Here is a 72,089-nt window from a genome sequence, read left to right on the forward strand (position 1 = left end):
ATATTACGTCTAATAACACTGCATAAGGATTAAGGCTTTGTACATCTAACTCTTTCCCAACCCTGCAGTGGTGAGTGCACAAGGACTGTTCTTCTGTGAAATAACTCCACAATTTGCACCGGTAGAATTGTAGGTTGATTGAACATTAAACCAAGGGGACATAATTGATTTAGTTTGTTAGTTCTGTTTTTTTTTTTTTTTTTTTTGTCCCTATCCAACACTAGCTCTTACCATCTTCTAAGTTCCCAACTGAAAAAACTTTTACTTACACTTTAATCTCATTTCTTAGTATATCTGCAGGCTAATAATCAGTCCACTGGATTTTTCCCAGGAAAAAAGATGGTTCACCTAAAGGTATATATGATCTATAGCATTGCTTCATAATAACATTAGATGTAACAAATTGATTATATCTGTTGCCTCCATATGATCCATTTTTTATCTAGGAATCTCCTAATAGGTGTGTGTCCATTACTTATCCATGTAATTGTAGAAACTACAGTTTGGTTAGAAGATATTTGGATTGGTTTGAATATGAGGAGAGACAGACAAAATCCTATTAATTTTGTCTAAATTATGAGACAAATGTGGTAGAAAATGTTGGAACAAATGGTCTTGAATTCTTCAAATGGTGATCTTCAGGTCTTCAAAATTTGGCAATGATCTTGTCTATATAGAACAGAAAATTAGTGCTTTAAGTAGCGTTACTAAGTCGCTTTCCTAAAGACAATATTTGTACCCACCAAAACGTGTGCAGGGGGTTACAACAAGTTTGCCTCTAGGATACAATGAAGCCTGATCTAAAGATCTAGTCTATCGGCTTCTGCACTGACAACAATAGATCAAAACACTCTTAATATAATCAAGAAACCAAGACACTGATAATCAAATCTGCAGAACTTGATTATCAATATGAAAAACAGAAATTTATTTAAGAAACTCTTGATCAAAAATTCAAAATCAAGCGGGAGAAAGAGAGAGAATTGTATGAATGCTTTTCAGGATTTTGGATGAAATGAAATGGCTGATTTCGTAGCCTATTTATAGGCCTTGATGGATCTGATCGAATGGTCATGTCCCTTGATCGCATCCGATCAGATCTGATCGTTGGATCGACGATCTATGGTGCAGATCATTCTGACACCAAATAGATGCCTTGACTAATCACATTTGATCACGATCGAGTGCCATCTCATCCATACAATCGCACACATCTCTAATCAACGGCTATGATCAACTCGCTCTAGATCGGACACACAACCGTTTGATCGGTTGGTTGACTAATCGCTAACGGATGACACATCACTGCCATGTGGAGCTAATTGTATTCCACGTCACCCATGCCACGTCGGATCCATGTCATCGCTTCAACCTGTCTGATGCAATAGAAAAAGGCTCTCATGGCGCCGATGTGTCCGTGCTAAGTGCAAAGTGCGTCATCAAATGCCACACAGCCCACTGCCTACGCCACGCGTGCGTGTGCGTGTGCGGATGGTGCAAAGCACCATCATTGCGGTGTGGATGCATGCACACTAGCTTTCATTCCATAATTTCATATTCAAAAGAATATTCCATATAGCACTTTATTAAGTGCTCCATGTTTTGCTCTCTTTCCAATGTGGGACAATGTCCTCAAGCTTATTTCATGCTTTCCAAAGAAAACATTGAAGGTTTTTAAAACAGCCAAAAATTAAACTATAAATCTTAAAAATTCCTCAACATTCCCCTACCATTTTCAAAATACCAAATGATGACTCTTGGTTCACTTGACAGCCTTATGCATAAGTGAAGATATCTTACGATTTGAATCATTCAGTTAGTAAAGACATCTCAAAGTTAGTCAAGATGGCATAGTAGACTTGTCTTTGAACTAGCGATCTTATACAACTAACCGGACATGTCTCACGCACAGTACAGGTTACCTCAAGTATTCAAACAAACTGACACGTGGATTGGCCTTGTGTCTATATCCTGTTTCATAAGCGCTCTAGAGTCAAGCCCTTGGACTCATAGGAAGTGGCACCACCTCCTACACTCACATAGGTAAGCTTACTGAGAGTACCCCTGTAATTTACAATACCCTAACAACCCAGTTGTAAGCTTATTAAGAGTTTGCTAACTCATCCTCTTCTTTTCACATTACAGGTACCAAGTACTTCAACCTTAGGATGAAAATGAAATAAAACTAAGTGCTTGCAATCACGACATATAGTGTATTTGGGCTCATTGAACTCAAGACTTGATGTTTCTTCAAGCTTTGAGTCGAGTTTCCACCAGGAATGATTATGTTAAGTGGGCTTGAGACCCATTCCCTTTAATGTTTTCCACACCAAATCCCTTGCAAGTCCCTTTGTTAAGGGGTCAGCCAAGTTTTCGCTTGACTTTACATAACTAATGGTAATCACACCTTCTGTGATTAACTGTCTGACACAGCTATGTTTTAGTCCTATATACCTGGACTTTCCATTATAGACATGGCTATAGGCCCATGATAGAGTTGTTTCACTATCACAATGCAAAAATATTGGTGGCATAGGTTTTAGCCATATCTTAATCTCTAACAAGAGATTCCTTAGCCACTCTACATCTTTGCTACAAGAAGCCAATGCTACAAACTCTAACGCCATGGTTGAGTCTGTTATGCATGTTTGCTTCTTAGAACCCCAGGAGATAGCTCCTCCTCCATGAGTAAAAATCCAACCACTCGTGGACGAGTGATCTTCACGGTCAGTTATCCAACTAGCATCCGTGAATCCTTCTAGCACTGCTGGATAGCCATTATAGACTATTCCATAGTCTATTGTTTTCCTCAAGTACCTAAGTACTCGGTTAACAGCATACCAATGCACACTATTGGGATTACTAGTGTATCTGCTAAGTTTTCCCACTGCAAAAGCAATATCAGGTCTAGTGCAAGTCATGGCATACATTAGGTTACCTATTACTCTTGAGTATTCTAGCTGATCAACAGCTCTTCCAGTATTAGGATACAATTTCAAATTTGAATCAAAAGGTGTAGACATGGGTGTACAATTATATTGATTAAATTTCTTAAGAATTTTCTCAATATAGTGCTTAGAATCAAATTATTGTCCTCTCATTTGATCTTAATACCCAAAATTACATCAGCCAAGCCCATGTCTTTCATACTAAAGCTAGACGACAAGAAACTTTTAGTACTTTCAATGACATCATTGTCAGTACCAAAAATAAGCATGCCATTTACATATAGACATATGATTGCACCTCTATTTTCAGTAAACTTACTATATACACACTTATCAGATTCATGTATCCTAAAACCATTTGACACTATTACTTTGTCAAATTTCTCATGCCACTGTTTTGGAGCTTGTTTCAGTCCATATAGTGGCTTCACGAGTTTACACACTTTGTGCTCTTGACCCTATACAAAAAAATCCTTCCGGTTGTTGCATGTAGATTTCCTTATCTAACTCTCCATTTAGGAAAGCGGTCTTAATATCCATTTGATGGATTTCAAGCTCATAGATTGAGGCTAAGGCAATCAACACTCGAATGGTGGCAATTCTCGCCACTGGAGCATATGTATCAAAATAATCAATACCCTCCTTTTGAGTAAAACCCTTAGCAACTAATCTTGCTTTGAACTTGTTAATTGTGCCATCAACTTTCATTTTCCTTTTGAAAATTCATTTAAAACCAATTGGTTTGGATCCAGGTGACAAATCAGCAAGTATCCAAGTATTGTTACCCATGATAGAATCCATCTAATCGTTTATTACTTCTTTCTAGAAAGCAACATCTTGAGACTTCGTAGCTTCCTCAAAGGTTAATGGATCTGAATCCATATTCAAAGAAATCATTGTTTGCTTACAATAAGCTTTTCTAGTTCCGTCTACAAGGTAAACAAAATGACTTTTCAGTCCTAGCCCTCTTACTCCTCCTTAGCTCAATAGGCTCATTAGGTTCATTAGGCTCAATAGGTTTATGTCATTCACTTTCCTTTGTAGACATCAAAGGAGTTTATTCATTTTCTTGATTAGAATCCAACCTTGGAATGGTTGTGAAACGATTCTCATAAAATACCGTATCACATGATTCAATGATGGTATTTGTTTCCATTGAATCATTGGGCTCTACTACCAGAAACCTATATGCTTTGCTATGTATAGCATAGCCAAGGAATATGCATTTAATTCCTTTTTCACCTAATTTCTTCCTTTTAGGTTCAGGCAATCTGACTATTGCTCTACAACCCCATGTTTTCAAGTAACCAAGATTAGGTTTCTTGTTTTTCCAAAGTTCATAAGGAGTAACATTTCTTCCCTTGAGAGGAATTCTATTGAGTATGTGACAGGCAGTGAGCAAGGCTTCACCTCAAAAACCAGAACTTAAACTGGAATAAGAAAGCATAGCATTAATCATTTCTATTAATATCCTATTCTTTCTTTCAGCTACTCCATTTTGTTGTGGTGTGTAGGGTGCAGACTTCTCATGAATAATACCAACATTTTCACAATATTTTGGAAAATGGTATTCACCGCCTCTATCAGACCTAAGTCTCTTTATTTTGACATTACATTGATTTTCTACTTCTGTCTTAAAAATTTTGAATTTATCAAGCACCTCATCTTTTAAATGCAAAAGATAGATATGAAAGTACTTAGAAAAATCATCAATGAATGTTACAAAATATTTATTACCCCCTCTAGTGGGGGTACTATGCATGTCACATACATCACTATGCACAAGTTCAAGCAGATATGTGGTTTTATCTACTTTAGGAAATAGAATGCGAGTAATTTTTGATTGCACACAATATTTACATTTTTCAAACATATCAATGTTATACTTAGGAATTAAATCTAAATTAACCATATCATGCATTTTTCTAGTATTAACATGACATAAACGAGTATGCCATAAAGAAAAAGAATCAACAATATAAGCAGAAACAAATGTATTATTGATAACGTTAAGTTTGAATATTCCTTGATACATGTAGCCCTTCCCAACAAAAATCACACCCTTAGACAGGACAAATTTGTCCGACTCAAATACTAACTTAAAACCATGCTTATTAAGCAGGCTTCCAGATACAAGGTTTTTCCTAACATCAGGTACATGATAAACATCATTAAGACTTAGGATTTTTCTAGATGTAAACTCTAGATCCACCGTCTCTTTGCCTTTGATAACAGCAGTTGAAGAGCTGCACATGTAGAGAACTGTTCCATCACTCACTTGTTCATAAGTAGTGAAACGACTCTTGTCGTTGCGGACGTGCTTTGTTGCTCCTGAGTCAATCCACCAGTCACTACCATCTTCGAGCATGCTCACCTCGAATACAACAGCCACAAACTTGTTCTTGTCATTTGATGCTTCTGGTTTCTTCTTGTATGACCGGCATTCATTTTTGAAGTGCCCTGGCTTGCCACAGTGCCAGCAAGCATCTTTCAGCTTCTTAGCATTTTTCTCCGGTTGGGGTTCATGCTTATGCTTCTTTTTGTTGAACCTCTTACCATCATCCACCATGTGGATCTTGGATGTTTAAGCCAATTGGTTATCTTTACTTTCAAGTAACATTGACTATTCCTCAACTCGGAGGTGTTGAGCCAATTCCTCTAAAGTAAGATCTTCCTTTTTGTGTTTCAGAGTTTTCTTAAAATCCTTCCAAGAAGATGGTAGTTTCTCTATTATAGATGAAACTGCAATAGATTCATCCATGTTCATATTCTTTTGTCGAAATTGACTTAGAATATGTTGGATCACATGGAATTGTTCCATAATGGGCTTTGTATCAATCATTGTAAAACGCATAAAATTACTAACAAGAAATTTCTTACTAGTGGCATCCTCGGTGAGGTACTTTGACTGTAATAAGTCCCAGAGTTGCTTTGCCGTTTCCAGGTGTTGATACACATTGAATAAAGAGTCTAATAGCGCATTCAGAATATGTCATCGGCAAATGTAGTAGTCATTCTCTCATTTGGTTCTGGCACGAGTTTGCTCCACAGTCTCGTCTTCTTGCTCCGTTGGATAGGGGTAGTTAGCACATAGACCACTTTGAGAGTGGTGAGCAAAAAATGCATCTTCTTTTGCCAGTGTCGAAAATTTCCTCCATCAAAATGGTTAAGCTTCATGAAATCTTGAGTCATTTTCTGAATAGACATCACCATTTCAAAATATTGTCTTTAGATTGTTGTAACAAATGGCCTTGAATTCTTCAAATGGTGATCTTCGGGTCTTCAAAATTTGGCAATGATCTTGTCTATATAGAACAGAAAATTAATGTTTCAAGTTGCGTTACTAAGTCGCTTTCCTAAAGACAATATTTGTACCCACCAAAAGGTGTGCAGGGAGTTATAACAAATTTGCCTCGAGGATACAATGAAGTCTGATCTAAAGATCTAGTCTACCGGCGTCTGCACTGACAATAATAGATCATAACACTCTTGATATAATCAAGAAACCAAGACACTGACAAACAAATTTACAGAACTTGATTATCAATATGAAAAATAGAAATTTGCTTAAGAAACTCTTGATCGAAAATTCAAAATCAAAAGGGAGAGAGAGAGAGAAAGAATTGCAGGAATGCTTTTCAGAATTTTGGATAGAATGAAATGGCTGATTTTGTAGCCTATTTATAGGCCTTGATGGATCTGATCGAATGGTCATGTCCCTTGATCGCATTCGATCAGATCTGACCGTTGGATCTACGATCTATGGTGCAGATCATTCTGACACTGAATAGATGCCTTGACTAACCACACTTGATCACGATTAGGTGCCATCTCATTCGCATGATCACGCGCATCTCCAATCAATGGCTATGATCAACTCGCTCCAGATCGAATACACAACCGTTTGATCGGTTGGTTGACTCATTGCCAACGGACGACACGTCACCGCCACATGGAACTAATTGTATTCCACGTCACCCATGCCACGTCGCAAATAGGAAAGCGCACTCATGGCGCCTTGCGGACGCATCTTGCGCCGATGCGTCCGTGCAAAGTGCGCCATCAAACGCCACACAGCCCACGCGACGCGCGTGTGTACCATCCTTGCGGTGTGGGTGCATGCACACTAGCTTTTATCCCATAATTCCATATTCAAAAGAATATTCCATGTAGCACTTTATTAAGTGCTCCATGTTTTGCTCTCTTTCTAATGTGGGACAAAATCCTCAAGCTTATTTCATACTTTCTAAAGAAAACATGCAAGGTTTTTAAAACACCCGAAAATTAAACTATAAATTTTGAAAAACATTTTGAAAATTCCCCATTATAAAAACAAGAGAAAGACCAAATAGATGAGAGATTTTAGATACAAAAATAACATGGGAATGAATGAAGTATATCTGAAGTAGGTGGTGGAATAAACTAGATTATCTGTTGTGGAGGATGATATAAGAGAGAGAGTATGGTAGTACAAAAGTAGTCCTTGGACATAAAAATATGAATAAAATAATATATTCAAGTATAGTAAGCTATAAGGTTAGCTTTATTTGTTTGTATTTATGTTGCTCACAAACCATATATATCAGTAAAGTTAAACCTGAGGCAACAGAGTTAGTGCACATAGGTTCTAGAAAAAATCTTACATTATGGATTCACTGTGACAAAAGTGTTCTCTCTCACCCACCTGACACTTTTCCCTTCGCACAGAATCAACAAGCCCCAACAATAGCAAACAACCAAACTATCTTCAACAGACTGCTACTCTTCAGTTTGGTTATTATAGTTAGGTAATTGTTACTATATACACTTCCCAAAGATACATGTATTTAAAATTTCAGTCACAATTGTTTGTAATAGTGAATTTGTGCCATAATCAAAATTAAATTGATTCATAACAAAAACGTGATAATAAGACTTAATAACTAAGTTCATTACAAATTTGATCATCACAAAAATCTCATAACTAATATTACAACAAAAAAGGATTTTTTACGGCGCGCAATGCACGCCATAAAAACCCTTCTAGAACATGCAGCGCACGTCATATTATGACTAATCATGGAAAGTCATTCATTTTCAACAACATACTTCGTACGCCGTTAAAAACTATTTAATGATAGATTTTGTGCGTCGTTACCTTTTCTATGACATACTATAGTATGCTGTTAAAAATTATTTAACGACAGATTTTGTGCATCGTCGTTACTTTTTTTACGACACTGATTGCACACCGTAAAATATGTAATACAATGACTTATTATGCCTGCCGTAGAATATGCAGGGCTTTTTTTTTTTTCCTAACAGGTTTTATTTGACCAATTTTGTACAATATAACAAATATTACAAACAAGCATCACAAAACATCAATCAACCACCAAAATATTATTTGAAACATCAAAAAAAAACTATATCCATAAATTATAAACATTCAACAATTGTCTATACATTCCAAACATTTGAAATCTATATCCTTACGTTCTAAACTGTACAAAAAGTTTAAACCATCCAAAACTATGCATATCTAACTTTCTAAACATATCGACAACTATTAAGAGATTATCTAAAACTACTGATAATAATTCCTATAGCAGTTGCAGCTGTAGTTGTAGCAAATCCACTTGCTCCTATCACAGGGACGAGGGTGCCCAATGTATGTGTTAGGCACCTAAACCCGCGACAATAGCTGGAGTAACTAACCCTGCTACATTTCTTGTCTGCATGACAAAGCAAACTTCACATAAGTACAAAAACCAACGACTCAACGACAAAAATATTTCTTGAGGTATTAAGAACAGTAGCCATTGTTCTAGCAAAAGGCATAGTATAAATAGGAACTGGAAAGATATGTCCAAAATCAACAATGATCCAAAAAAGGGTTATTCACACAACTAGGAACAGAAAATCAGAAAATGAGGACCAATCATTATTCTTTTTGGGTAGAGCCTTTAACACCAGCTGTTGTTTATCAAATCCTGGGGCAATCAGCACATATTGCAACATTTTTACTGATGAATTTATCTCTCCATACCTTGTTAATTCTCCAATCTAATCCTCATTCAATTCTCTTAGTTTGTAACAAAGAAACCAAAAAAAAAAAAAAAGGGGCACCCTTTTATGTTAATGTAGAAAGCGCAAACAGTTCGACTATTCAGCAAGAACACCATTCATGGTTGCATTGTTGCACAAAGAAATTCATAGACATAAAAAAAAGAAAAAGAAAAATACCATTGTCAATCATTCCAAGATCCACATCCCTCTCATAGTAAAGGACAGGACTTTTAAAACCTTTAAATAAAATGAAACGCGCCCCATCTGTCTGTCATCTAAATACATCAAAACAAAATTGCTCAAAATACTACTAACTGAATAAACTACCAACATTGTTTTAATTCATAAAAGTTTAGGAACGCTCTAGATATATAGCAATCAAGCAAACATAAATAAAGAATACAAGCAACTCAAGAGCTCACTTAACAAAATTGACATTAAATCTTAGTTACAATATTCATGGTTCAATACCAAACATATACCAAAAACTAATAAATATAAAGGGAAATGAACATGTCACGCACCAAAATATGGTGCCACGCACTTCTCTCACATGCACGTAAAAAGATGTGAGAGAAGTTTAAGTCATTGGCAGCATCCAATTATATATATATATATATATATGCATATGTTCATGTATTCATATAGTGATAAGCTCAACAAATATCTTTGAACGATTGTAATGGTTCCAAATTTTTCAAAATTTCTGGAAAAAAAAGTGTTTCCACTTGTTTGCGAAACAAGTTCTCACTCTCTTCTCCTTCCCCCACCACCTCCAGCCGCTACCCACAATTGCCACCACCACCACCACCAGCCAGCCACTATAGACTCTACAGTGAGCTCGAGGACACCGCTTGCCACTACCTCCAACAACACACCAAACATATTTCTTTATTTTTGTTTTCATTCGTTTTCAAAACTTTTTGTGTACACCAAATAAAACAAAAACCAAAAAACAATAAACTAATAATGTTATCAAACTGCACCTTGTACTAATACATAGAGGTGGATGTAACCAATTCAAAGCATGACGGGACCATTATTACTGCTCAAATGTAGATAGTTCGACCAAAATAATAAATAAAGAATAAATATACAGAATTTTCATTTTCAGGACTCCATTTTTCATGTCATAATACATTGTTACTTGTTTATGAATAGAAAATAAGAACTAAAGTTTTCCATATCAGTTAAGAATACTTCAGGTCACATCAACACAACATAATGCAGTACTGCATGATGTGAATTCATTCATAATTATCTAATTTCAAGTATGTAAGCTAACCACATACACCTCACCTCTTTAAAATTCTTGTTAGACAACAAAATAAGAAATGTAATATAGTCTTTCATGATTATCTGAATGAGACAAGTACGAACAGCATCCGATAAAATCGAATTGCTGGACTGAAAACCCATAACATGTAGTGTAGGATACCTACAATGGAAGAAAGAAATGAAAAATAGAGTCACACAATTATCCACCTCTTTATAAGATATTAAAATCATCCAAATCCAAAACATGAAAATGCCATGAGGAAACTTTACTTTTGTTGTATTTCAGAGCAGTTCAATATAATTATTGGACTTTTATTATATTGTAGAGCAGTTAAATATAAGTAGAAAGCTAAACAGGCTACCAATTTCACTGGCTGTCTGTGTAGAGCATTGAGGAAATATGTTTGGACATCCAATTTGAGACATAAAATAGATATAATAGGCATCTGAAACACATAGAAGCAAGAAGAAAAAGATCACAAAATAAACAAAATGCACAACTCCACAGACTGGTCCCAGTTGTTAGTTGTTCATAACTTCTGGAAGAACCTGTAAAGTTAGGGTTCCCAAAACTGGAAATTTATATTATCATTCTACAAATATAACAAATATCAACCCTTTGATTCTTTTCGAAAGTAAATGCATCCAGTAAAGACAGATAACAAGAAATAGAAGACGATCCATAAATATATAGCAATAGCAATAGCAACAATAGGGTAAGAGATAAATTAACATACAGTGTGCAGTTGTTGCCGCATAAAACTATTCTCGCATACCAACTGAAAATCACATGAAAATCCAGAATTGAACATAACTATTATGGTCAATTGAATTATGTCATTGAATGGCGAACAAATGAACAGAAAAGTAAATAATAGTTTGTGGATATAAATAGATAAAATAAAGAGTAGTGTTGAATTATATAAATAAATAAATAGGCAAAATAAAAAAAAAATACTTTTTTATATTTTATCTAGTAAAAAATTGAAAGTATACTCAGAGTTGCACTACTGGGAGAAAATTAGATGGTCATCTTTATTTTTTAGGACAATTACACACAACAACAACAACAACAAAAAATCAAAGTTTGAGTTTCATAACAAAAATAAACTCTAAATTTTAATTTTATCAATTTAAATTATAATCTTTTGATTTGTTTTCAATCTAAACTATTCACCTATTTTTGTTAAGAAAAATCGATAGAAAAAGAATATATTTTAATTATTAAACTCAATATAGATATAAATAAAATGCCAAAAATATAATTTTTCATTACATTTAATAACTAAAATATCTATTTTTCATTTTGTTTTTACATAACAAAAATGGACAAATGATTCAGGATCAAATGTATCACAATTGAAAACTCAGGAACCAAAGTGATACAGGGACCAAAGTGATACAGGTCACAAACTACAAAGACCGTTAGCATAATTTGCCCAATGGTTCATATTGAAAACGAATAAAGAGTTTAAGATTTAAATTGATAAAAATTTGTTTGGTTACCAGAGTCAAACCTTGATTTTTTTGTGTGTGCATGTGTGTGTGTACAATGTAATTTCTGGATGCATGAGGAACTTTACTTTTTCAGTAGGTTTCAAATTTCATGGAACTTTGCAGTAAGCTTTCTGAAAAAGGAAAAAAAAAACTTTATAGTAAACTTAATATCAATTATTTTATTTTTAAAATAAAATACAAAAGTGCATTATTGGGGGTGAGGATTAACTTTATTTGGTGTTCGGGTAAGAGCCAAGTCCCAACCACAGAAGGTACCACTCATCCTAGAACACTGAAACAACTAGAATATGCCATTGCAATAAAGATGGACTTACTACTAATTACCAAAAATCACCTGTTGAAGCAACTCACCCCCTACCTCTTGGTTTTACGAAATGACTAATCTCGTATCACGAACTACAGATCAACTTACACAACTGCAGGTGTCCGAAGCTTTGAGATCAAATTTTGTGCAAAAGCATCAATGAACTCTTCTGTGTTCAAGTAGAACCCCCTCGATACCCTGCATAAACCAAAAGCATCTGAAAATCACATAGAAATTCCTTAGAAGTATCGACAATAACATGGCTCTAGTAATTAGAATTGTATTTTGAAAACATTAATTAACCAATTGGATTGACCATGAAAACTAGGAAGTTGGGAAACCCTTCTCCTGTTCGTTCAACCACCAACAGTTCAAATCAATTTACTTGGGAAAAACTATAAAGAAATTCATTCAAGCTCTTGTAATCACATAGCTTCTTACATTAAATAAATTATGTACTAAGTCCTTAACTGATTGACAACATCATTTGTATCCTGTTCAGAGAATTAACAATCCAATTAATTTCTATTTCTTCAGTTGGTAAGCTAGTCTTTCTTAACATGTCCTAATTCCTAGTGTTTATACAGGATCCTAGGTTCGTCTCCATCCCCCAACCGGGGGGGTGGGGGAACATTGTTAGATAACAATCAAAACATCACTCATAACGGTTAACAATAATAACAATCAAACAGGGAATAAAAAGAGAGGAAAAGTACTCGTAAAAAATAGAATAGAAGTGTAATTCCTTTAAACAAATGCAAAAGAAATGCTCGATAGGATAGTTAAAGGGAGAATGCCACTTGCTTGGGCCCACGGACCAAAATGGCAAGATCCTTTGTCATTTTCCCAAACTCCACTATCTCAATGCATGCAGCCTCTAGCTTGTGAACAAAATCCAACAACCTTTCGTTCTTATCAAGTTTAGCCCTGATAAACATTTGTTTGAGTGAAAGAAAAAGATGTATCAAGGCTACCTACCTAATTAAAATATATAGCACTAATTTTTCAATAATATTGTAGTTAAAAAAAAAAAAAAAAAGAAAGGGGAAAAAAAGTGACTTGCAATCTAATTTAAACAATTCATAGACTCATAGCATAGGCCAGCCAGCCTGAACTAGTGATGTAATCATAATTTACGAGACAACATGTATAGATACATAATATAGCATGATTTTACTTTAACGGGGCAAGTTTATGATAAGTACTCAGCAAACAAGACAATTATGACAGACATGAAACAAGTACAGTTACAACACTTTTAATAACTAATATATTATTGATTCAGAAGTTTTATTTTCATTCTCGTATTCATACATCCATATAACTTCTCATTACTGCATGACATCAGTTATTCAGTCCAAATAAAAAAATATCATAGGTAGCTTGACATAGACCAATTGAGAATGCCGATAAATCATACAAACCTCCAAATAAAATTAAACTCAAAGGAAAATCAATAGCTATGAAAAATCATTTCTATGAACATATGAAGAAGCTAACCAAGCTGAAGGTAGTAAATAGCAATTAAGCACAATCAATGTTTCAACCTTCCATACTGATTGACAATTTTTGAACATGAAAAAATTGCAGGGTTATGTTTCATGCCTCCTAATTTCCTAAAATTCCAAACCAATATCAAGGACTCATCTAAACATTCTGTCAGACACCTAAACTACAAAACCAAAAATTACTCCTTCAAGCTGGAGAATTGGACAACAGAATTCAAACAACAAACAGTGAGTTCGAAGAGCAAAGAAAGGGAAAAACACAACAGCGATCAAGAGCAGTGAGTTCGAAGTCTTACCTTGCGAGTGCGAGTTCAAAGGGAGCCGAAGGAGGAGCAGCCAAAAACAAAAACTAAAAATGCTAACCCAACACAACCAAAAACAAAAACAGACATAACCATGAGCAAAAAACAAAAACAGCCATTAGCCGAGTTTGAAAGAGAGACCGAAAAAAATACTGACATTACCGAAGGGAGCCGAAGGAGTAGCAGTGTCGTATTCAACCTAAAATTGCTAACCTAACATAGAAAAAAACAAAAATAGACACAACCATGAGCCAAAAACAAAAACAGCCATCGGTCGAGTTCGAAGGAGGAGAGAGAAACAACATAATCAACGACAGCGACTAGAAATTACCTTGCGAGTTCGAAGGGAGCAGCGTCGGTACAACAGCGACCGAATACAAATCTTACCCCTTGCGAGTTGTAAATTGAAATCCGAAGGGTTGTAAGGGATGTAAGGGAAGGAGGAGGAGCGTAGGTGAGAAGAACAGAGAGTGGGTTTTTTTGGGTAGCGGGTTTTTGGTTCTGTTCAAGAAGAACAGAGAGTGAGAGAGAGATAGAGAGGGATTTTTTTTGGTTCTGTTCAAGATGAAGATGAAGACCTAGAAGAAGAAGGGGTGTCCAGAGAGAGATTGAAACCTTCCTTTGATTTCAGATTCACAGCCGAAGAGGAGATGAGATGAGCCTAGTAACCCTTAGCAATTCATTCAGCCTTAATCATGAGAGAGAGAGAGAGAGAGAGAGAGATTGAAACCCTATGTACCCTTTTTTATTAGATTAAACCCTTTTCCCTTTTTGATTAGATTAAACCCTTTTTGATTAGATTAATTAGAAGGCAAAGAGTTATTTCCTTTTTGATTAGATTAAACCCTTTTCCCTTTTTGATTAGATTAAACCCTTTTTGATTAGATTAATTAGAAGGCAAAGAGTTATTTTGTAGAAGCTCAAAATTTTAATATATGTATATATATATATTTTTAAGTAATGGGTGCTCAAACTTTTATTTTGATCATACTATTTATGATAGAAATTGCGTGTCGTGAAAAATAAAATATTTTGAACAGCTAATATATGTGCGTCATGGAAAGTGTCTTTTTTAACGGTTGACTTTTTGTGTGTCGTAAAAAGTGTAATATTTTTAACAGTTGGCTTTTTGTGCGCCGTGAAATGTTCAATATTTTTAACGACTGGTATACGCACGTTGTGTATAGTTAATATATTAACAGCATGCCATATGCACGTCATAGAAAGTTTTATTATTTACGACTAACATTGCAAGCCGTAAAAAAATCATCATTATTAGCATTCACGGCGTACGCAATAGACACGCCGTGGTTGGGAGATTATTTACGACATGCAAAAAAAATAAGTCGTAAAAGTGATAAACCACGGCATGCATTTACTGTATGTCGTTAATGTGGAGGCGTAAAAACTCAGTTTTATTATAGTGTAAGCGCCATTTTATTCATAATTGAAATCACAAATCTTCATAATTAGGACTATAAGAATGAAAAAGTTTTGAGGTTGGGGCTGAAATAGCAATGGCCATTTGAGTATTGATATGATGAGAGAAGTTAAAATCATATAAAGAAAACAAGAGAATTGATTAGGGACTTGAGACACGAACGATCTGAATGGAAATTGAATTTATCTTGATCTTTATATTTTTAATCGGCTCAATTTTGAATCTTAATTTTAGATTGTGTCATTTTGGTGATTGCATTTACAATGTGCATTCCTCTTTTTTTTACCAAACCAAATATATAAATGAGTATTCTAGCCTTCATTCCATTAAACCAAACATTGATTTTATTATTTCTGAGCCTTCATCTTCTTCTCCCTTTCTCCACTTCTCTTCTGGTTTTGCTCTTACCTCGCATCTTACCCAATTCTCATAAAGTTTTTCCTTTTTGCCATAGTTGTGTGGTAAATTGTTAGCCCCTTCTCCTTTTATGCAAGTCTGCCAAGGCTAATTGATTTGGGTCTATGTTAGGGTTGTTCTGCTTCTGCACCAAGCTTCTTCTGAAGTTGCATCTCTTCTCTTAATTAGGCCTAAGCTTGATCATTCTATTTCTCACTGAAACCCTTACGCAGTGTTTGGATCATGTTACCCAAATTCAAACATGATCCAAACACAGCCTTACTATCAGCAGGAGACATCCTTTGTTTTCGATTGGTTAATTGTTTCAACAGCTTACTGTCGTTTGCAGCTCTTTCTGCTAAAGTGCTTATAAGCACAATTTTTTGCACATTAATTTTATTACTAACTCTTTGAGTATCTATTTTAGCAGATAAAGGGCAGTAAAGATATTCAGGTGGTGGCAGCTCCATGGTTTTTTTGATTTTTCTTATCTCACACAATATTTTCATTCATGCCAATTATCTCTATAGCCACAGAGTTTACTCACAGCAGTTTTTTCCTTAGCCCGATTTGCAGCATTTTTCTATATCTCTTCTTCTCGTGGAGTACGCCTATTTTCCTTTTGATATAAAATTATCCTACTTGACAGCATCTAGTCAATCTACTGTTATTTTCGCATCTGATCTTTTTTGTCTTTGCTTTAGTTTTTGTTTAGGCTTCTTCAAGTTGTTAGTTGTTTTTTCCTGAACTGTGTTAATTTATAAATGTATGTCAATAAGTGATGTTGTTTTCCTTAAATTAATATGCAATCATATGTTTGGTGGTGTCACAACACACACCATTTGTGTTATGTTCTCAACAATTCTCATTACAATTTGTGGTTCCAGTAGAGCATGCACCAACTTTGATTTGAAGACATGCCTGTAGACGCGCCCGCGGGCCTCGCTACAGTTCGGACTCAATTTGTGTCACGGTTCTTAATCTGAACCAAAGAGTCCAAATCCGGCAAATCGTTTTGAGAAACAGATTTTGAAAAGAAGTGCCAAACATGGACTGCTTTGCCAGATACAGAGTCGCCACCTAAATATTTATTTTTGGGAGAATTTAGGAAACCCTGACTCGGTGCCAAAGGCCACGTGTCCGTCATTACCAAAGTTGCCTCGGCTCGGGAGCTTGGGTACGATTGGGGAAGGTCAGCTCTGAGCACCCCCTCTCGCCCGATCCGAAGATCGGCCTTTACTAACAATGATATCCAGTTTTGAAAACGTTATGTGTTCTTATTCCGGTTATTAGCCTAGAATTACTATGTTATGTGCACAGCAAACAAGTATAGACCAAATTGCCTAAATTGGAACAAAACATAGCATGTTTGTTTTGAAAATGGTTTACTACTCGTAAGTAAGCTAAAATGCAGGTTTTGCCACCCTTACGTGGATTTTTAGAAAAAAATGGTTTTGTCATTATTGAGTGGGCTTAAAACTCACAGTTTTAATGCATTATTCCAATTTAGGTAATTCAACCTCCATCCACAGGCATTCAAGCAGTTATATCACATAAGCGGCTAGCCTCATGGTAATCATGTTGTTATGGCAACACTTACACGCATGCGGTATGCTAAAGCATGAATGCTTGCCGAGTACTCCGAGCCAAAACAAAAACTAGTTAGTAATCATATGCATGATCCTAGTTCATGTTAAGATGGCTAATGCAATACATGCAAAATGCGACTAAGATAGGCTCGGCTAATCTATAATGACATGTGAAATGCTACAACTAATCACGTATTCAATTTGGAATTGAAATACAAATGCAGTTAGAATGATGCGCCGAGCCCGGTGCATGCAAGACAAATGTATGAATGCACGCATGCATAGCATAAGGTATGCTAATTTAAATATGCTCTAGTCTACCATCATAAGCGGATAAATAAAAGGGAAGAAAGACGTGGGGTTGGAAGACATACACACACTCACGCACACTTATTACACAATTGCCCTCGCTCGGAGGGTCCGAATAAATATTACAATCCGAATGAACAGTGCTAAATTAATTATTACAGAAGTTCCAATTAATTAACAATTTAAACAAAGAATTAAAGTGGCCACAGCCCCTGCCTCGAAATGCGTGGATGATGCATGCTTGACTCGCCTTGCCCAAAAATCTGTACCATGGCACTGTTGCCTCTATTTACACTGCCTTGCTCCTCCGAAAATTGTGCAACTCCCAAGGTGAACTCTCTGGACACTGGGGAGCATCACCGACCAAGTAGAATTTTCACCGGCCATGTCCGGATGGTTATCAACCATTTTTAAATCCATCGGCAAATAATGAATGGCCGGTCGGCAGTATAGGTGGCCGGCCGGCCAAATATTCCTGCAGAACCTGTTTTTGACAGCAGCAGAGGGCAGACAGTGCATGACAAAGAATTTCAAAGCAATGTATGCATGGCCATTCTCCCTATCATGCAATGGACTCAAGGGAGCATAGCCCTCGACCCTCGGGCCATCAATTACGTACTTCAATGCATGATGGCCCAAAAGCCAATTGTGCAACTTTGATATCAAATGAAATGCAAGCACAAAACACATCAAAGGCAAGGGAACGCACAATGATGCACATACGACCTAAGCATGCAAACAATCATACGAACATGCAATGTAGCTACATGGCACACACAATGCTAACGACATAACATGCACAACGTATTGAAACATGGCATACACAATGCAGGATGGACTTATACCAATGTGAGTGGACCTCAGCCACACTCACATCGGTGGCCAATAAGATGGAAATGAGGCAACCGAAATGCACACAAACATGTCCAATGCATGGACCGATCCCAAGATACAACACGCAACTCTAACTAAGCATGGAAAATGATGAAACATGGCATATGAACATTCAAATTCCAGCACTGAAGTATGATGCTAAACAGCCCCAAAACATGGAAAAACGGCACCCGATGCATGAGATGAAACCCGCAACTCGAAACTAGGCACACGGAATGACTTACAGCTATACAAAGCATGCATTATTTGATCATGAGGCATGAAGACAGATGCAAGACAGTCCCAAAACATGCATATTTCCAGTTTATAACAAGTCTAAAAAAAGAACACAAATAGGGCTAATCTATCATGCAAAAAAATGGCCCTAAAAGAGAGATTAAACACAAAGGGACAATAGCAGGCCCCGAATGGCAAAGAGCCCTTCAACAAAGTTGACGAGGGGCTCAAAAAAAGTCACTTTATAGTTTACATCAAGCCACGAAAATAATCACAAATAAGGCCAAACTATCATGCAAGAAAAGGCCTAAAAGAGGGGTAAAGAGACAAGTGATAGCAAGATGCCTCAAACAGAGGAGAGCCCTTCAACAATGTTGAATAGGGACTCAAAAAAAGTTATTTCACAGTTTATGGAAAAGTCCAAAACAGCTCACAAGTAAGCCTAAAATACTATGCAAAAATTGGCTTAAAAGAGAGATAATGAGGCAAGTGGTAGTAGGAGACCTCAAACAGCAAGAGGTCCTTGATTAAACATGAAAAGAGACTCAAAATAAGACTATTTACAGTTTGGGTCAGAGCCCAAAAAAACTAGCAAGTATGGCTTAGATACAAAGCAAAATAAGTCAAGAAAAGAGGAGAAGAGGACTTACCCTTAAGGACCAATGAACCAGCAGCTCTTGGACCAAATTTCTGAGCCTTTAACCTCTCCAAAACAATCCCAAAGTGCTGGAATGAAGGATGGATGCCTTGTGCTATGAGGTGTAGGGTAAATGGTGCAAGAACTTTAGGATTTGAAGGGTTTGGGAGAGAGAGATAGGAAGAGAGCTGAAAATTTTTTTAGAGAGAGAGGAAATTCTTCTTCCTCCAAGTTGTATCTCTCTTCTCTCTTCTCTCTTTGTGTCTCTTGTCTCTCACCTTTTAAGAAGCTTGATTGATATAGAGATATATCAATCTGCAGCTCCTCAGAGCTCTCACGTCCAGGCATGGGCTGGGGTATGGCTTGGAATGACAGCGGCCAGCTGTCTGCAGAAATATCTGTTAAAAACCACATTTGGCCGGCCGGGCATCAAAGTGGCTGACCGGCAGTCGAATTGGCCGGTCGGCCATAACATTTGGCCGATGGCAACATAACACAGCCGGTGGCCTCAAGCCATGGCCGGTGGAGTGTGGGGATGTCCCAAAAGCCATTCTCTGCCCTCCAAAGCAAAAAAAACAAGTGTTTGGTGCAAAACCAGACACAAAACAGTCGAGTCGAGAGATTCTGAGGCGAGGCGCGTAGCCGAGGCCTCCGGGAACTCAAGACGAACACAAACATGGATGATCACCGAGTGTTCAAGCGGTGACGTCCAAGTCTTGAAGGCGGTCAAAAATAGGGTGTCTACAGTTGCCCCTCTTTGACAGAACTCGAAAGTCATAACAATGACGGGAGTAAATGTCAAAGCCCAGAGACGACCCATTTTTGACAAGGCCGAAGACTTAGACAAACATGCAAGGCAAACAAGATATGCACCCGAAGACAGGGGCAAAATGCAAGACAATGCACAAAGCCGAACATAACTTATGATCATGCAAAGAAAGCTGTAATGAAGCATAACATGCGATAGTTTTAAGCTAGCATATACCAAACTACACTACGATGCAGAAAGGATGTAAGAGAATTATGTAATTCTCGATACGTCTCACTCGGAGAATACAATACCTGCGCGGTTCGTCTGGTTGCACCAACCTCAAATGAACCGTACATAAAATATCGTGCCTGAAAGAAAGAAAACTTAACAGGTACAGATATTGTTAGCAATATGCATAACATGCAATCGAAAGTGCATGACAACGCAAGTTGAGTGGGACGCATAACAATGCTGTGAAGGCACAAACACATGTAAGTAAAGAACACGTGACAACGTGCACAATGTGTATGAAGAAATTTGAACACATGTAAGTAAAGCATGCGGTTTACGCAAGCAATGTGTATAGAAACTTGAAATTGAACACATGTAAGTAAAGCATAACGCAACAACGCATGCAATGTGTATAAAAGGAACTTGAACACATGTGAATAAAGCATAACGCAGCAACGCATGCAATGTGTATAAAAGGAACTTGAACACATGTAAGTAAAGCATAATGCGACAACGCATGCAATGTGTATAGAAGGAACTTGAACACATGTAAGTAAAGCATAACGCGACAACGCATGCAATGTGTATAGAAGGAACTTGAAATTGAACACATGTAAGTAAAGCATGCGATCTATGTAAGCAATGTGTATTGAAACTTGAAATTGAACACATGTAAGTAAAGCATGCGGTCTACGCAAGCAATGTGTATAAAAAGGAACTTGAACAGATGTGAGTAAAGCATAACGTAACAACGCATGCAATGTGTATAAAAGGAACTTGAAATATGGTAAGGACCAGTTATTCATGATGTTGAAATGCCAAGCACTGTAACATGGTATAATTGAAGTGATTTGTGGAATTCACAAGATACGAAAAGGATACGGGAAGGGACGTTCCTTGCGCGTACCGAGCATCGCTCATAGAAGACACGGTTTGAGGTCAACTCGAAGGCCTACTAATGTTTCGAAAGTGTACTTTCTTGCACTGTCTCGAGTAATGAAGGCGCCAAACCACATAGCTGACCCGAACAAGGGCGCGGGAGGTGCGTTGACCACAAGGGGAGGTTACCAGTATCCATTCCGATACTTTGCTGCCCTGCTCTTCTTTTTGCTTTACTTTCCTTTTTACTAGTAGTTTGAACACATTGCACTGCCTTAAGCAGGTTTTACCTTTTCAAAAATGTGTATTTTGCAAAACACATGAGGGAAATGAAACAACCATTTTAATCAAAATAATGTTACATTTGTGTTTTCCTAAGCATCGCATCGCATGGTATCATATAGCAATGTGAATGAAATTGAACTCGGTTTGAAAATTGAGCATTCACGTCATAATAATCAGGTGGTGAACTGATTTACAACTCGACAAGCAAAGCAAGGAAACTCAATAAGCTAGCCACGTGCGAGTACAGCTCGACAAGCAACAAAGACTTGAAAAGAGTGAAATATAACTCGATAAGCAAATTTACAATAACTCAATAAGCAAGTGGGCGGGACGCCGCAAAATCCATCATCGGAGGGCCTTGGAAGTGGTGGCATTCCCCAGATTCTCAGCATAAACAGTTCATAGAACAAGGAGGAAGACCACTGGCCAGGGGTGGAGGCCATCGGCCATGATAACTTGTAACCGGCCAAAAGTGGTGGTCGGTTGGCACTATATTTGGCGGGCCGGCCGTGAATGAAAGAATCACCAGAATGTTGACACCTGTCCTCCACTCAATCTTATCCCCTACAAAAGGCCTCAGCTTTGTAGTTCTACTCAATTCAACACTGATTTGCTTGAAATTGAGGGATTTCTTGCCCAGAATCTCTCATCCTGGATTAACAACGTGGATTGCTCGGAAAAGCTGAATTTCTGGGGTTTCGACATAAATGCACTATTCACTCTGAGTCGCTCTCCACTGCACTTTCCGTTTCTTCATGCCGCAGCGAGGTTTTGGAACCCGGTGACTCATGTCTTTAGCTTTAGCGGACAAGAGGTATGCCCTACTTTCGAAGATTTTCAAGCTTTAATGGAATCCGAGCGTGACGAGGAGATCTTACCCCAGCTTAACTTTGGTCATGTTCAGACCTTAGGGCGAATGTGTGGACTCACTATGTATGACGCTCGATCTCTGATTTGTGACAGAATGCTAGATATTCCGAGTTTGATTCATCGATTTTCGGATACTGGTGACCGCGGCGACCATCATTGGCAAGGCTTCCGGCGACATGCCCTCTGTTTGTGCATGCTATCTCGTTTTCTGTTTTCCTCAGGCTACGGGGGATCTAGCGTCCAATTGATCAAGGTTGCCCTAGGCTTAAAGGAGGGCAAGAGCTGCATTACCATGACTCTGGCAGAGACGTTGATGGGCTTAGACGCCTTTTATCATCGAGAGATGACCAGATTTGCGGGGAGTCCATTACTGCTGCAGGTAATGTTTCCCACCCAATCTTAGATATGTATTGCTGCTCACGTCGCTCGGCCCTCAAACTCGTTTTTTTTCTCACAAAATCATTTTTCTCACTTTTCTCTCATCGTACTTCTCTCTATTCTTTATTCTCTCATTTTTTCATCCCTTCCCAGGTGTGGTTGATGGATAAGTTGCAGCTTGTGGACTCTTGCCCAGCATACTCAGCTCGCGGCTACTTCTTTAGGCAATGTCTAGTCAATGCCCTTGACGAGGGATGGTGGTTTGATTGGATGTGCAGCCTGTCCGCAGACCGCATTGCTTGGCGGTGCCCTTGGCTCAATCTGCCGGCAATGGACTACAGCATGTCCCGACAGATTGGGATTTAGTTGATTGGCTTGACCCATTGCGTATTCTATTTCCCGTTCCGGTTCCAGCGCCAGTTTGGCCATGACCAGATTTGCCCCGCAGAGGGGATAAAATATCCAGCTGCCTTTCCGTTTCGAGGTGCGCAACTTGTTCGGCAGGCCGCAGCGTGGAGGACTAGAGAACTCCTGGCCCTTGCTCCTACTTTCAATTGTACTTTGTCTGATGAATGCATAGATTGGCTTAATGAGGAGGCACAGATCGGGCCCAGCTTGGCATCGAGGGTTTCGGCCAGCTCTGGGAGGGGGCGCAGGAACACCTGACTTGGCTATGCCCCGGATTTATTGCTTTATTAGTACTTTCAAGTTTTCCTTATGAATGTAATAAACAGCAACTTTAATTTGTATGCAAGAGCAGGAGGACTTTGTACTGAAATCAATGAAATTTGAAGGTTATGGTACTGAAAATTTCCCGTTTTGGTCTAGAGATGGTCGTAGTTGTAAAAAAATTAATTTGAACAAAGTCAACTTTTATCAAAACTTTTCAAAATTATTTTCGATATGGATCAGAACTGGACACGCCTGAAATCTGTCACTGAGATGCACAACCCCGGATCCCTGCAACTGGAAAGTTACCCCTAGTCTGAATAGCACCGCAGCACTGCATGGTAACGGAAAGTTGCCCCTAGTCTGAAAAACACTGTACCGGAGATCATAACCGGACTCTTGAATGTTGAATAGACAAAGATGACCGAGATGATCAAATGGACAAAACTGATCAGAGAAAAGTTTATGGCTGAACTTCAGGATGAAGCTGCTTACGTATCCCAAAGATGGGAATCAAGCCTTACGTAGTTCAGCCTTAGGTTCACTCGAGTATTTTCACTCTCCTTTTACGCTCTAATTTTTGCCAAGGCCGCCCTTTTCGGGTTTTCAACCTTGCGAGCTCAGTTTTTTTTTTTTTTTTTAATGCTCTAACTTTTGCCTAGGTCGCCTTTTCGGATTTTCGGCCTAGCGAGCCTCTCAAGGATAATATTTCTTCAACTTGTCCATGTTGATTGGTTGGGAGAACTCTAGGCCATCTAAATCCATCAGAACCACAGCTCCACCTGACCAGATAGCTTTGATGATGTAGGGACCAGTCCAATTGGGTCTGAACTTGCCCCTTGGGTCATGGATGGGAGCTCGGTTGTCCTTGAGCACCAAATCTCCTTCCTTTAGATTCCTGGACTTGACTTTCTTGTTGAAAGCCCGAGCAATTCTACGCTGATAACCTTGAACATGGTACAGTGCTTTCAGTCTTCTCTCATCAAAGAGCATGAGTTCCTTAAACCTGCTCTGCTGCCAATCTGCTTCGGCTATTTGACACTCAGCCAATACTCGCAATGATGAAACCTCAATTTCGATAGGTAGAACGGCCTCCATTCCATAAACCAATAAATACGGAGTCGCTCCGGTAGAAGTTCTAATTAAAGTCCTGTAGCCCCACAGAGCAAACGGCAGCTTATCTGGCCAATCCCGGTAGGTTTCCACCATCTTCTGCAGTATGTGCTTGATGTTCTTGTTGGCAGCCTCAATTGCTCCGTTGGTCTGCGGCCGGTATGTGGACGACTTATGGAAAGCCACATTGTATTTCTTTAACAAATCAATTACCTCCTTCTTGAAATGGGAACCATTGTCTGAAATAATCTCGTTTGGGACCCCATAACGGCAGATGATGTTGTTTCTGATGAACTTCGCAACATGTGAAGCCTTCAACACGGCATAAGATTGGGCCTCGACCCACTTTGTAAAGTAATCTATCGCGACCAGGATGAACTTGTGCCCATTCGACCCCTTCGGAGTAACAACCCCGATCACATCGATTCCTCAAACTGAAAATGGCCATGGCGAAGTCATATTGTACAGCTTCGACAGCGGAATGTTCATGCGATTTGCATGGATCTGACATTTGTGGCATCGCCGAACAAAGCCAATACAATCCTCCTCCATGGTGGACCAGTAGTAACCCTGTCTTAGGATCTTCCGCACTAGCATTACCCCATTCATATGTGCTCCACATTCTCCTCCATGGATGGCCTTCATCAGGCATTTTGATTCTTCAGCTTCAACGCATAGCTTATGCAATCCCAGATGACCTCTCTTGTACAATTTACCTCCGCAGATGATGAACTGAACGGCCATTCTTCTGATTGCCCTTTTATCCTTGGCATTTACCCCTGGCGGGTATGCTTCATTCTCCAAGAAATTCCAAATGTCGTAATACTAGGGGTTTTCGTCTTGAACCTCATCTATGGCAGCAATTGACTCGTATGTTGGCGCGAATTTCTGGTCAATGATGACGGGACGCATCTGGACTTCGGACGGGATGTCTATCATGGAAGATAGAGTTGTTAAAGAATCTGCGAACCTGTTGTTCTCTCTTAGTAGATGAGCAAAATTTAGCTTCTCAAACCGAGGGATTAACAAGTCCAGGGTCCGGTGATACATCATCATCTTTTCTTCTTTGACCTTCCAGTCTCCTTTTGCTTGAGACACAACAAGGTTTGAGTCCCCGATGACGTCCAACCGTCTTGTCCCTAGTTCCAAGGCTGCTTCTAGACCGGCAATGCATGCCTCATATTCTGCTTCGTTGTTCGAGACTTTGAACCGGAGTTTAAATGCTAGAGGGATACGGGAGTTGTCAGGTGCTATTAGCAACACCCCTATCCCATACCCGTACTGGTTGAACGCTCCGTCAAAATACATCGTCCAAAACCCGTCGTCGATATACAAAATGGCCTCATCTGGGAATGAGTACTCAACTGCTTCACCCCTTTCCACTGGATGGTCGGCTAAGAACTCTGCCACCACTCTTCCCTTGACTGACTTGCGTGTCACATATTTCAGATCGAATTCGGAAAGCAAAAGCAACCAACGAGCTAGCCTACCCGTAAGTGCCGGTTTATCGAAAAGATATATGATGGGATCGAGTCGTGAAACCAACATTACGGAGTGAGCTAACAGGTAGTGCCGCAGCTTCCTGGTAGCCCATACCAAAGCTAAGCAGCCTTCTCCAACGGTGTATAGCGAGTCTCATACTCTAGCATTTTCTTGCTCAAATAGTAGATGGCTCTTTCCACTTTGTCTTCTGATTCTTGCGCGAGCATGCAGCCCATTGTGGTCTCGGTTACCGAAAGATACAACATCAGCGGTCTCCCCGGCTCTGGTGGTGACAACACAGGCGGGTTCTGTAAGTATTTCTTGATCTGTTCAAAAGCAGTTTGGCATCGGCCATCCCATTGGAATTTCTTTCCTTTCTTCAAGAGACCAAAAAGTGGTTCACAAGTCAAAGTTAATTTTGAGATAAATCGTCTTATGAATTGCACTTTACCCAGAAAGCCTCGCACCTCCTTTTCAGTCCTTGGTGGTGGCATTTCTAGGATGGCCTTGATTTTGGAAGGGTCGACTTCGATGCCCATTTGTGTAATCAGGAACCCCAGTATGTTTCCCGCTGTAACACCAAACATACACTTCTGAGGATTCAGCCGCAATCGAAATTCTCTGATCCTTTGAAAAAACTTTTGCAAGGTAGTGTAGTGGCCCTCTCTTTCTTTGAACTTGACAATCATGTCGTCCACATACACCTCCACCTCTTTGTGGATCATGTCATGCAATATTGTGGTCACGGCCCGTTGATATGTAGCTCCAGCATTCTTCAGCCCAAACGGCATCACTCTATAGCAGTATGTCCCCCACGGGGTGGTGAAAGCAGTCTTCTCCCGGTTTTCGGGTGCCATCATTATCTGATTGTAACCTGAAAAGCCATCCATAAACGAAAGCAAAGCATGCCCCGCTGTAAAATCCACCAACTCATCAATATGTGGCAAGGGGAAGTCGTCCTTTGGACTAGCTCTATTCAAATCCCTGAAGTCCACGCATACTCGGATCTTGCCATCCTTCTTCGACACCAGAACAATGTTGGCCAACCAAGTCGGGTATTCGGATACCAGCAGGAAGCCTGCATCGATTTGCTTGGTGACCTCTTCCTTAATCTTGATGGCCAAGTCCGGACGAATCCATCTGAGTTTCTGTTTGACAGGTCGGGCCTCGGGGTCAAGAGGGATCCGGTGCTGTACAATCTCAGGATCGATTCCAGGCATGTCTTCGTAGGACCACGCGAAAATATCCTTGAAATCTTTTAATAAAGCGACTAAGTACTCGCGTTCCTCCGAAGACAACGTGGACTCGATCTAGACCAGCCGCGGGTCCTTTTCAGTACCAATATTCACAGTAGTGATTTCATCAACTAAAGGTTTAACAAATCTTTCCTGCTCTTGATCAATTAATCGTTGCAAAACCGGAGAAATTTCTTCCTCGTCGTTTTCGTTAAAATTTTGAAAGTCCTGATTTAAGCAATATATCAAAGGCACAGAAAAGTACTCGGAAATCACATCCACATTATTCTCATTAAGTACTTCCAAACCGTCCGATTCTTCTGTTACAACAGACTCAAAGGAGAAAGAAAAAGATGGCATGGACAAGACTGTGGCATCCGGGTTATCACCCCCAGAAATACCGGACTCAGACTCAGTTGAGCTGGAACCTGATTCCGACTCACAAGACTCGGTGGAATCAAATTCTGGCTCACTACCTGACCCGGTGCTGCTTGATAAAAATCCCTTTTCGTATTGCCAAACGAGAGAGGGTGCGATGGATGCATCCAAAATAGTTGCTAGTAGGCCCGCAGCCGTTCCATTCCCGATCATGCATACCGAGAAGTTATCCCCCAAGCACTTCTGTTCGATCGGAAGATCTGAAAGTAGACATACCAGCGCTACCCCCATTTCATTTTCAACGTCCTCAGACTGCACTTCCTTACTCTGCTCAGCCTCAGCTAATAGGTCTGTCTGCTTTTCGGCAACGTGATTCCCAGGTAACTGTAGGTCAAAGAAAATCTCAAACACCGGCACGTGTTTCCTCTCTGCGTTCAGCCACAGCTCTGGGAAGCCACAGAACGGAAAGTCCTCCCCCTCCCGGACGAAGCGTCCGTTTAGGGTACCCTGAATGGGCCGGTGCATTAAGTCAAAAGGCTTCCCCATCTGTTTCGCTCTGGCTCTTCCGACCATTTCCTTTCCTTTCCTTACCCAATCCTTTTTGGTGGGCAGATAACCCAAGCCAAAGGTATGTGGGTTATGTGGCACCTCGGCCAATACTGCGACGCCCTTCCGGCCGCTCTTTCCCAATCCCATCGCGGGGTATGTTGAAGCTTGTTCATGAGGTATACCGCTTGAGCACTGACATATATGCCCTCGTTAGCAGCCATGACGTTTTGTACAACCCGAGCCTCAGCAAGGGTGAAACCTGACATAAACACGTCCTCCATGCCGTGCTTAATTTCCAAAACTGGCATAGATACTTCCGGCGGTTGATGGATCGATGAATTCCCAAAAACAATGGCTACTCCCTTTCTATAGGGGTATTTCACCATTTGATGCAAGGTAGAAGAAACTGCCTTAACTTGATGCAGCCACGGCCGCCCCAAGAGTAGATTGAAAGTGGCGGGAACCTCTAGGATGTGAAAGTCAATTTCATGCTGTCCTGGCCTAGCCTTGGTCTGGATCTTCACTATTCCCATGACTTCTCGGCTTGTATTGTCGTATGCCCAAATCACCTGGGCTGTTGGTACGAAGTTCGCGGTCTTTAAGCCAATTGCATAGGCAGTCCTTGCCGGACATACATTGATGGCGGACCCTGTGTCGACAAGCACCACGGGTATCCATTTGTTTCTGCACTCTACGGAGATGTAGAGTGGTTTGTTGTGGTTCGCACCCTCAGGTGACAGTTCTTTGTCAGAAAAGGTCAACATCGGGGTAGCTCCTCCCGGAAAAACTAAGCCTACTAGCTGTTCTGGCGTAGTTTCTATCGAAAGCTTTGCCTTGTCCATGGCTGATAGGACAGCCTGTCTGTGCACTCGTGATGCCATAAGCAGTCCCCAGATGGAGATATCTACTTGTATCTTTTTTAACTGCTTTAGTACAGCCTCTTCTTCGACTTGCTTCTCTTTCTGTCTCTCAGCTTCCTTATCTTTTCCAAATGCCTCCGGCTGGTCTAGGTGCAGGGGCTTGAAATACCGTCCGCTTCTCGTCATGTAGTCGACTTCTCCAAGGTATCAGGTGTCATCGGGTTGGTTGTTCCCCCAATCTTCGTCCGTATGGGCAAGACATAAATCCTCATCTTCCCACCACATTCCATCAGCAGCCGACAGACACCTGTCCGGTTTTGGTATGATTGTTCTCGTACTCGCGGTACCTTCCACCCCTATACTTGAAGCATTCTCTGTTCCTGCGCACACAACAATTTCAGTCCCTACATGGGCCTTTGCCTTTCTGATTCTCGCGGGATCTTCAAATCTTTCTTGTTCCGACAGTATCAACATAGTTGGCTGCTTAATAATTCCTGCATTCAGAATGCTCCAATCCCGAGCGTAATTCTTAACACCGGCGCTCTCCGGCGATGTATTCTGTTCTCTGACTCTTTCGACTATCACCGACATTCGTGCCCCTGCCGGACTCTGTCCTGGTTGGAACTCTTCCACCACATCTAGTTGATCATCTAACCACCCAATAGCCTCTGCTGATTCCTCATAGTCAAACCAGTTGACTGCAGCGCCCCCTGGATCTTGGTCACTGTAAAACTGGAGATTGGCAAGGTCTTCTTCCACAGCCTTTAAATCATCTGTTCCCTGTCCCAGACTATCCCCTTGGATCACATACAGTTCTCCCCCTGTTGGTAATTCCACATCTGACCCATCCTAGCCTATTGATGAAATGTAGTCACCGGACTATATGTCTTCTCAGCACGACTCCCAGATTCTGTAGACTCTGACTCAACGACCTTCTCCTCCTTTGGGATCTCCTCTCTCTTGTTCTTGATAGTCACCACCGTTGGCTTAGGTCGGGTCATGGAGACGTCCATCATGCACAAGTCGGTGCAGTCGGGAAGGAGTACCTTTGTTTTAGGCAGGTGAGAGGGAGTGATATAGATGCTAGGATCGTAAGACACGACCCCAGTCTGGATAAAGTTGATTCTTTTGGGAGGTGGAGCTTGGTTGTGTGTAGGGAGTGGGTTTGTTGTAACATTGGGTTTCTCGGGAGGCAGAATCACCCCATTATCAATGAGATCTTGAATCTCATGACGTAGTCGGAAGCACAGATCGGTGTCATGACCGTGCTGTTGGTGAAATGCGCAATATTTGGCTGGGTTGTGGGTAAGGGGAAGTCTTTCTGGTAAGGGCCGCGGTTCTAGGGGCTTCAAATGCCCTTTTCTGATTAAAACCCCCAGAGCTTAGGATACGGGCATATACAGTGGAGAGAAGGTTCTTGTGTTTTTGGGTGGGTATTTGGCTGTTTGGGTATGGCTTCCGGATGCGCCGGAGAATAGCGCAGCTGCCATGGTTCTTGGAGAGGGGTTGGTGGTGACCATGCTCACTTCAGAGGCTCCTGTAGTTGTAGTACCGCTCGGGCCTGCATTAGTGTTGCGATTGAAAGTTCTTCGGGGTTGCTCCCGGTCATTATCAATTAAGCCTTGCTTTAAGGCATCCTCAATCTGCACCCCCATTTCATGTAGATCAGAAAATATAGGGAAGGGGAGTACAATCATCTTTTGCATCAACTTCGGCTGAAGATTGCGCACAATCATCCGAATCTGGTCTTTGTCTATAGGCCTTAGGGTCATCATCGAAGCCTTGGCTCTCCATCTAGTCACGAATTTTGAGAAGCTCTCTTTAGGCTCTTGCCTCGTTGTCTCGAGATCACGAGTTGTAATCTCGATTTGTGTATTGTATGAGTATTGCGTAATAAAGGCCTCGGCCATCTCATCCCAGTTTCTCTTGACATCATCTTCTAATTTGGCATACCATATGGCCACCACACCTGACAGGGTTCGGCCGAACAGAGACAGCTTCTGAAGTTTGCTGAGACCCATTGGCCTTAAGATGTCTGAAAACAATCTCAGGTGCACCATGGGGTCCCCCGGACCCATCAAATCGATCAATGTGCGGCATTTTGAATCTGTCAGGCAGTGTCATAGCTACGTCGGTATATCCATCTTCGATGTCAGGGATGGTCTTGACTCCCTGGGATCTTTTGAACAGCTTTTCGAGCTTGCTCAACTTCAATGCTGTAGGATCTGTCTCGAACTCAAAGGGAGAGTCCGGTAGGTTAGTGGGTGTTTTGGATAACTGGGGTTGGATTTGGGGTAGGATCGGGAGTAGAGGTGGTCCCGTGGGAATGTCCGTATCATTCTGAACATTAGCTGTCTCCCCGGGGGTGGGAATTCCTGGCGGGGGAGGAACTTGTTGCGAAGTAGATGCTCCGGTTTGCTGCTGTAACCTTACGATTAACTCTACTTGTTCATTCATAACCGTGGCCTGCTGCTTGGCGAACTCTGCCTGTCGGACAGCATCCTGCTGCATCATTTTCATACTCTCTTGGAGCTGGCGCACCATCTCCTCTAAATTGGCCATACTGTTCTGATCTGACTGAATTATCGGTATATGTTCCCTTTCTGTGGGAGAAGCAGAACCCTGATCCTTACTGTACTCAGGTGGGGTAGACAAAGCCCTCTGTACTGACTGCTGAACTGATATCCTCTGCCTAACTGCCCTCCGTCTAGTAACCGGGGGTAGAGAGTGGTACACTGGTTGTCCGTCTACCAGATCCTCAGATTGATGGAGCCGACGACCTCTAATCCAGAGTGCTTGGGGAATATCTACTGGGTCAGAAACAATTGTGCTCGACTACCTAGTAAAAAGATAAATAAAGCAAATAAATAAACGGGCAATTGGACAGCGTAACAACGTAAAATAAACACAACACGCAGTTGGGTATCACAACAAATTGCCCACAAGCTGAATGTATTGTTCCTTAATCACTGATCACCGTTTCCAAATCACTGTCCCAAAGTCTAAATCTGATACCCATAGATGACTGATTCCCAAAAAACACTGACGCCCGCAGGCCTGACACTCAGACTTGCGAACTGATATGTGTGTTCCCCTGCATAGATACACTCTAAAAACACATAGCAAGTAAAGAGAGCCAAAACACCCCTATGGAGGGATAGGGTTTCCCTGTCCTATTTTGTCAGGAGCTAGGGTTTCACTATGCATGCAGCAGTTTTCAAACAACCTAACATCGGGTAAGCAACCTGTCCTAGTTTGGAATGGTCACTATGGATTTCGATATGCACTAGGTCGAATGGTCGAAAAGGGTGCCCCGGTAAAACCGGGGTTTGTGTTCCCATACTATCAGAACCCACAAACGGTCAGCCTTATGGCATGCTTTGACAAAGTCAAGCCTCCGGCAAACCATTCAGGAATGGCAGATGGCAAACACGGTGTCCTAGGAGCACCAATGCACATGCAATGCAAAGAGACACATAAATGAAATCAAAATAAGATATCACGAGTTCGAGTCAAGCTCTCTAAATCCCCAGCGGAGTCGCCAGAAACTGTAGACACGCCCGCGGGCCTCGCTACAGTTCGGACTCAATTTGTGTCACGGTTCTTAATTTGAACCAAAGAGTCCAAATCCGGCAAATCGTTTTGAGAAATAGATTTTGAAAAGAAGTGCCAAACATGGACTGCTTTGCCAGATATAGAGTCGCCACCTAAATATTTATTTTTTGGGGAATTTAGAAAACCCTGACTTGGTGCCAAAGGCCACGTGTCCGTCATCACCAAAGTTGCCTCGGCTCAGGAGCTTGGGTACGATTGGGGAAGGTCAGCTATGAGCACCCCCTCTCGTCCGATCCGAAGATCGGCCTCTACTAACCATGATATCCAGTTTTGAAAACGTTATGTGTTCTTATTTCGGTTATTAGCCTAGAATTACTATGTTATACGCACAGCAAACAAGTATAGACCAAATTGCCTAAATTGGAACAAAACATAGCATGTTTGTTTTGGAAATGGTTTGCTACTCGTAAGTAGGCTAAAATGCAGGTTTTGCCACCCTTAAATGGATTTTTAGAAAAAAATGGTTTTGCCACTATTGAGTAGGCTTAAAACTCATAGTTTTAATGCATTATTCCAATTTAGGTAATTCAACCTCCATCCACAGGCATTCAAGCAGTTATATCACATAAGCGGCTAGCCTTATGGTAATCATGCTGTTATGGCAACACTCACACGCATGCGGTATGCTAAAGCATGAATGCTTACCGAGTACTCCGAGCCAAAACAAAAACTAGTTAGTAATCATATGCATGATCCTAGTTCATGTTAAGATGGCTAATGCAACACATGCAAAATGCGACTAAGATAGGCTCGGCTAATCTATAATGACATGTGAAATGCTACAACTAATCACGTATTCAATTTGGAATTGAAATACAAATGCAGTTAGAATGATGCGTCGAGCCCGGTGCATGCAAGACAAATGTATGAATGCACGCATGCATAGCATAAGGTATGCTAATTTAAATATGCCCTAGTCTACCATTATAAGCGGATAAATAAAAGGAAAGAAAGACGTGGGGTTGGAAGACATACACACACTCACGCACACTTATTACACAATTGCCCTCGCTCGGAGGGTCCGAATAAATATTACAGTCCGAATGAACAGTGCTAAATTAATTATTACAGAAGTTCCAATTAATTAACAATTTAAACAAAGAATTAAAGTGGCCACAGCCCCTGTCTTGAAATGCGTGGATGATGCATGCTTGACTCATCTTGCCCAAAAATTCGTACCATGGCAGTGTTGCCTCTGTTTACACTGCCTTGCTCCTCCGAAAATTGTGTAACTCCCAAGGTGAACTCTTTGGACACTGGGGAGTACCACTGACCAAGTGGAATTTTCACCGGCCATGTCCGGATGGTTATCGACCATAAACCGAACTCTCGGCCAAACATTCTTTGCCGATCGACACTCAACACTGCCTGCCGGCCAATTCTTCCTGCTGAATATGTTTTGACAGCAGCAGAGGACAGAACTTGGCATGGCAATGTATTTCAAGCAATGTATGCACCAATCACACCCCTTATCATATTCATGACTCAAAGGAATATGATTCTCGATTCTCGGACCACCAATCGCGCATTTCCATGCATGGTGGCCCAAAGAATCAAGTGTGCATTTCGATTTCAAATGAAATGCAATGCACATAAACAAACCAAGGGGCTTTCAACCTCTATCACGGCTTGATCAAGAGGTGAAGCATGCATGCCAATGCAATGCAATCCTAAGCATGTGAGCCTAAGTGTGCAATATGGGCATGCAAGCAAGTAATGCAAAGGTGCAACTAACAAAGCATGCAAAGTGTGACAACAACATGCACACATGCAAGGTGCAATATGGACGTCATGTTAGATACAAAGCATACCAAATGCAACAACACAAAAGTGTACAACAATGTGTCATGAGCCAAGTATCTACATATATAAGCATGCATGCAAACATGGCTTAAGACTTTAAACATCAAAAGGTAACTCTCAAGCACACTTAAGAGGATGCAATCATGGACAAATGGCATGCACCATAAGCTTTGAAAATCATGTTAAGAATGGTGCTAAGCCAAGTAAACAAGGTAAGCATGGCATGCGACAATGGTCCAAGATTCAAGGCAAGCCCAAGGGGGATTGAACTACACTTAATGCAACCACACATGGCATGAATTAAGTGACCAAAACCAGAGTTTTAGCATGCTAAAACAAAGCCAAAAGACCACTTAGATGGCATCTAAATGACTTACACATGGAAGCATACACAATGACCAAACATGGAGCATAGGACACAACCTCTTGGAGCATCAAAGGGGCCATGAAATGCAAGCATACAAGCATGCTAAGTGGACTGAGATGACGTGGAAAATGGCTCCAACTCACTAAATTAAAGCAAATAAAGCATACTCTACACTCACACACTTGGGGCTAACAATCCAAGATGCAAAGGGACTATGCAATGCATGTCTTGGTCGACCAAAACAGCCAAGGACAGACCTTAAGAATGGCAAGACAAACATAAAAGCTTCATAAAGCTAGGCCTAAACATGCTTGAATAAGGGCTCAAAGCATAGGACATGTTAAGGCTAAAATAAGGCATTACAAGGCATGTATACTAAGCAAGCAGGGTGTACCAAAACCAACATACAACAATGCTATATTATGATATAATAAGCCTGAAAATCAGTCAAGGCATGGTCAATACATACTCAAACTATATGCTCCCTCAAGAGGCTAAAAAAATGGCCCTTTTCAAGGACAACAAGGAGAGGGGGTGGCCCTCTCCTTCCTAGGACCTCAAGGCACCATCCTCATCACTGAAATCCCTCAAGATTTCAGTGGTGAGGAGGCCCAAACACAATGGTCCCGAAGCTCAACCGAAATGGCACAAAATAAAGGCCAAACAAGCCTTAAGAGGGGTCAAACAACCCCAAAGTTTAAAACACCATTAACAAACTATTTAGAGCACTAAAAAACAAGACTTTTCTATGGGGTGTCTACAATGCCAAACAAGCATAATAGACACATTCATTTGTTTCTTCTTATTTTTCAACAATGGGAGCACTTGTAGTTGATCCTTCTTCACGTGTTTGTAAGAAGAAAAGTCGCAATGAAAAAATATCTTGGATAGTGGGCCCCATTATTGATGGGTATAGATAGTCTCGATTGTTGATTTTGTGATTAGTTTTGTATCATTACTATTAGAATTAGGTGGTGCATTGATTCAAATTGAATTAAATTCGCATCTAAAACAATCTCACATTAACATAAGGATGATAATGGGGGTTAATGGGATGGATATTAATTTTCCATTGCCATTCCTCTATAATAAATTTTTCTCATTTCCCATGGGTACCACCCTCCCCATTTCTTAATGGGTTTGGATTTTTCCCAATCCACTTTAATCTCCATTTTTATTTTATTTTTTATATTTAATGTCAACAACAATTTTTTTTTTTTGTTAAAGGTTCACAACAAAAGCTAAATATACCTTCAATCTTTTTTCTTTCTTTTTTAATATATTTAATGTTAACAATTTTTTTTTTTTTTTTATTAAAGTTCACAACAAAAGCTAAATATACTTTCAATCTTTTTTCTTTCTTTTTTAATATATTTAATGTTAACAACTTTTCTTTTTTTCTTTTTTTAAGGTTTTAGCTAAATATACCTTCCATCTTTTTTCTTGATTTTTTAATATATTTAATGTTAACAACTTATTTATTTTTTTTTTTTTTTTAAGATTCACAACAAAGGTTAAATATACATTCAATCTTATTTTATTTTATTTTATTTGGTTCAACAACAAAATCAAATACACATTAATTAATTAATTAAAAAGTTTGTTTTATAATAATCAAATATATAATTTTGAAGCAATCAAATAAGTTTTAGTAATTGAAAAAAAAAATGTGGAAGAACGTGGAAGATTAAAAAAAAAATTACAACAATCTCTCTCACTCACTCTCACTCTCTCCCCTACATGTTATAAAAACATGTTTACAATGTTATAAGAGCATGTTTGAAGAAATAAAATGTGAAAGAACCTGTTTGAAGAAAGTGTTATAAGACCCATATTAAATTACATCAGGGCATAAACAAGGAATTGTTTGTTGATCTCTTAGCCATGGACATTTTAGACATTAAACCATCTTTCTCTTAGCAAATTTGAACCATTCATTTTAATTTATCCAAAATCTAATTATACCTTTTAACAAATCTGAATCACTCATTTTAAGATATCTATGCCTTACCACACCCAATCCATCCTCCATCTTCTTCCTTTAGTCCCCCATGAATTTTGTTGTTTGTTACTTTTAAAAAACAAAAAATATTTTTTCAATTAAATTTTTACTAATTTCACAACACCATCACCACTATTCTCACCTTCACTATCACACTACCATCACCATAGCCACTATCATCATCACTGCCGCCATCACCCCACCACTATGTCACAATCTCTATTTTCACCTTCGTTCCATCACCACCACCACCAAATATAAAAAAATATATTTTAAATTTTTTTTATAAAAAATATTTTTCATTAAAAAATATTTTCTATCTAAATAAATGAAGCATAACATTGGAAAACAAGCTAATTTCAGTTAAATCTGTTCATAACTAAGAAAATTCTTTTATTTAAAAAAAATTTATTTAGTAACACTTTGTATCTCCTTTTTGTTTTTCCAGCAAATAAATCTTTGTACCTATGCTTTCTAACCAATCACGACTCATGCTTGTTTCAATTCTCTACAATTTTCTTATTTTCAAATACATTCATATATATATATATATATATATGTTGTATAAATTGTGTGATAACATAAAACAAATAGATTCATACTCAGTAATTGAAATTTTAGAGCAAGCAAACCATTCTGAAAATTACAATACATAACAAAATAAAATAACATAGAAAAACAAACCGAAACCTACATTAGACAGTGTCCTTAATTTTTTTAAATAAATTTAAAAAATTCTAGATAAGCATAAAATTTGACAAGAATAATGTGACAATGTTAATTAATGTGTATTTGATTTTATTGTTGAGCTAAATAAAATAAAATAAGATTGAATGTATATTTAGCTTTGGTTGTGAATCTTAAAAAAAAAAAAATGGTTGTGAACCTTAAAAAAAAAAAATTTTAAAAAAACAAACGAAAAAAAATTGAATGTATATTTAGCTTTGGTTGTGAATCTTAAAAATTAAAAAAAAAAAGGTTGTGAACCTTAAAAATAAAAAAAAAAAAGACTGAATGTATATTTAGCTTTGGTTGTGGATCTGAAAAAAAAAAAGAAAAAAAGAAAGTTGGTTCTGAACCTGAAAAAAAAAATAAATAAATAAAAGAAAAAAGATTGAATGTATATTTATTTTTTGTTGTGAATCTTAAATAAAAATTAAAAATTAAAAAAAAAAAAAAACATGTGGGAAAATTAGTGGGTACCAATCCCCAACCCATCCCCTGTGGATATTTAAAGAATATCACTTGCCTTACCCAATGAATAAGAAAAAAAAGGAGAAAACCCATGTGTTTGGGTTGGGTCTCTATGGATACCCACATGGTAGGTTATCCATTGTCATCCCTACATTTACACAAATGAAAGAACAAAATGTAATTACAATATATTTTATTCAATGAGATTGTCAATTATAAAAATCTTAACAAAAAGTTAATTGAAATTTATTTTAGGAATTATACTAGTACACTCATAACGAAGTTTGAGTTTGAATTATTTATTTATTTTAATAATTTTTGATGTGCATGTATGTAACACAGCATTATTATAATTTATTTGAAGGAGAATAATATTTATCATCTTGTATCATTAGTGTTTGTATTTTGGTTAGTTTTTAATAATTATTTTAAATCAAGAAATTAACCATAAAAATTGATAACATTTTTTTTTTTAAAAAAATTGAATCTTCGCTTCTTTAATAATTTGTGTGCAGTCCTTTATGTGGCATTGTCCAGAAATAACAAAATTGGTAACTCTTTGAGCACGTTTGGTATAATGAAATGAAATAAAGTAGAAATGAAATGAGAGTGAGAACGAAATACAAGATTGGATAGAATGAAATGTCCAATTTCATTCTATTGTTTGGTTGCCAACATAGATTGATATAAGAATAATATGATAATTCTCATTTTCCTATTTGGTTATGCCTATTAAGCTCATGGAATGGAATAAGTTATTATTAATATTATTATTATTATTATTATTATTATTATTATTATTATTATTTTTAACAAACTAGTGACAAATAAATTAAAAATTTGTATAGATCATAATAATGTTGATAGTTGTGGAAGTGATAGTGCTCATAGTTGTGGTTGTGACGGTGGCAGCATTGGTGGTGGTGATAGCAATAATAATAGGATGGTGGTAGTGGTGATAGTAGGTTGTTGAGGCCTTAAAGGTGGTGGTAAGATGGTGTTGTGGTGGCGACGGTGGCGGCAGCGGCGGCGACGGCCAACGGTAGTAGAGTGGTGGTTCTCACAATGGTGATGGTGGTTGTGACGTCAATCGTGGTGGTGGTGGTAGTGGTAGCAATAGGGTGGCGGCGGCGGTGGTGGTGGTGGTGATGGAATGGGTGGTAGGAGAACAAAATAATGGTAGTGGCTATGTTTGTTTCCAATTTTTTAAAAATATTTTTCAGAAAATTCTACTTTCTTGTTTTTTGTATTTTTTTGTTTTTACTGAATTTTTTAATATTTTAAGAATTTTTTTAATTTTTAGACATACCTAACATAAATACACCTAAAAGTATAATTTTCGTGAAAAAAATCTTTAAAAAATTCACTAAATACCAAAAATACAAAAATACAAAAAAAAAAATGGAAATTTAGTATATTATTCATATTTTTGTGTATTTATTAATTTTTTAAAATATTTTACTTTTTAGATACATCTAAGTAAAATGCATCTAAAAAAGTTTTAAAAAAATGATTAAAATTTTAAAAATATTCACTAAAAACAAAAAAAAAACGAAAAACAAAAAACTCAATTTTCAAAAAACTGAAACCAAACACACTAATATTTTTTTTAAGTGCCAACAAAAAAATAATAATAAAATTTTATGGTAATCCCATGATGAATAATGGCCATTCTTTAGGTTTGACCAAAGAATAGGTATTCTCACATTTTGTTAAAATAGTCATTTCTCCCACCTAGATAAGGCGTACCAAATACGAGAAAGGGAATGCAAAGGTAGAATGAGCATTTCATTCTAGTCCATTCTATCATACCAAATTTGCTCTTAAATCTATGGGTGTGCACAGTGTAATTCAGATGATTTGAAAGTAAAATTATAAATTATATAGCGGATTGATGGATAATCAAATTGTGGTTTGAGCAATTTGAGACGATTGGCGAATTAAAGAATATTCTTAATCAATCATTAAGCATTTCCATAATATATAACACTAATTTACATAATATTTTTCATATATATTACATAACATTTTTCATAAATATATAACTACTAATTTGTAATAAATTTCATATCTTAAATTTCTCTCACTTATTTTTACTTTGATATTTCATTATAGACTAAAAAATATATATGTATTAACTATAACAGAGCAGAGCAATTTTAAAGGCGGATTATAAATTTTAAAGTTTAACCCGCACTTAGCGGATAAAACGGTGCGCATTAATGAATTTTAACTGATTGAGCGACATTTTTTACACAACCCTACTTAAGTCTATGTTTGTTAGGGAGTCAAAACATAGATTGAAATACAAAGATGTGGCCCACCATGACCCAGTTTGGTGGAGTTTTTTTTAAATTAAAAATTGATAATCAGAAAGAAAACAAAAGCTAAAAGTGTCACTTTTCTAGTTTTTAAATAATCAATTTTTTAAACTTATTTAAACTATTTATATCTAATAAGTTATAAGCAAAAACTGTACGAAATAGTCAGATTTGGGGATCCTGCTGTGCTCCCTTGTGAAGGTTTGTCTTGAGTGTTTTTTGATAATCCGACACGTTCATATTGTAAGGTTTATTGAGTAAATTATTCATATAAAAAATTAAATTGATTGTATATTTACAATCCTATAACAAGAGTACATTTGTTTTTTAAAAAAAATAACGATTAACAAAAATTTTATAATTTCTTAAAAATAATTATAACCTAATTATGGAGGTACGAATAGTTTAGTACATATTTTTAAATTAAAATAAATTATAACAAACAACCCCATGTCATTAGGGCTCCGTTTGTTTTGATGTAAAATACTGTACACAAAAAAAAAAAAGTCTTATTTTCGTTTTTTGGTGTTTGATGACACTTGAAATAAAAATATTTTATTGTTTAGTAGGGAAATTTTTTGATTCAATAAAGTATTATTCATAACTTTTTAGCGAGTTAAAATACTTATTTAAAAAGATTAAATATTTTAAAAAGGTAATGAATGAGAATTAATTTTTGTAAAAATTGACTTATAATTTTTTTAAAAATAAATCACTTTTACAAAAATATATTTTTTAAAAAATATTTCATTTACTTCTTATTCCACTAAACAACAGAAAATGAATAAAATATTTTAAGGAGACATTTTATGTTGTGAGTACCACCACCAGCGGCAGCAATCACTTGATTGAAGACAGAGAAGAGAGAGAGGAGAGAAACTCCATCGTTGAAGCTTTGTCGGCAGTCGTATTTCGCTGGCATATTGAAGAGTGAGCTGAGCTTCAACATTCAAAGAGAAAGAAAACTCACTCTTCCACGAATCAACCATAGAGCTCTTCTTAAAGAGACTTCCCTAGTTGGCTCAACTAAATTTTGCAGATTGTGCGTCATGCCCTTTTCCTGTTCATGCCGCCCCAGGAGGCCAATTCCTTCTCACATTGGTTGGGGTGTTGTTTTAGCAAGTCCATCTTTTGTAAAGATATACTAACATGGAGTTTCTCATTCATCTCATCTCTATTTTGTGCTCTCTTTGGAAAATTAGGAAAAGAGTGGTGTTTGATATTCTCCCTGCTTCTGCACCAAGCTTCTTCTGAAGTTGCATCTCTTCTTTTAGTTAGGCCCAGGCTTGATCATTCTGTTTCTCACTTAAACCCTCACGATGTGTTTGGATCATGTTACTCAAATCCATGATCCAAACATAGCCTTACTATCAGCAGGAGACACCTTTTATTTTCGGTTGGTTATTTGTTTCGACAGCTTACTGTCTGTTGCAGCTCTTTATGCTTTTAAATGAGCTTATAAGCACAACTTTCTGCACATTAATTTTATTACTAACTCTTGAGTCTCTGTTTTAGCAGATAAAGGGCAGTAAAAATATTCAGTTGATGGCAGCTGCATGGTTTTTAGATTTCTATTTATCTCACAAAATATTTTCATTCATGCCAATTGTGTCTACAACAATGGACTTTGCTCACAGTAGCTTTTTTCCTTAGCCCGGTTTGCAGCATTTTCCAGTATCTCCTCTTCTCGTGGGGAGGCCTGCTTTTCTTTTGAGATCAAATGATCCTACATGACAGCATCCAGCCAATCTACTGTTATTTTTGCATATTGTCTTTTTTGTTTTCGCTTCAGTTTCTGTTTAGGCTTCTTCATGTTGTTAGTTGTTGTTTCATGAATTGTGGTAATTCATATATATATATGTATATATATATGTCAATGAGTGATGTCGTTTTCCTTAAATTACTGTGCAATCCTATGCTTGGTGGTGTCATGACACACACAATTTGTGTTATGTTCTCAACAATTCTCATTGCAATTTGTGGTTCGAGTAGAGCATACAGCAGCTTTCATTTGAAGACATGCCAAGCAAGCAGAATAGACACATTCATTATTTTCTTCTTATTTTTCAACAATATGGAACCACTTGCAGTTGATCCTTCTTCACGTGTCTGCAAGAAGAAAACTCGCAATGGAGAGATATCTTGGATAATGGGCCCCATTATTGATGGGTATAGATAGTCTCTATTGTCCATTTTGTGATTAGTTTTGTATCATTTCAATTAGAATAGGTGGTGCACTGACCCAAATTGAGTTGAATTTGCATAAAAAAAAATTTCAAATTCACACGAAAGAAAGAACAAAATATTATAATTGAATGATATTTTATTTAATGAGATTGTCAATTACAGAAATTCTAACAAAAAGTTAATCGAAATTTATTTTAGGAATCATACTAGTACACTCATAACAAATTTTGAGTTTGAATTATTTATTTATTTTAATAATTTTTTATGTGTATGTATGTAACATAACATTATTATAATTTATTTGAAGAAGATTAATATATATCATCTTGTATCATCAGAGTTTGTATTTTTGTTAGTTTTTAATAATTATTTTTAAACAAGAAATTAACCATAAAAATTAATATAAACAATGATACAAGATGATAATAAAAAATGGGAGAATTATTTAATAGTGGGGATAGAAAAAAAATTATAAAAACATTAGGGGTGCAAGTAATTTTGTAATGGGATACAAGTGAAAAACTGTACTTGCACCCCTCCATGTTTAGGTTTTTTTTTTTTTTTTTTTTTTTTTTTTTTTGTCCAACTGGTAAATAATTCCCCCATAAAAAAATGATAACAACTGTTTTTTATTTTTAATTTGAATCTTCGCTTCTTTAGCCTTTGTTTGGGAATAGATAATTAATCTGACTTTTTAGTTTTTTTTGACTAATTTAGCTAAATTAGCTCTATTTGGGAAAAAATTTTGACTTTTTTTTTTTTTTTTGATGTGATAATTGTAAGAGAAAAAATGAAATAATTGTGGTTTGAATGTGATATTTTATCCAATTAACTAAATTAGCATATTTTATCTTTTTATATTTATTTAGTCACTTTAACCCTTGTCAAATGAGACCTTAATAATTTGCGTGTAGTCCTGCAGTCCTCCCTGTGACATCGTCCAAAAAAATAACAAAATTGGTGGGCCCTCAACTCTTAAGGCCAAGTTTGACCACTCAAAAATAATTCATCTTTTTATCTTTTTTCCATCACTTCACCTCTCTATTTTTCTGCACATCTTTTCATAAAAAGACAAAAAAGTGTACTTATTTAGATCATTCCAAACAACCCCTTAAGTCTAGGCGTGTGCACGGTATAATTCGACGATTTGAGAGTAAAATTTTAAATTAAATGGCAGATTGATGGATGCTCAAATTGCGATTGAATAGTTTAGAATAGATTAACAGATTGAAGAATATTCTTAATCAATTATCAAGTATTTGTATAATATATAACATTAATTTACATAATATTTTTCATATATATTACATAATAACATTTTTCATATATCTATATAATAAGGGAGGAAAGTTTTTGAAAAATATCTAATTTATCTTAGAGATACATTTTGATCCAATAATTTAAATTGTCTCATCTCAACTTCAATGATTGAGATGTCTTTATTTCCCGCCCAAATGCTCTTTGAGCATCAACGGCATCAAAATCTAATGAAAATCTCTCTCTCTCTCTCTCTCTCTCTCTCTCTCCTCTCCATCCACTACTACAAAAATAGTTAAAGATCACACTTTGACAAAAAAAAAAATATCTCACTTTTATTGGAAGTGTGATAAAAAAAATTAGATTGATATTTTAATCACACTTAATTTGATTGAGTGTGATAATATTCATTTTTTATGTCACTTTTCAATTAAGTGTGATTATATATATATATATTTTTAATCACACATTCTAATTAATATGTGATTATATATGCACTACTACTTTTTAATCACACTTTTTAAATAAGTGTGATTAGATATATTTTTTTAATCACACATTCTAATTAAAGTGTGATTATATATATACTACTACTTTTTAATCACACTTTTTAAATAAGTTTAATTATATATATATATATATATATTTAATCACACTCCACTACAAGAAAAAACATCTTTTGCGACTAAAAAAGCACATTTGGTCGCTGAAAGTATAGGTTTTGGCGACTAAAAAAGTATTAGTAGCCAAAAGTAAAGATTTTTGGCGACTAAAAAAATTTAGTAGCCAAAAAAATAGGTTTTGGCGACTAAAAATCTATTTGGTTGCCCATATATGGCTTTTACCGACTAAAAAATTTTAGCAGCCAAAAGTAAGGCTTTTTGGGGACTAAAAAAAAATTAGTAGCCAAAAGTGAGGTATTGGGTGACTAAAAAGATGTTTGGTCGCCAAAAGTGAGGCTTTTATCGACTAAAAAAATTTTAGTAGCCAAAAGTGAGATTTTTTGGCGACTAAAAAAAACTTAGTAGTCAAAACTGAGGCATTAGGAGACTAAAAAAATGTTTAGTAGCCAAAAGTGAGGCTTTTTGAAGACTAAAAAGAAGTTTAGTCACCAAAATTAGTAATTTTAACCCGGGAATTAAATTTTTTAACGACTAAAAAATAATTAGTAGCCAAAAATATAGAATTGGCGACTAAAATTATGTTTAGTCGCCAAAAGTGGTCTCTTTTTTTTTCCTAGTAAATAATTTATTTTTACATAAATTATGTTCAATAAAAAATAATTATCTTTATATATATATTTTTATATTAATACGGGTCTATGTACTATATAAATAATATATGTTGCATATACAATCATATGGTGTTATAGAGGTGTAGTGGAAAGAGTGTGTTGTCTAATGTTTATGGTTGAGAGGGTTGATGGATCAAATCTCCACAAGAGAAAATGAGAAGCTAGTGAATGTAATATATATATTTTTTTCACATCTAAATGTTATTAATCATACTTATAAAGTGTGATCTAAATATTTTTAATTACACTTAAAAGGTGTGATCTAAATGTTATTAATCACACTTAAAAAGTGTGATTAAAAATGACCCCTTTTAATCACACTCCCAAATATCACACTTTAATAAAACTTAAAAGGTGTGATTAAATAACATACATCACACAAAAAAAGTGTGATCTTTATCTGTTTTTGTAGTAGTGATCACAAGTACTCATTTCCTCTCTCTCATTTCAGTTTTTGAACTCTCTCTCTCTCTCTCTCTCTACCTGCATCAGAGCCCATCCCGTGAGACAACCACCGACCATCGCGACGCTGACGACCACCGACCACCTCTCCTCTGTGTGTCATCCTTTCTCAACGACACCACCGACCACCTCATCTCCTCTCCTCTCACCCTCTTTTTTTGTCTCTCCCCTTGCAAGGTAAACTAGAACTTCCAACTTGAATTCATGATATTTTTTGCTTGAATCTGAATTTTTTGTGGGTTTGGTTATAAAGTTGCAATTCATAATATTTTTTTGGTTGAATCTGAATTTTTTGTGGGTTTGTAAAGTTGAATCTGGATATTTTTGACATGTGGGTGTTTGGTTGGGTTGATTTTGAAATGAGTTTGAATAGATTTTGAATACACTCTGTTACATAGATATAGATTTTGACATGTGGGTGTTTGAATAGATTTTGATTTTGAAATGAGTTTGAATAGATAAACGTTGGATATGTAAACCCAAAATCTGTTTCATAGATTTTGAAACATTCTTAATCGTTAAATAGATTTTGAATCTGTTTCATAGATATGTAAACCCAAAATCTATGTAAACCCAAAATCTAATTTAGCCGTTGGATACACTCTGTTTCATAGATAAACCCAGTTTATACACTCTATATATAAACCCAGTTGAATATATAAACCCCGATTTTGAATATATAAACCCAGATTTTGAATATAAAAACCCAGTTTATACACTCTGTTTTCATAGATTTTGAATCTGGATAATTTCATTTTTAAAAAGTTTTGGGTCTAAAATGGGTTTCACTTGATAGATGTATAGTCCAGTGTATAAAATTGATATTGTCCATGTTCTCATAGTCCAGTGTATAAAGTTGTGGGTCTGAAATAGATGTAAAGTCCAGTGTATAAAATTGATGAAGGGTTGGAGATGTTCTTAGTAAAATGTTTAAGATCCTAAAATATGGTAAAAAATGATTGAAATCTATCACATTCTTAACCTAACTCCCAGAAAGAAGTTCATGAAATGTACCTTGGTTTTGATGATCTCAATGTGCAACATGAGATGATAGTATGGTCTAATTTGATGCTGACTTTAGCTTATTTTGGGAACCGATTTTTTTTTTTAATTTATTATGAAAAAATATAAAAAAAATAAAAATATAATATGATTTAAATAAGCCAATAAATTAATAAGTTGGATTTTTTTCATCTTTTCAAAAGAGACTAAAGTATCAGAGATTTTTGATACCAACATTTGATATAATGTTTTCAGATCAATAAAAATAATAATTATGAAATGGATGGATCAATGATGAATCTTATCTAATCTAACTTGATGTCTTGGATGAATCCATTCAATTTTTTTTTTTATTTATGCAATGTAAGTAATTGAGACCATTATTTACACATGCCACAATATTTTTTTTTTGGGAGGATAGTTGAATAATTTGACAGAAAGAAGACATATGTCTGTGAGTCTCTCTACACACCTCTCAGTTTTGTTTTGGTCTGCTATTCCCATTCTTTTGATATTTAATTTTTATTTATTTATTTATTCAATGTGGAAGTACCGCATCGACAGTTGGGTTTACGACTAGCCACCCAAGTTTAAAATGTGTTGCTCACTTCTTCCAATTTTTTACCATATTGCCCTCCCTCTCCTATTCAAATGACTTGGACTTTACATAGCACGGGTTGGGTCTTGGAGATGTTCTTGGTCTTGGTTGATTCCAAAACTAATCAAAGTAAATACTTACCAGATCTAAGTATATTTAGGAGTATCCAACGTTACTCAATAAATACTTACCAGATCTAAGTATGTAGAGATGTTCAAAGTAATTGGAGAAATGATTTGTTTAGGTTGTATGATGCATTTGAATCCAAAGAATGTCAAATTAAAGGGAAAATTTCCAATAAGTCTTACTTTCCCATGAAATGTCCATTAGGTCTTATTAACACTTGAATCAACTCTCTCAAGATAGTGCTAATATGATTGAAGAGGAAATTCTATGGGGAAAATAGGATTTAATTGGTCAAAATTAAACTGTTTTGATGTATGTTTTCCCGTTCTTGATTATCAGGTTATCCTTTATGTTTACTTAACTTTCATTAGCTGTTAATGGATGTAGTTATATTGAATTTATTGATAGTATATTCTGTGTCATTTAGCAGTTATATTGTTTTCTTCTCAGGTTCATGAAACCCCATATTTCACCTCCTCTCATTTCATATATATCTATTGGGTTATAATTTCGACTAGGTTTTGTTTGTTTTGATGTTTTTGTGAAGTTTAAGGTGCCATTCATGGGTACTCTGTTTCTTGAAATTAACTATTTTGTTTTCATATCCTTATTATATAAAAAATGGGTATAAGCTGATATGTTGCATTTACTTTCCTAAGATTTGAATCAAAGAAAGAAAGAGAAACTTTTGTAATGGAGAATAAACAGAAGATATTTGTAATGAGTTTGTCTTCAATTGATTGATGTTTGGTCCTCTCACTTTCTTTTTCTCTCTCTATCTCTTTGAGGAACATGTATGTGTGTTTAGCTAATATTTGTTTACATTAATTATAAGTTTAATTGAATTAGTTGGAAATTCTATTAGGTAGTTTCAATTATATTTTTTGCAATAAAATTTGATGTTATCTGCCACTTTAACAACAAATTTAGTACATCACTAAATTTGTCTTTCTTGGGTTAATAAAAATCCCGGTGGTATAATTCCAAAGGGAATGGTTACCTCATGCATACGATTTTTTGCTTCTTTTTTTGAAATTATTTAAAAAATAAATAAAAATTCTATTAGTAGCCATGCCTATGAGCTTTATATCTTAATAAATACTACTCAATAATCATTTTTGACACTTCAATTTCCCGTGGGATTGAATTATGGAGGTGCTAATATGACATTTTTCTTTTCTTTTATTTTTTTCCCCCCTCTCTTGTAGGAACATTGCTTAGGATTGGCATAGTTATGCTTATATTTCTTTTTAAAAGATATATTTATGAAAATGTCTATGTTACGGATGTGTTGTATAATTTTCGTAAGTGTGTTTGGATCGTGGATTTTGATAGGATTATGAAAAGATAGAGGAAAAGAATGAATGAAATGTGAATGGAATATAAACTAAATTATTTCTCTAATTTTCTTTCCCTTTCCAAATTTCTATCCAAATTCATGATTTAAACACATCGTTAGCATTAAAAGAAAGTAAGAATTCAATTCCAAGCCTGATAAAATATTCAAATGAATGTTATCTTTTGTTGTCTATTTTGACATAAGTAAGTTGTGAGTATTGCACTTTAATTCCATTTGTTGAACAAAAGTATTTCAAGTAGCTCATAATGCTTTGAGTTTTATAGGTGAATGAAATTGCTATTCAAGCCTCTCCATCATTGTATGTGCAAGATTTGGGTATGAACCGGTCACCAACACGATATGACACTCTAATTTTGACTATTCAAGCCTCTCCATCATGGTATGTACAACATTAGTTCTATGCGACACATCAATGGTGTACCACACATTAAAGTAGGTGGTCCTTCTAATAAAAATTTATGTTTTCTCCAAGTGACAGGTGTTTAAGACAATTTCAGTCTCATATTCAAGTTCAGAAAGTCTCGAACCTCTTCTTCTATAAGGTTTCACTTTAATTTTTCTTTTTATTTTTTGAGATTGCAGAGCACTGGTTGGTGTGCATTGTTTATTATTTATTTTAAATTTATTTTTTTGGTATTGCAGAGCACTGACTGATGTGCATTGTTTGTTATTTAATTTTTAATTCTATTTTCTGGATTGCATAGCACTGACTGGTGTGCTTCATTTGGTGTTTGGTAATTTTTTTTATTTATTGTAAAGTATTGATATATGTACAATAGCTTTGGCTGGTATTATTTGGTAACAAAGGAATAATAAAAATGGAACATGTTGTGTTTTGAGATCCTGTTTTTGAGTTTAATTTTAGTAACGAATGAATAATAAAAACGGAATAATTATTTGGTAACGAATGAATAGTTATTGGGTTTAATTTTAGTTAGATTTTCCCATTAACATTGATTTCAAAGAAGCAATTAGAACCTGTTTTTGAGTTTTGAGATCCTTGAGTTTCATTACTTTGGTTCTTCTATGTTGTGTGCTTTTGGATGATTCATGTAATATTTTTTAATTAAGATAGTATTGTGTTATGTATAGTTCACAAGTTGAGGCTCAATTTTACCATCAATTGGTCAACTGACTTGATAAGATCTGATGAAGAAAAACTCACCCATTTCTAATTGAATTATGATTTATAACCCGTTTGGGATTTCTAGTTTGAATGAGAGTGAAAAAAAATTGAGTCAACTCGGCCCTTTAGCTCTTTGAGGTGGGTGTGTGAATGAACTCTTTCGGGGTGGGTGTGTAAAAAAAAATTAAAGTCTGTTTCGAAATTATATTTTTTTAATTAAAATTTTAAAAATCACTATAAAATATTTTATCATTTTTTTTAGATTTTTTTTTTGGGTCAAAAATTAGAAAATTAACTAAGTTAGCAATTTTCAAATAGAGCCTAAATATAGTTGAGAAGAGTTTTATTGGGACATTGTGTAACGCCCCCAAAATAATAACATTAAACCCAACAAATAAGACATGCATTGATATACAAAAGTTCCACATTCTTTCATTTATCAGAGTTTCATTACAAAAAGTATTACATGTTAATAACAACAGCAAATGCCCTACGGGCTTACAGCTTTCCAAGTTAACACTTGGTTTCAACAAAAAAAGTACTAACTCATACATATTAAGCCCTTGGCTTGAATCTACATGTAATACATCAAAAGTAATACGACAAAAGTATGTCCGCCTCTAGCCTCCCAAGCTATGTCCTTGGAGGTGGCATGCTTCCTGTACCTGAAAATGATATTCCCATATAGGGTGAGCCACAGCCCAGCAGAGATATACTAAACCAATTATAAACAATGCCTAAAAGATTAGCAACTGAAAGATGGTCAATACATATACCTCCATTTATATCTTATTTCAATTCCATGACAACTAAGTCTATGATACAATTCACCTTTCATTTCTTATTCAACTTTGAGTTTGAAAACAAGGCTCAGTACTCTGGCCAAAACATTTGATGAGGTTATAGTTCATCACTAGAACACCTTCGAAATTCACGGTGGATACCCATTTTGATGTTATATCAATAACACACAAACTACTTCCGTACTTCACAAACGATGATGATATACATTTTAGTGTTATATCAAATCAAACCAACTTTTCAATAGATAAGCATATGAGCTATATCAATACCACAACAGATAAGCATATGAGCTATATCAATACCACAACAGATAAGCATATGAGCTATATCAATACCATAACAGATGAGCATGTTACACATCAACAGATAAGCATATAAGCTATATCCACACTTCACTAGACAAGCCTATGAGCTAAATCTACACTTCACAAAGACAAGCATATGAGCTGTATCTTCACTTCTCTAGACAAGCATATGAGCTGTGTCTACGGAGTTCATCCCCCATCTCCTCCCAATCCTATCCGGTTTAGAGGTACATCCCCCATCTTCCTCTAGACCGCGGAGTACATCCCCCATCTCCTCCTCTACACAAGCAATGCATATAAACACAAAGGTTCTATACACAATATAACGCATGTAAACACAGAATCACATACTCAATCAATCAATACATAAATTTAATGTATTCTACTAACCGTCTACACATAATGCATATAAACACATTGGTCATAAACACAATCACTCAATACATACAGTTAATGTATTCTATCAACCGTCATACTCTATGACACATCCGATTGATTAGTTTTAGTTTGCCTAATCATCATGTGTTGTCTACAACAATCAACACTACCCTCCACCGGTAGCCCAAAGCAATTATTTCTAAGCAGGAAATAAATGCACAAATGGATAATATATCAACATTTCAACTAGATGAGCAATAAAAGATTCATCTACACTCTTTAGTCACATACATTCCCAATCTTAACATTCTCAATTCAATTCCTCATTTTCTTCAATTAATCGTATGCATTAATTAATTAATCCAATTAGGGCAAATCACCATAGTTCATCAAAACAACCCTAAGGTTCCATTTCCATCAATGTCCCAACATTAATCTCATTTCTCTATGCCTAACATGCATATAGGTTTATATATTTAAAACCCCAACTTTTGTAAAATTACACAAAAGCCCAAACTTTCTCAAAATTACCCAACAACCCCCAACATATCAAAATGCTAAAATTCAAAGACAAAGCTCATAAGATGGAGTAGGTTATCCCTACCTCGAATGATGGGGCTCAACGAAGGAGATGAAGAAACGGAAATGCTCCAAATCCTGAAATTTTCAGATTAGAAGATAGCCCTCGACGATCAACACAACTTTTGTAAAGGCCCAAGGTGAGAAAACAACTCCTACTAGATCAATTCTAAGAGAGAAGTTAGGGTTTTAGAGTGAGGTACTCTCCAATGGAGGTTTTGAAAAAGTAAGAGAGAGAAAGGAAATCAAAAAGTGATCAAAAAGGTGATTTCACGGACTGATATAAAAACAGGTCCGCTCGAGCGTACAACACCCCGCTCGAGCGTCAGACACAGGTTCACGCTCGAGCGTCCCAAGATCCGCTCGAGCGCCGGATGCACTCTCCCAGAATTTTCTGCAGATGTCCAAAATGCTGAGAGAAGGAAATTCACGCTCGAGCGTCCAAACGTCCGCTCGAGCGGAAAGGCCGCAACAAAATCCCGCTCGAGCGTCAAATATCCGCTCGAGCGGAGGGACCAAAACCTGGGTAAAATTTCTAAGTTTTAAAACACGACCAACTTATTCCCAACTTGTCCAACACAACCCAAAACTCTAATTAAAAGAGTAGGGGATAGAAATGAGGATAAGACAACAACGAATCTACGGAACCGAGTCCGGATTATAGTTAAACAACAACAGGGAATACCGGAATCGCTATAACCTCCCCCCCTTAAAGAATTTCGTCCCCGAAATTAAGGGTACGCCAAAACACAAGGCCAACAGATTACAGAGTATTCAACAATCGAGTCCCAAGGAAAGAAATTACTTTCACAACCAACCTCCAACTCATTCTTACCAAGGAAGAGACTAACCACGGGAACACATTCTAAACGACCACTCCTTAGGTACGCAAGCCTCAACAAACCAAACCTCCCCCGAAACAATTCACCAACAACCGAGTAGCACCCCAAGCTAAGTCACTACTCAACAACACGACCAAAGCAAATCTTTAGAGTAGATAGTAAGAAAACATTTTCTTGTTCAAGAGGCATTTCTCAAAGATGTTTAAATTTTCAACGTTAACGTTCCGGGATGAATCTTGCGTTTTCCATACGAAAACTCAAAAGCTTTGTAAATTTATTTTTTTATTTTTATTTTTTTATTTTTTCACAAATACGGTGTTACCCAAATGCAGAGTTATCCACAGTTTATTTGTCAAAAAGATTAATCTAGAATTCTTTAAAATCCTTGAATTTAAATCAACTTTTCAACAACGCCCCCAGATGGTCCAAACACCGGGAAAATTTTGTTTTCCATTTCTTTCCAAAACAGCACTATCCACAACCATCACTCACGCAGTGATGTCACAACCGACATAGAATATAACATTTCTATAATGATGGTTAATAGAAATAATGACAGTACTAACAACACATAAGGCATAAGAAAATCATGGTTTTTGCGATTTTCATACATACATACATACTGTATAAAAAGCCAATCATTCACAATGATCAATCAATACATATATTAGATGTATCATTCCAACCGTCAGATTCAACGACAAAACATGTCCGATTAGTTTCAGTTTTCCCTAATCAACATACAAAGTTTGCAACAGACGAGACTAAACTCAAGGTGACTAATGCCAACCCAAAGCCCGATACCAACAAGCTAACTAATCATTCTCATAAACTTTACATTCCGTAACCCACACACTGACGTGCCGCTAAAACCACTAACCCCAACCGCGGAGTTCTCTACACAAACCACAAATTTTGGAATCTCACCGGATCTCCTAAAATTGAACCGCATCAACACTGCGTCTAAGGGAATCACCAACCCCCACCATGATTATCTAGCAAGCCTGCTCGCCTCCTTGACTGAAGACCGACATGGTCAACCTCAATCACAACACGAACGCTACCCCTACACAACTAATGGGGTCACCACGGACCCACTGACTAGCAAGACCCAAAACACGAACCAACATACAGGTACCATTCCCACTAACTCGAGATACAAATCTCACATTCCCTAGAACATTCTCACATAATCTTGCCAACACCACGCAACTCGTGAAACCATCACATCTAACACATACAACTGTACTAGGCAAAACCTCCTTATTTTGCAAGCCCCCAATGTTACCGCTAGACAATCACCATGACCCAAACCCCAACACCACTACAATTCGCCGACAAGGCTTTCAAGGATTCACTCTTCTAACTATCCAGCAGAGTAAAGATTCTCGCCCTCCTCACTATTAATCCACGTCTCTATCCGCAAACACCATACCACTGTGACTCCATCCACGGGTCACACTCTAACCACGGGCTATATACCCAATTAACCCTTCTGGTAACATCCTCTGACCTGACCAGTGCTAAGGTACGAACCTATCACATTCGACCCAAATAAAGGAATTTGGAAGCTTAGGGAAACACCCATTATACTACTGCCCGAGATATAGTACCAGCTACCCACAACACATCGCTCCCGATACAACAATCACAACCTTATATAGGGACTAACATCCCCTCACTTAAAACGGCCAATCAGTACACCTGCAATCTCGGTAATGTTACTCACCACGAAGGTACACGTCTAACCTTAACAAAATTATGCGCTATGCCCCCGTAGGACACCATATCAAATACGTGTTACATCTAGTACTAATCGCACACTTCACATCCTCTCGAGTTCACCCGACAGTAAACCGAAATCTATGCCACACACAAAATTTTAAATGGGTAGTACCCATGAAATTCCACACACTTTGTAAGTAAAACAGTTCTCGCTCCAATATTGCCTTGGCTAGGACACGCACCCCTCAGTGGTTCTTTCAAATTTTGAAAACATGGTTCCTCAGCCCTCATCTTTCCCAAATCAAGTCACATGCTTAATACAAAAATTTTTTTTATGGTTTTACAGCAACTTTATACATTAATAAAACTTCAGAGCTACAACATGCTCCACTTCACCCATTCCAAGGAAATTAACAAACAAAGCATATATGTATATATATATGGATAAGCAAACAGTTTAGATATTTCAACATCCCCAAAACACATTGGTTACACAACGGAACCCAATGATCACAAAATAATAATCCACTGATTACAAAATGGATTAGTCAAAACAACACCATCCCATCAATATTACTACTATTACCGTCCCTTGCTGGACCGTCGAAGTTGGTCATCCCCAAACATAAGATAACCTACGAGCTTACAAGCCACGGACAAGAACTACTGACGTGCCCCCTCTGTCCACACCTGGAACAACTACAAACCTCCCCAACTGGGTCCAGGGAACTCGACTCTACTGAGGCCCTCGTAGTCTGGCCTGCTAGTCCCCCAAAACGATACTGTTCCTGCCCAGTCGAATGAAACTGAGCCTGGCTAGGTTGTAAAATCCCCAAAGAAGCCCCCGGCTGAGTACAGAAACGTCGAATGTGACCCGGCTGATTACACATCCAACAAGTAGGCGGTGCCTGAGCACGAGACTGGTTCAGAATCTGGGCTGATGAAGGCCCCAATGACTGCTCCCCCACTATATGTTCGATTGGCCTAATACCTGGCTGGCCAGAAGATTCTGGTGGTGCAACTACTGTTCGAACTGACAAACCAGCCCCCTTCCTTTCTGGGCAAACCGAAACCTTGTGGCCCAGCAGACCACATCTGAAACAAAAGACGCCCCTCTGCTTACTTTCTCCCGAACCCAAATCCGACACTGGAAGGGTAGTTCTAGCCCGACCTCCCTGCTGCGAGTTTAAACCCCTTTGCCTCTTACTGGGCCTAGAGTACCTATAAACCGTAGGAGTCCCCACAATGGCTTCCTTCCTATCCTGGCCAACACCCAACACCACGGGCTCTTCCCTATCTTGTCCCATAGCTAACACCGCTGCCTCAACATAAGCAGCCGCCTCAACAAGCACACTATATTTTTTTTGCCAAGACCCCGCTATCCTCACACGGATGTCGTCACGCAGCTTACTCTCAAACTCAAAACAGCGCAAGTCCTCCGTCTCCACCAATTCTGGAGCAAACCTCGATAGGTTAGCAAACCATCTTTCGAACCGCACCAAAGGTGTAGTACCTTGGCGTAACTCCACAAACTGTTTCCGCAACTCTTCCCGAGCGGAAGGAGGGAAATCGCAACTTCCTCGCCTAGGCATCCTAGTAGAAGTAACAGAGACACGTTAGCACACTCATACATGTGCCGAAGCTAAACACTCACGTCCTAATACATGGACAACTGTAATTCACTCCACATAAGCACATAAACACATAAGCATTTATGAATTTCATTTCCGGATAATGATAGTCCCGAGGCGTTACTAGAGTTCCGGTTAGAAACAGCATTGATCAAGTGCCTTTCCAACAGGACTCCCAGAAACCCAAGGATCCAATCAACATCCTAGAAACTAAATCCCATACCCACATAGTCACATAAGCATGTTATCAATTAAGCACATAGCATATTACACTACATCTAAGTCTCTATCAAGCGAGACAAACCCATTGTGATCCTAATCACTTCCCACGTACCCAAAGTATTCGAACCCGGTACGCTCTGATACCAAGTTGTAACGCCCCCAAAATAATAACATTAAACCCAACAAATAAGACATGCATTGATATACAAAAGTTCCACATTCTTTCATTTATCAGAGTTTCATTACAAAAAGTATTACATGTTAATAACAACAGCAAATGCCCTACGGGCTTACAGCTTTCCAAGTTAACACTTGGTTTCAACAAAAAAAGTACTAACTCATACATATTAAGCCCTTGGCTTGAATCTACATGTAATACATCAAAAGTAATACGACAAAAGTATGTCCGCCTCTAGCCTCCCAAGCTATGTCCTTGGAGGTGGCATGCTTCCTGTACCTGAAAATGATATTCCCATATAGGGTGAGCCACAGCCCAGCAGAGATATACTAAACCAATTATAAACAATGCCTAAAAGATTAGCAACTGAAAGATGGTCAATACATATACCTCCATTTATATCTTATTTCAATTCCATGACAACTAAGTCTATGATACAATTCACCTTTCATTTCTTATTCAACTTTGAGTTTGAAAACAAGGCTCAGTACTCTGGCCAAAACATTTGATGAGGTTATAGTTCATCACTAGAACACCTTCGAAATTCACGGTGGATACCCATTTTGATGTTATATCAATAACACACAAACTACTTCCGTACTTCACAAACGATGATGATATACATTTTAGTGTTATATCAAATCAAACCAACTTTTCAATAGATAAGCATATGAGCTATATCAATACCACAACAGATAAGCATATGAGCTATATCAATACCACAACAGATAAGCATATGAGCTATATCAATACCATAATAGATGAGCATGTTACACATCAACAGATAAGCATATAAGCTGTATCCACACTTCACTAGACAAGCCTATGAGCTAAATCTACACTTCACAAAGACAAGCATATGAGCTGTATCTTCACTTCTCTAGACAAGCATATGAGCTGTGTCTACGGAGTTCATCCCCCATCTCCTCCCAATCCTATCCGGTTTAGAGGTACATCCCCCATCTTCCCCTAGACCGCGGAGTACATCCCCCATCTCCTCCTCTACACAAGCAATGCATATAAACACAAAGGTTCTATACACAATATAACGCATGTAAACACAGAATCACATACTCAATCAATCAATACATAAATTTAATGTATTCTACTAACCGTCTACACATAATGCATATAAACACATTGGTCATATACACAATCACTCAATACATACAGTTAATGTATTCTATCAACCGTCATACTCTATGACACATCCGATTGATTAGTTTTAGTTTGCCTAATCATCATGTGTTGTCTACAACAATCAACACTACCCTCCACCGGTAGCCCAAAGCAATTATTTCTAAGCAGGAAATAAATGCACAAATGGATAATATATCAACATTTCAACTAGATGAGCAATAAAAGATTCATCTACACTCTTTAGTCACATACATTCCCAATCTTAACATTCTCAATTCAATTCCTCATTTTCTTCAATTAATCGTATGCATTAATTAATTAATCCAATTAGGGCAAATCACCATAGTTCATCAAAACAACCCTAAGGTTCCATTTCCATCAATGTCCCAACATTAATCTCATTTCTCTATGCCTAACATGCATATAGGTTTATATATTTAAAACCCCAACTTTTGTAAAATTACACAAAGGCCCAAACTTTCTCAAAATTACCCAACAACCCCCAACATATCAAAATGCTAAAATTCAAAGACAAAGCTCATAAGATGGAGTAGGTTATCCCTACCTCGAATGATGGGGCTCAACGAAGGAGATGAAGAAACGGAAATGCTCCAAATCCCGAAATTTTCAGATTAGAAGATAGCCCTCGACGATCAACACAACTTTTGTAAAGGCCCAAGGTGAGAAAACAACTCCTACTAGATCAATTCTAAGAGAGAAGTTAGGGTTTTAGAGTGAGGTACTCTCCAATGGAGGTTTTGAAAAAGTAAGAGAGAGAAAGGAAATCAAAAAGTGATCAAAAAGGTGATTTCACGGACTGATATAAAAACAGGTCCGCTCGAGCGTACAACACCCCGCTCGAGCGTCAGACACAGGTTCACGCTCGAGCGTCCCAAGATCCGCTCGAGCGCCGGATGCACTCTCCCAGAATTTTCTGCAGATGTCCAAAATGCTGAGAGAAGGAAATTCACGCTCGAGCGTCCAAACGTCCGCTCGAGCGGAAAGGCCGCAACAAAATCCCGCTCGAGCGTCAAATATCCGCTCGAGAGGAGGGACCAAAACCTGGGTAAAATTTCTAAGTTTTAAAACACGACCAACTTATTCCCAACTTGTCCAACACAACCCAAAACTCTAATTAAAAGAGTAGGGGATAGAAATGAGGATAAGACAACAACGAATCTACGGAACCGAGTCCGGATTACAGTTAAACAACAACAGGGAATACCGGAATCGCTATACATTGCAATGGTTGAGATCAGTTTTATTCAGTTGGGTTGGGTTAGGTTTTTTTTGGAAGAGGGTGTGAGAATCAAGGAGTTCTATTTGGGTTTTCTATTTGTGTAAAATGTGATATGATTTGTGTAAATGTGAGGGTGTGAGAATCTAACATTTTTATTTAGGTTTTGATATGATAATCTATTTTTGTAAATGTGATATAGTCAAGATTTGAAACTCCAAATGAAGCCTCTCCTCTGCAACAAAGCACATAGCCTTACAAAGAAACCTAGGTAATATTTTATTTTTTTCTTATCAGCCCAGAAACTTTTTTTGCTGCAGAAACTTTTCATCCCATAAACTTTTCTTGCTGGTCTTCTCTCTCTATTATAGATGGGCTACATTCCAGTGTTTGTGAATGCATAGGACACATTCCAAAGCTCATCATTGGTTAGTTGTATACATATGTGTCAAAACCCTTTAATAGTAATTCTGCTAACTGTGTCTCTGTATCTAATTTTTTTGGCTTGCTAATCAACATGCACACACTTACCCTTTTTTCTCTTTCATTTGCAATATTTTTTTTGGTTCGGCAACCCCATGCTTTGCCATGCAGAAATCTGCAACTGACTAATCTTCCTCTAATTTATAGCAATTTTAGTATAATAGAAAAGAATTAGTTTCAACCAAACTACTAACATACAAGATAACAAAATTCATCCACTAATCATCCTCTAATCTTTATTCACTTTTCATGAGATAACATACAAGACAACAAAATTCCAAGAAATTGTTAAGTAATTGAAGCACACAAAACAAGGAACTCATACCCTATCGCGCTTCCATTATAGAAATTGTTAAATTCATCCACTTTTTATTTTTAGTGAACAATCTTTTGACGTGCCCTCATTTGAAGTCATCGTGAATAATCAAGTAATGTATTCACTGTGTATATATAAATACTAGGATTCTATGCACACACAAAAAATGTATAATAATCTTGCATGGGTGATTTAAGGATAGTTCAAACCCCAAAAGGCAATCAATTACATGTTTAAATTACAAGATTATTACGCTAAAAATTATTACAGAGAATGATAAGATTGGTGGTTGGCATTTGAAGGGGTAAGATGAAAATAACAAAGATACACAGAAGAGGAGATTGAGAGATTACAAATATGATAGTTGAAATGTTTGCATAGAAGAAGGCAAAGGGTGAGGTGAGAGATGGATAGACATAGATGGACATGAGTGGTGACCCATCACTACTGATTGTCCTTTATATAATGCAAAGGACTCCCAGATTGGGGACACACTAATAGACCTTCTTGAGGCGCCTTTAGCTTTACCATTCTATATCAATAACTCAAATTTTTTTTAATGTTTTTTAATTTTCCAACAGTGGCTTCAAGACCCATCGTTCAACACCAAAATAGAGGTATTTTACATTGTCTCTTGAAATTCCCTTTCTCTGCTCTTGATTGCTGTTGTTGGTTAATTATGTTGTTTGAATTCTGAATCCTTAAGGATTTGTTGGCTGATAAAATTTTGTATTACGTTTAAGATTTCATGTACAGCACACAGTGCTTCCCTTTTGTAATAGTCAGCCTTCTATTTGACATGTAACTTTATAGAGATATGTCCAATTTTGGAGTTAATAATAATGTATTTTGGAGTTGAGCCCATCTCAATCTCAATTAAACAGTGGACGTTTTATTTTTAGGCTTCTAAGTCTGTAGAAAATTTGCTAAAAATTTACCAAATAGGTTTTTGTTTTCAAGCTTCTTTTTTTCTCCTTCCTTGAAAGTTCAAACATTGAGTTTGCATTTGCTTTGACTGTTGGAAAACTTTTTGTTCTTTACGTGTTCGCAAAAATTTTTGCTTTATTATTGACTGTAAATGAAATAACATAACAACAACTTAAAGATCACATAAACAGGTAATTAAACTAAAATAAAACTATTTGGGTGTTAATTGAATTTCATTTGAAAACTCGCCTATGTTCTTATAATGTTTAATTTCAAATCCCTTCTTTCGATTGGCAACTCCCACAGCTTCTGTGAACTTAGATAGATGTTTTAGAGTTTGTTTCGTGGTGGGTCACCAAAGCTCAACAATGGTTATTTGCCTATGCCATTTTCTTGGTATAGAAACAGGGATTTTCAGGTTGAAGGCATAATTTCATCTCTACAATTGATAATTTATTTTTAAGACAAGAAGAGTTGGGATTACAATTATATTAAATTAATAATTGATAATTGATAATTTATTAAATAGTATTGGGATTACAATTATATTCTAATCCCAACATTATTTACACCGTGCCTTCAGGCACGAGTATACGCTGGTATATATATCTATATAATAAGGGAGAAAGCATTTTGAAAATGTATAAAAATGTATGTAAGATACATTTTGATCCAATGGTTGAGATGAATCTTAGATATATATCAATGATTCAGATCAATCCTCTCAAATATTAGTTCCCGTCCAAAAACTCTTCTCTCTCCCATGTCTTTGAAAGGTCGCCGACCTACTTCCCCTCTGTCTCTCTCTCTCCCTCTCTCCTCATCCTTGATTTTAAACTCTGTTCATCATACTGTCACACAAACGTTCTCCATCTCTCTGACTAGCTCTCTGGTTTCAGTTCTGGACTAGAAAGTTTTGGTTGTGTAACCTCTAGCAAATGGGTTTCTAACTCTGTTTCTATCTCCAGCAAAGTTTTGATTTCTCTTGAATATATTATTTCTCTTGAATATGAAATGGGTTTTGATTTCTAATATATTATTTCCTTTGATTTCTATCTCCAGCAAATGGGTTTTGATCTCTTGAATATTATTTCTCTTTGTGTAACCTCCAGCAAAGGTTTTTGTGGATTGCCCATTGGGTTTAACCTCCAGCATTTGAAATGTTTTTGTGGATTCAAACATTGGGTTTTTATGGAGGTTTTTGTGTAACAAAGCACTATGCGTTGCAACAAATTAATTAGTTTTGGTTTAACCCAATGTTTAATTATATATGCTTTTGTTTAATTATATATGATTCCAATGTTTGAAATGTTTAACCTCCAGCAAATTATATATAAATCAAAACCATGTCGTCTTTTGTTGCTTTGTAATTAATTTTTCTGGATTTGATGGGTAGTTTGATCCTGTTTTCAATTTTTTTGTACTCTTTTATGTGTGAATCTTGAGCAGCATTAAATTTTGCTTATTTCTTGAAGGTTGCCCAATTGCTTGGTTTGCATGAAGAATATGTTCTACCTAAAAAAAGCAATTCAGGTGTGTATTTTTATTTATTTTTTATTTTGCTAATTATGATATATATAATTTGCTTATTTGTATATGTGTATATATGATTCCAATATGTAAGTTTAATTTGAAATGTTTGCAGACACCCTCTGTAATCTGATGTTTGAAACATTGGGCAAACATTTCAAACATTACCAGAACTTCAGATCTTGAGTCTAAGATCCAACGGGATATCAGGTCCTTTCCCTTCTGATTTTTCCAAACTTGGAAACTTGACTGGCCTTTGTCTTCAATTCAATAATTTCTTTGGCCCTTTGCCTTCGGATTTCTCGGCTTGGAAAAGTCTCTCAATCATCAATTTATCCAACAATGGTTTCACTGGTAGTATCCCTTTTTCAATTGCAAATCTAACTCACCTCAGACCAACTCGCTTTCTGGTGAACTCCCTGACTTGAATCTCCCTAGCCTGCAAGTGGTCGATCTATCCAACAATAATCTCACTGGTACTGTACCTCGATCTCTTCAAAGATTTCCAAGTTGGGCATTCTTAGGTAACAATCTTTCTACTGGAAATTCATCCCCTCCTGCACTTCCACCCAATGCTCAACCATCAAAGAAATCAACAAAACTTAGTGAACCTGCAATACGGGGAATCATAATTGGCGGTTGCACTCTGGGATTTGTGGTACTTGCTTTCCTGATGATTGTCTGCCACTCAAAGAAAGATGGTGAAAAAGGGGTCTTAGCCAAATCACAGAAGAAAGAAGTGTCTGCAAAGAAAGCAATTTCCGGGAGTCGAGATGGGAATGGAAAGCTTGATTATTATATATACACATATACATTTCAAATTGGAATCATATATAATTTGAAATGTTTGCCCAATGTTTGATTTTTCACATAGTTTTGATTTATGAAATGAGTTTGATTATTATATATATAATTTTGAACACACACCCTCTGTAATCTGATGGCTCTGTCAATTTGGTCCCCTGTGACTCTTTATTGAAACACCCATTATTTATCTTCTTTATGTAAAAAATTGTGCATATCTGTTAACCTTAAGTTGTGTTCGTATTAATTTTGGTAAAGTTTCTTTTGAATCTGTTAAACCCATGTTCTATTTTATTTTTTTGGTGCAAACCCATGTTCTAATTTTGGTTTGATAAGAATGTTTCTGTTTTTTGTTATTGCTCACTTTTTCAAATTTTGTGAAAGTTAAACCCATGTTTTCAAATTGCTCACTTTTGTGAAAGTTAAACCCATGTTTTAAATTTTGTGAAAGTTAAACCCATTTTGTGAAGTTGTGTTCGTATTGCTCACTTTTTCAAATTTTGTTCTAATGCTTGATGCTATCAATAGGATATTCTTGGTTTAAAATTATATTTAAGCTTGCCAATCTCAAATCGATTAACAGAAAGAGCTGTACAATCATGATATTTCTATGTCTATCTCTGTATTTATTTATTTCTTTGTCATATGAACTTATGAAGGTTAAGTTGCATTTGTTGAATGCTAATTCTTATTTGGGCGTAATCTGATCTCCACCATCGCATCGTGTCGCCTCCGATCTCAACCCACTACGGCACCTTCGTCCTCCATCGTAGAGAAACTGTAAATCATCTATACCTGTCACGACCCAAACCCAGTACCCAAAGGTTTAATGTCGTAACAAGATAAATAAAATAAAATAAAGTGATTCGGATAATTCTGTAGTTACAGCGCAAGCGGATAAATTAAATAAATTAAAATAAATAACTGGGTACCAACTATTTACTTAAAAGGTAATAAAACATAGTCATTGGAGCTTCACTATATTACAAGAGTTTAATAATAGAAGACATAAATCTAAAAATAAAAAATAAATAAATAAATAACATAGCGATTCATTTTCCATCTTGATCCCGCTAAACCTTGTCACCTGAAAGGGGTAACAGCTATAAGCGCATAGCAGAGTGACAAATATTATACTATGAGGGCACAAAATGGCCATGGATATTTATTTAAACTAAAACATTATAAATTGAGTTGAGTTGAATACACAATTTAATTAAGTGCCGGAAACTGAAATAATCACTATAACCACGGTACATCACTAAGTGACTAGCACTATACTGGTCAATGGATCCATGACAAACACTGGGCCACAAAGTGGTCAATCACTAAGCCAATGGTTATTTAAGTCCCCCAAGGCATGGGACTCCCGTGGTGGTATTCACAAAACATATTTTCACATAAGGTTATAGCCAATTATTCTTTAAAATAAAAACAAACATATCCATGGATTTCCTTTTAAGCAAATAGGGTTCAGAAATAAAACCACATAACTGAAATCTTTATAAAACATAACTTTTATTAATATACTAATAAAATATAACTTGTATAAAATAGATTTTGGTTAGTCAAAACATAAATAAAATACATTTTGGTAACTCAAGGTATAATATAACTCACCTTAATAGTGACCCTTAGCCTTACTCCACTAACCCAACTTATTTACGTACCTCTCCTTCTCTCTTTTCTTCCCTTTTCTTTCTTTTCTTTTTCCTTTCTTTCCTCACTGATTTCCAATCACTCTTATGCTTCTGTTCAGCTCTTCCCAATTTATAGCGAAGTAGAAATGCCCCGAGGCCGACGCGTGGCAATCTAATCCAATTTCATAATCCACTCCGATCTCCTTCATTAAAACTTAGATTGTCACTTATCCATTAAATATATATATAAGATATTTACATTTTAGTCCAGATTCTTAATATTATTATATAATTAAATTAATTCTTAATTAAATTACATTCTATCATATATCAATAGAAAATTAAATATTTATTTTACTACCACACTCATTATTATTATTATTATTATTATTATTATTATTATAATATTATTATTTATTCCCCCTTTTTTTTAACTTTAATTTGTATTATAAATTTTATATTTGTGTTAATTTAGCCTTAAATAATAATCCCTAATTAATAACCCAACGCCATTTTAGATTTATACATTTATTCATTTAATAATCTTTCATCACGTGCAACCATAATTATATATAAATAAAAATATTTATGTAGACTTGACTAAACGTTCGGGGTGTCACATTTCTCCCATTCCAAACAAAAGTTTGTCCTCAAACTTGACGTACCTTAACCTTCGAAGAGGTGCGGGTATTTAGCTCGTATTTGTGCTTCGGTTTCCCACGTAGCTTCTTCGATGTGATGATTTCACCATAAGACCTTTACCAATGGTATGATCTTATTTCGGAGAACTTGATTACGATGATCGAGAATTTGCACTGGTTGTTCTTCGTAGGTGAGATCTTCTCGAACCTCCAAGTTCTCATAATCGATAACATGTTCTGGATCTCAGAGATACCGTCGGAGCATTGAAACGTGAAACACGTTGTGGATATTAGATAGCTCAGGAGGTAGTGCAAGGCCATAGGCTACAGGACCAATTCTTTCCAGTATCTCGAATGGCCCGATGTAACGTGGGTTTAGTTTCCCGCGTTTTCCAAACCGGATTACTCCTCTTGTTGGGGAGATTTTGAGAAACACATGGTCCCCTACTTGAAATTCCAAGTCTCGTCTCCGAGTATCTGCATAACTTTTCTGGTGGCTCTGAGCGGTGCGAATTCGCTGTTGAATGAGTTGGATTTTCTCACTAGTGACTTGCACGATTTCAGGGCCTAACAATTTCCTATCCCCGACCTCCGTCCAGCACAGAGGTGATCGACATCTTCTTCCATACAGAGCTTCGTACGGCGCCATTCCAATGCTTGCCTGGTACCTGTTGTTATAGGCGAATTCCACCAAAGGTAGGTGCTCATCCCAGTTACCCTTGAGGTCCAACACGCATACGCGTAACATGTCTTCCAACGTTTGGATTGTTCTTTCGGATTGCCCATCGGTTTGTGGATGATAGGCCGTGCTGAATTTCAGTGTAGTTCCCAAAGCTTCTTGTAATCTATTCCAGAAATGAGACACGAAACGAGGATCTCGGTCAGACACGATTGATATTGGGATACCATGAGATCGAACAATCTACTTGATATATAAAGTGGCAAACTTATTTAGAGGGTACATGATTTTGATTGGTAGAAAGTGTGTTGACTTTGTTAATCGGTCTACTATAGCCCATATTGCATCATTCTTTGAAAAAGATTGTGGTAGCCCGACCACGAAGTCCATAGTAATGTGTTCCCACTTCCATTCAGGAATAGGGAGTGGTTGCAACATTTCTGCAGGTCTCTGATGTTCCGCTTTAACTTGTTGACAACGCAGGCATTTGGAGACATGGCTTGTTATGTCTTTCTTCATTTCGGTCCACCAGAAGTATTCCTTCAGATCGTGATACGTCTTCGTATTGCCAAGATGGATTGCAACCCTCGAGTTATGAGTTTCTACCAATATCCTTTTCTTGAGTTCTGGAAGGTCGGGTACGCAAATTCGATTTCGAAATTTTAGTATCCCATTGCTAATTGTAAAGTCAGGATCAGGTGTGTTTCCTTGTTCCTCGTACTTTTTCTTCAAAAGTTTGTCTTCACATTGGCGGGCTCTAATTTCTTCCATCAACTCGGGTTCCACGATTATGTTGGCGAGCAATCTATGGATCTTGCGGGGAACGAGTGTACATGCCAAACTTTTGGTCGTTTTTCGACTTAGTGCATCTGCTACTACATTAGCTTTGCCGGGATGATGATGAATCTCTATATCGTAGTCCTTCATGAATTCTAGCCATCGTCGTTGCCTCATATTCAATTCCTTCTGTGTAAACAGATATTTGAGACTTTTGTGATCAGTGTAGATTTCGCAGGCTACTCCATAGAGATAATGACGCCAGATTTTGAGGGCGAAGATCACTGCAGCCAATTCTAGATCATGAGTTGGATAGTTCCTTTTGTGAGTCTTTAGTTGGCGAGAGGCATAAGCAATGACCTTCCCGTTTTGTATAAGAACGCAACCCAAACCATTGTATGAGGCATCGCTGTAAATTATAAACCCTTCTGCTTCCACGGGGAGCGCTAGTATTGGAGCCGTCACGAGTCTGTCCTTCAATTCTTGGAAGCAACATTCCTGCTTGTCCGTCCATTCAAAGGGTGTGTTCTTTTGGGTTAGCTGGGTCAATGGTGAAGCTATCTTCGAGAAGTCTTGCACAAAGCACTGGTAATAGCCGGCTAGGCCCAAGAAGCTTCGAATCTCGGATACGTTAGTAGGTCGTGGCCAATCCACGATTGCTACAACCTTTTGGGGATCAACTGAAATGCCATCTTTGTTAATGACGTGACCGAGGAAGTGTACACTAGTGATCCAGAATTCGCATTTCTTCAACTTGGCATAAAGTTTGTGATCACGTAATGTCTGTAGAACTTTTCGCAAGTGGTGTTCATGATCTTCTGGCGATTTAGAGTATATGAGAATGTCGTCAATGAAGACAATGACGAACTCGTCAAGATAGGGTTTGAACACTCGATTCATGAGGTCCATAAAGGCCGTTGGAGCATTGGTGACGCCAAATGGCATGACAAGGAACTCGTAGTGCCCATAACGGGTCCTAAAGGCAGTCTTTTCGATGCTTTCCGTTTTGACTTTTAGTTGATGGTAACCAGAACGCAAATCAATTTTTGAGAACACTTGGGCGCCTTGCAGTTGATCAAACAAGTCGTCGATTCGTGGCAAGGGGTACCGATTTTTGATGGTGACTTTATTTAGTTCTCGATAGTTGATACATAACCTCATTGTACCATCCTTTTTCTTTACGAACAACACCGGAGCTCCCCATGGTGAAGTACTTGGTCGGATGAAGCCTTTATTCAGTAATTCTTGGAGTTGAGTTTTTAGTTCTTTCAATTCTGCCATGGACATGTGGTAAGGGGTCTTTGAGATTGGTTGGGTACCAAGTTGAGTTTCAATGGTGAACTCGATTTCCCGATCAACTAGGGTGCCAGGCAGGTCTTCAGGAAACATGTCCGGAAATTCTAGAACTACGGGGATCGCATCAAGTGTGGGGGTCTCTTGTTGAGTATCAATCACATAACATACACAACCACAACAACCCTTTCTTAGCAGTCGTTGGGCTGTTATGAAGGATATAATACAGGGAGGGGGAGAGGCTCTAGTTCCTTCGAAGACAAGCTCGAGTTGGTTTGGTGACCTGAGGAACACCTTTTTGGCTTTACAATCGATAGAGGCACGATTAGCAGCTAGCCAATCCATTCCTAAGATTACATCAAAGGTACTAATGCTATAAGGGGTATCAAGTCTACGTGTAAGGTTTCACCTTTTAAGGATACAGTGCAAGATTTGTACACATCAGTACTAAGGGTGGAATTTCCAGAGGGAAAAGACACAGATATGATGTATCCTAAGGGTTCGGGTATTGGCATTAACTTGGTAGCAAAGTGTGGTGTAACAAAAGAATGGGTTGAACCAGAGTCAAAGAGAAACCAGAGTCAAAGAGAACATGGGCTAAGTGACCACAAATAGAGAGTGTACCTGACACAACATTTTCAGTAACTTCTGGGTTTCCAGGCACCAGGGCAAAAGCTCTTCCTTAGCGTTTTTGGTCTTTTCTCGCTCCTTCAGGTACTGCGGGTTTTCGGACTGGTTCAAAGGGGCGGACGAGCTTTGGACAATTTCTCAGTAAATGGCCAACTTGGCCACATCTAAAGCATGCTCTCGTATCTTGACGGCATGGTCCCCAATGAGTCCTTCCACAGGCAGAGCAAGCTGGAATGATGCCACCTTTAGGGTCTGTAGGACTTTGATTGCTTAGACCGATTGAACTGGTTGTGCTTGTATTTATTCTCTTGGGAGGTGCGACACTGGGCCTTCTATTATCTCTTTCCCAAAATCGCTTCCTCTGACTTGGCTCCCCAGATCGCAAAGCTTTAATTCCTTTTTCCGCAATGTTCGCTCGATCTACCACCGCCGCGTAGGTTGGTAGTTTTAGAACCTCCAGCCTATCCTTAATTTCAGGATCCAAACCTACTTCAAATTTCCTGGCTTTTCGGGCTTCGGTGGGAATGACATATGTCGCGAACCGTGCCAGCTGTGTGAACTTACTTTCATATTCGGCTACTATCATGGTTCCTTGCCTTAGATGTATGAATTCTGACGCTTTTTGTTCCCGTAGTGAATCTGGAAAGTACTTTTCATAGAATACTTCTAAAAACCTCGCCCAAGTCACAATATCTTCCTTTTCCAAGGTCATTCCTGTGCATCGTCTTTGAAGGTGAAGGTGGCAAAAGTCACCTTCTGTCTTTCTGTGCAAGGTAGTGCGCGAAAGATTTTCTCCATGTCCCTGACCCAAGCCTCTGCTACTAGTGGGTTTGAACTGTCGATAAACGTGGTGGGTTTCAGATCTTGAAATTATTTGATCATAGTCGATCCTTCTCGTCTTTCTACTGTCCCATTGGTTATGCTGCTTTGCAAGGCCTGTAAAAAGTTGGTGACTGCCCTTTCCATGATCTGTTCCGTTGGGATGGTACCACTGACTGATGATCCGTTTTCATTTCCTTCGTTGGCCATTACTGCAAGGTAAAATGATGTAAGCGTGATATCATATTGAAACAATTTTGATACAACGTCATATGTAACATATTAGTTCTATTATTACCACATTTGTATATATCATATTAGTTTTGCTATTAATATCACCACTTTTATATATAATATAATAACTTTACCATCATGTTAACATTACCAAATATACATCACATTAATACCAGATACATCATTGTTACCATATATAAGGTGTCAGTCTGGCGGTCACAAATCAATGTCTAATCCTATTAATACAAAAAGATTAGACTACTCATGGTCAGCTCACAAAAAGGGTCTTCTGGTCAGATATCTAAAATGATCCATTAGGCCACCAAGAGAACTGGCCTCGGAAAACTGGTCCATGAAACAACTCCGGAAACTCACTTTTCATGATGGACTCAAACTCCCACCCACTAAGCTCAACTCCGAAGCAGCTCCATACTATCTGAACCACGTAAACAGGAGCACCGTGATCATAACCCCAGAATTCCCGTCCAGTAATCCGTATCGGTGTCTCCAGGTATGATGCACCGTCGGTAAAGTCCACAGCTGGGGTATAAACAATGTGTTGGGGAGGTGGTGTCGTGGTGCGAAGGTGGCTACTAGGATATGCAGGTCCCCTCCTCTCTGCAAAGCCTACGGGTAGAGGTGCGACCAGAAAATGTGGTGGTTCTATATCTGGAGCAAGACCAACAACGTGGATTGGTCCTATGCACCTTTCGCGGGTGCTATCTCGGCTAAGTCTCCAGAATAATAAGTCCTCATCAGGGTCAGCCTATAAGTAAACGGATCTTTCCATGAGATGGTCAAGTGTTGGATGGGCTTGCCTGACCAGACTCTCTGAGTCACCCCGGCCCTCTAACTGGTTCGGGAGGAGATGAGCTTCTGGGGACTCGTACCAGAATAGTTCCAATAGGTTTGCCATGTCCTACAACACAAGAAAACTTAGCCTAGACATATATATAACATGACTTATATGCGTTAGACATATCACATAATAATGCAAGTTTAATACATTTTTTTTTTTGGAAAATTATATAAAATTTTAAAAACTTGTACTATATATATATATATATTTTATTTATTCATTTAATTATTTTTTTTTTTTTATTATTTTTTTATTTCTTTATTTATTTATTTATTTATTTATTTTTTAAAAAAAAACATTGCTCTCATACCCACTTTTTTCACGACCCAAACCCGGTACCCAAAGGTTTAATGTCGTAACAAGATAAATAAAATAAAATAAAGTGATTCGAATAATTCTGTAGTTACAGTGCAAGCGGATAAATTAAAATAAATAACTAGGTACCAACTGTTTACTTAAAAGGTAATAAAACATAGTCATTGGAGCTTTACTGTATTACAAGAGTTTAATAATAGAAGACATAAATCTAAAAATAAAAAAATAAAATAAAATAACATAGCGATTCATTTTCCATCTTGATCCTGCTAAACCTCGTCACTTGAAAGGGGTAACAGCTATAAGCACATAGCAGAGTGAGAAATATTATACTATGAGGGCACAAAATGGCCATGGATATTTATTTAAACTAAAACATTATAAATTGAGTTGAGTTGAATACACAATTTAATTAAGTGCCGGAAACTGAAATAATCACTATAACCACGGTACATCACTAAGTGACTAGCACTATATTGGTCAATGGATCCATGACAAACACTGGGCCACAAAGTGGTCAATCACTAAGCCAATGGTTATTTAAGTCCCCCAAGGCATGGGACTCCCATGGTGGTATTCACAAAACATATTTTCACATAAGGTTATAGCCAATTATTCTTTAAAATAAAAACAAACATATCCATGGGTTTCCTTTTAAGCAAATAGGGTTCAGAAATAAAACCACGTAACTGAAATCTTTATAAAACATAACTTTTATTAATATACTAATAAAATATAACTTGTATAAAATAGATTTTGGTAAGTCAAAACATAAATAAAATATATTTTGGTAACTCAAGGTATAATATAACTCACCTTAATTGTGACCCTTAGCCTTACTCCACTAACCCAACTTATTTACGTACCTCTCCCTCTCTCTTTTCTTTCCTTTTCTTTCTCTTCTTTTTCCTTTCTTTCCTCACTGATTTCCAATCACTCTTATGCTTCTGTTCAGCTCTTCCCAATTTATAGCGAAGTAGAAATGCCCCGAGGCCGACGCGTGGCAATCTAATCCAATTTCATAATCCACTCCGATCTCCTTCATTAAAACTTAGATTGTCACTTATCCATTAAATATATATATAAGATATTTACATTTTAGCCCAGATTCTTAATATTATTATATAATTAAATTAATTCTTAATTAAATTACATTCTATCATATATCAATAGAAAATTAAATATTTATTTTACTACCACACTCATTATTATTATTATTATTATAATATTATTATTTATTCCCCCTTTTTTTTAACTTTAATTTGTATTATAAATTTTATATTTGTGTTAATTTAGCCTTAAATAATAATCCCTAATTA

At 37.3% G+C, this 72,089-nt stretch overlaps 3 protein-coding genes across 32 annotated transcripts; all 3 read right to left on the reverse strand.

Moving 5' to 3' along the window:
- Positions 1–2,288: 2,288 nt before the first annotated feature.
- LOC145811666 (uncharacterized) lies at positions 2,289–5,517 on the reverse strand. Its single transcript, XM_082907572.1, has 3 exons — positions 4,896–5,517; positions 4,034–4,352; positions 2,289–2,973 (listed from the first exon to the last, which is right to left on the reverse strand). Exons 1-3 carry the CDS (start codon positions 5,515–5,517, stop codon positions 2,289–2,291), a joined length of 1,626 nt encoding a protein of 541 aa, XP_082763698.1.
- A 2,794-nt stretch (positions 5,518–8,311) lies between these two features.
- LOC114267325 (uncharacterized) lies at positions 8,312–14,643 on the reverse strand. Of its 30 annotated transcripts, none has more exons than XR_014360642.1 (10): positions 14,238–14,618; positions 14,064–14,119; positions 13,901–13,962; positions 12,901–13,023; positions 12,151–12,294; positions 11,012–11,053; positions 10,637–10,720; positions 10,296–10,434; positions 9,174–9,271; positions 8,312–8,662 (listed from the first exon to the last, which is right to left on the reverse strand). XR_014360642.1 is itself a non-coding variant. In XM_082913889.1 (8 exons), exons 4-8 carry the CDS (start codon positions 12,936–12,938, stop codon positions 8,606–8,608), a joined length of 366 nt encoding a protein of 121 aa, XP_082770015.1. In that variant the 5' UTR covers positions 12,939–13,023; positions 13,901–13,962; positions 14,064–14,119; positions 14,238–14,618; the 3' UTR covers positions 8,312–8,605. The 30 variants fall into 30 exon arrangements, 4 of the variants coding, with proteins under 4 accessions (XP_082770015.1, XP_082770016.1, XP_082770013.1 ...); XR_014360651.1 differs by having other exon boundaries at positions 12,205–12,294; positions 12,915–13,023; positions 14,238–14,615; XR_014360643.1 differs by lacking the exon at positions 12,901–13,023 and having other exon boundaries at positions 12,127–12,294; positions 14,238–14,620.
- Positions 14,644–68,595: 53,952 nt separating this feature from the next.
- LOC145811693 (uncharacterized) lies at positions 68,596–69,255 on the reverse strand. The gene has a single exon (XM_082907573.1). It carries the CDS (start codon positions 69,253–69,255, stop codon positions 68,596–68,598), a length of 660 nt encoding a protein of 219 aa, XP_082763699.1.
- Positions 69,256–72,089: the final 2,834 nt, after the last annotated feature.

This window comes from Camellia sinensis, chromosome 2 (genome assembly GCF_055761805.1).
Source record: "Camellia sinensis isolate YWXY chromosome 2, ASM5576180v1, whole genome shotgun sequence".
In the NCBI taxonomy this organism is placed as follows: domain Eukaryota; kingdom Viridiplantae; phylum Streptophyta; class Magnoliopsida; order Ericales; family Theaceae; genus Camellia; species Camellia sinensis.

Bases quoted from the DNA above. Each gene is read 5' to 3' on its own strand.
- LOC145811666 (XM_082907572.1), bottom strand. From the start codon at position 5,517: ATGGTGGATGATGGTAAGAGGTTCAACAAAAAGAAGCATAAGCATGAA. The intron at 4,353-4,895 runs GTTTATGTCATG...TTTGAGGTGAAG, and splicing joins TTTTTCTTTATGGCATACTC to CCTTGCTCACTGCCTGTCAC. The intron at 2,974-4,033 runs GTTGGATTCTAA...TAATACTGGAAG, and splicing joins CGTTTCACAACCATTCCAAG to AGCTGTTGATCAGCTAGAAT.
- LOC114267325 (XM_082913887.1), bottom strand. From the start codon at position 13,034: ATGTTTATCAGGGCTAAACTTGATAAGAACGAAAGGTTGTTGGATTTT. The intron at 11,054-12,204 runs GTAAGTTGATCT...TGTGATTTTCAG, and splicing joins CTTCGGACACCTGCAGTTGT to TTGGTATGCGAGAATAGTTT. The intron at 10,435-11,011 runs GTATGTTAATTT...CTTCCATTGTAG, and splicing joins TGCGGCAACAACTGCACACT to GTATCCTACACTACATGTTA.
- LOC145811693 (XM_082907573.1), bottom strand. From the start codon at position 69,255: ATGACCTTGGAAAAGGAAGATATTGTGACTTGGGCGAGGTTTTTAGAA.